Source organism: Schistocerca gregaria, chromosome 4, assembly GCF_023897955.1.
Source record: "Schistocerca gregaria isolate iqSchGreg1 chromosome 4, iqSchGreg1.2, whole genome shotgun sequence".
NCBI lineage: Eukaryota > Metazoa > Arthropoda > Insecta > Orthoptera > Acrididae > Schistocerca > Schistocerca gregaria.
Window position 1 is genome coordinate 170,702,436 of NC_064923.1, and position 72,089 is coordinate 170,774,524.

The following is a 72,089-nucleotide window of genomic DNA, read 5'->3' on the forward strand; positions in this document are numbered from 1 at the left end:
GTGGTTCGTTGCCATTGTTGTTTTCGCTTACGATTTGCATACTACTTCAAGTTCTTCCATGGGGAATGTAGCATGTTAAAGAAAGCACACAAATACCTTTGCTAAGTTCGACGGAAAGAATGACGTTATTGTTTTCAAGTATATCACACAATCACACACACACAAACACACACATACACACACACACACACACACACACACACACACAGAGAGAGAGAGAGAGAGAGAGAGAGAGAGAGAGAGAGAGAGAGATCGGCGCTACCGTACATTATTAACGTCTTGGTTCGTAGAGAATTCGTGTGAGACACTTAATTCTTTTAAAAGCTACTGGGCGTCGATGTCATTAGAAAGATAATATCTTATCGAGTGGAGTAACCTGTATTGTTTGAGGGGGGTGGGGGGCAACCTAAGATGGGAATAATATGGACGATTATCTTAGTGGAGTAGTTCTCTAAGTAATGATAGTCATCTTGTGACAAACAAAGAAGATGGCTAAGTAACAAAGCTAAAGGCTTAACCCTCCATAGGAGTATCTGAGTCTGCGTATTGCGTAACAAGCAGAACAGTCCATTAGTGTAATTACACACACACACACCGGCTCAGATGGTTTACAAACTAGCTTATACATTTTAATCGCCCTCCCCATGTACGTTAGGTACTTCAGCATTGTCGTTTGTCCGACAAACATCTACATCTAAACTGCAAGCCACCTTACGGCATGTGGTTAAGGTACTTCTCGTAGTTCCCCCTTGCTTGTTCCATCCACGAACCTTGTATCAGCTCGAATGTCTCACATTTTCTCCTCGTTGTCATTCCGCGTGACGTATGTATGAGGGAGTAATATGTTCCCGACTCTTCTCGCAACGCACTCTGAATAGTTAACTTCTTGCAGATAACACCTCTTTTGTGGCATCTCCATACGGCCCTCCCATCGAGTCAACGATCCCGTCGCCTAATGCGCCTCTCTACGTTGGTTATTATCCATCTCTTATATTAATTAAGGCTGGTAAGAGTTCCAGACTGATGAGCAATATTCAACAACCAGCCAAACAAGTCTTTGGTACGCCACTAATTTGGTGGATCAATCAAGATTCTTGCTATGAATTTCATCCTAGCATCTGCTTTTCTAATTTTGTTTCGTATGATCTTTCAATCCAGGTAGCTCCGAAAGATTACTTCTACATAGTTTACGGTTTTTAGTGTTTCCTGCTATTTGTCATCAAGAGTGCAAGAGTACAACTGTTCAGCAATTTATTTCCTCACCTGTTTTTGCTGTGTTACGTTTACTTACGTTCGAGATCAGCTGCTCGTCGCTGCAGCTTCTGCACTTTCCGACAGCTTTCTAGCGTTGCTACCTTCCTATAGACTAACGCATCATGCTGTGAACAGCCTGATGGAGCTACTGACTTTCTTCAATACAGCAATTGTCTACACTCTAGTTTACATAACTTAACGACGGAAGTAACTTTCACATTTCAGTCCCCTTCTTGTAGTTTTAGACGTAGTGAACCTTTTTTCTCAATGACATCCATGCATGACTCATTGATGCCTTGAACCAACCAACCAACCTCATTTTCACATACCACATTCAATAATACGTCTTTTTAATGTGAATACGTCTTACGCCCTGGGCTAGTATAGGGCACCAGTTAGTGAAACAGATGTCCCATTTTTTCAGTGTAATGCTTTCTGAGCTATAATTCCAATATTAACTGATATGTCAATCGCAGAATATATAAGTAAAATCTTATCACATTTTCTCGTTCGCTGAGCAGCGGGGAGGATGTGGCGCGAGATCTGTAGCAATCATCATAACTGAGTATTGCATTGTCGGCGGTGTTGTCGTCGCCTCTTCTGTAGAAAGTGAAAAGGCATAGAACAGCGAGTCACTTACATGTAAATGCATTATTTGTTGAAAAAAAAAAAGTGAATACTTGGCCAATGTGTCCGCAGTGCCTGAAGAGAAAATTTACTGCAGAGGAAAGCAAAAGATATATCCTGAGTAAAGATGCTGGAACCCACACAATCTGAAATACGACTAAACTGGATAAACAATTCTTGAAATGCGGTTTTGATGTTTCACCTCCAAAATGGAATTGGTTGCACATCCTAATCTCCTTCTAGACCCTCTCCCTTTCCTCCGCTTCCTTCTCTTTTTTCATATCCCAGTCCTCCCACATCTTTCTGTCCATTACCTCCTCCCCACTCTCCCCTATCTTTTCCTTGTCCATCTCCTCCAAACCCCTCTCAGTCTCCATTTCCTATGCATCTCACCTTGAACCTTGCTTATTGTTACTGCCAACAAATCCTCGATTGGGAACTGAAGTCACTTAAAATGACTGGGTAAATCGTTTGGTGTTACTGGTTTATGGAGTATGAGTAACATCTCCTGCTGCTGGATCTGTGAGGATAGTATCTTCAATAACAGTATTTCGCTCGGTTTTGATCTTTGAACTGCTAGGATTACAAAGATTCGAGCTACTGAGATTCCATAGTAGTATTTAATCACAAGATGGTAAGCCATGAATTTTGTTTATAATTGTAAACAAGGAGAAAAAATATATTGAGAGAGTCTGTTGAATGGTGTAAATGCCCTGATGTCATAGTCAAAACTAAATGCAAGAAAGATAACGAAGCCATTTACATCTCCAGATCAGCATTTTTTCTTCTCACAGTCGACTGTAAAAGGAACAAATGCGTTGTTATTTAAAATTACACTTGTAAAGCCTACGTCCACCCGAATGTTTAGAAAGTGTGTAAAAATTTAGAAAGTGTGTAGAAATTTGAAGTAAGTCGCTCAAGAACTTTTCCAGATTTTTGGTAATAATCTCACACTAGTATTTTCCTTTATATTGCAGTACAGATCACAAGGTTTTACAATTTTATAGAGGCTTTCAACATGATGTAGATACTTTTCCAGAGTTGTGAAGATGCATGGTAGAGTCTGAACAGAATACTGTGGCCGGTAGATGCTCAGTAGGCAGGGGAACAGGTGGGGAGGGCAGCTATGGTGGGGGTTATGAGCAGACGCTGCAGGGGAAATGCCGATCAGTGGAGGGAAAGTGTCGTTCTAAAACTGTTCAACTTCTTGTAAATATGAAGTGGAGCCCCTTCACACCCACACTTATATGGTGACCATTCAAAAATATGTCACCTCTGCATTGGTTAGTATCTAAAAAGAATTCCGCTGAAAATGCAGTAATATATTTTCAGACAAGTATCATAAACGGTGAATTTTGAGTAAGAGCGACTCATCTCTCTTCTTGCCATGTTAAAATTAGCCTCTTTTCCCAAACACAGGGGAAGTTACAGAGTGTCTTCTCACTAGTGCGTAGACAGAATTGCCAGAGAAGTCTAAAATAGTGGTTTGTTAAGTTTCTTAAGTGAGGAACTGAGGGAAAGTAAGGTCAGTAGCTTATGAAAAATCACATCCTAGGTACAAAAAAAAAGTTTAATGTCTTCACTTACGCTGTTCCAAAACCCATAGCGTTTGTCGCTTCCTCAGCTAGCGATGGCCCCTAAAAATTATATTCTTTCATCGAAAAAATCCAGAGTTGATGGAATAACACTATACATACTGAATTTTGCACAATAACCATATGGTAAATTATCTCCTCTTAGCGCGCTACAATTTGCCAAATTCTAATTTGTATATCTCATACCGCTTATGGAATGTCAGGAAGGTTGCGGATGTTTCACTCTGGCTTTATCGATGGCGCGGCGCGATCGCAGATAAGTGTGCTATATGAGATCGATTTTCTGAAGATGGTGAGAGATAAAGACCTCAACCCGAGTCAAAAGAAACGTTCGATACGTTAAGTAAATTTCATACGCTGTAACATATTATGTAATATGCGCCAAACGCAAAATCATAGCGGCATTGGAAACGTCTTCGAATTCGGTATATTGTGTTACGTACGCGTAAATATCGCAATAACTATGACCGTTAAGGACATTATGAGCACATCATCACGAATATTCCATATAAAATTACTAGTAACGCAAAAATGAAAGTTTTTTACCATTAGTTTCCGTAAAATCGTTTGAGAAAGATTGCAGGACTTGTGTCTCGATTCTGTCATCACTGACCTTCAGAAAGGCGGCAAAAACACTGTTGACCTAGCTTTCCGAACAAGTGAATGAACTCGCTCAGCGCTTTGAACGAAAATTTGTATCTGCCCATGTCCACTGTATCCTGCTCAGACTCTAGAAACTGAGTTGGCAACGTTTCCACCACACACCGATTAAAATTACTTGATAGTTGACCTCTGTCACTTGCCACTACGCTTTTGCTACGTAGGCTGCCGTTCGGCAACCGCTCGGTTACAGGTAACATCCTCCCCCCCTTCCCCACCCCCCCCCCCCCCACCCCCCCACACACACTCAAATCGCGTCGCTTCACAAGTGATACCGTCAATGTGTAACGCGGAGCAATGTTGGATGTGGCCGCCGCTAGGTACTCCGAAGTGCGAGATGCTCTATCGACCGCTGATTTTAAGTGACCAATTACTCAACTACGGCAGACGACGCGTTTTGTAACCTAGAATTTACATCCATGTCCTAAGCAAACCACAACTTCGTGATGTGCAATGTATCCAAGGACGCGGCGTCAACAGTCTGCAGCAGTACTAAAATTACAATCTCATTGTTCACGGCTATCAAAGCTAACCCATACAGTAGAACTCAACACGGGAAAAAATTCAGTTTCGGCACTAAAAGTAGATTGTAATTTCTCGCCATCATTGGTTATCTGAAACTATCCTCATACTAGCTACACGAGCTGTCGCTTACCAAAGGATGTGCACTTCTCCTAGGCACTTAGTTGCAGATTATAGGTGAGAGATGCAGATTCTAAACGATAAAATAATGATACGATCATAATAATAATGGAGCAAAGAATCAGAAGCAAAAAAATTCACTGCATTTGACAGAATTCCAACCTATTCTGACTGGATGAAACCAGCTGCAATACGTGAAGGTCCAGCTATCAAGTAATTTTGATCGGACTATACCTACATTTGATATTAGGAAAGACGCAAACAAGGTGACTTACTCCAGTGATTCCTTTGTCATTTTTATGAAACAGAATATCGTAGATAATTTCCTGTAAGACGCTATTTTTTATGATTGATTTGTATTTTCTGTTTATTCTCGGACTCCTTCATTTATATAAAACTTCAATTGTCTTGCTTCAGTCATGCTTTTAGGACCATGTTGATTTTTAAGATGTTGAAGCCCCCAAAACTCTGCCGCCGGTGGCACTATACCCTCCTTCCCTAATGAATCAAGTATTACTCTCCCGACTATATTGCAATATCGCGATTAGTAGTGGGAGCTCAAATGGGACCACGTGGAGAAACAGGCAAGGTGGATTTGTAGCAAAGCGAGCGCGCGTGCTGTTGAGGACTTCAGTATAAAATTGCTAGGTCCTACAATGCCGGAGCTGCAAAATAGTTAACCAATCCTGAAATCCGTAGCAGGTCGTGGGTAAGCTGATGTAATCGCCGACTTCTGCTGCGCAGAAACTCTGTTTTTGCTTGGCCTCGAAGGCCGCCTGAGAATTCTAAGTTCTGCCGAAAAAGTGCGACTAAGTCGGAAGTCAGTCTGACGCCGACAAAGATCAGATTCTGAATGTCCTGCACCTGCGCAACGCAAGAGCGAAGCGCACATTGTTCAACTTCCTAATATCCTCGAAAACCGTAAATCAGCATTCAGAGCTGGATTCAAAATTGCCCCACAATGTCTCAGAACATCATTCGCGCCAAATAGCGACCGTTCCCTCCAGTTTCGGGCAGGTCTTTGTGATGTCAACTAGCCTCAGTTTAAGTTGATCAATCATGGCTCTGCTATTCAGCTGAACGTGCCGTTTGACCGGCTACAAAAAGAACATGCCTAGACCACCGGACATCCGGCGCTGTCCACAAGTATTCTCAGAATCAAGAGGACAATGCAGTCACTAGGTGCCAGCAGTATTCGTTCCGGACGCGCCGGAACAGTAAACAAATAAACTGCGGCGAAACTCAGACGTCTAGCAGGCCGTTTCGCCAGGTGTACAATAGGCGAAACTCGACTGACGTCAGTCGTTGCGCCAGGCATTTCAGCCCATTGATGTATGACCCTCTCAGTATTCTTAGAAGTGCAGTCCCCTACCAGAAACTAAGTGTGCCGCGTCTTCTGGTGCTCGCCTCGCACAGGCCACCTAGGGAAGTAACCCAACATGCTTAGGAATCGAGTGAAAAGTATTTTGAGCTCTCAGTACAAATACTCTCGTTACAATAACCTTATTCGGCCTTTTACAACCGTGAAATGACATAAAAAATTGATGAAAATGAGAGGCGGCATGCAAAAGAGGGCATGGAACCTCTCAACCTGTCGCAACTGAATAGCAAATCCTTCACAGTGAGATTCAACATTAGCTTTTGTCAACAACTTTCATGCTCACAATACATAAAAAATCATCGCCGCGCAGGGTAGACGCGCAGTCTAAAGGCGCCTTGCCACAGTTCGAGCTTTTCCCCTGTAGGAGGATCGAGTCCTCCCTCGGGCATGGGTGCATGTGTGTTGCCCATTTTCGTAAGTTAGTCGAAGTTAGATTAAGTGGTGTGTAAGCCCAGGAGCTGATGACCTCAGCAGTTTGGTCTCATAGGATCTTACCATCAAGAAGCCTTTCCGATTCGTCTAGTTCACTGTGCATGTTTTTACTCTCCGTTTTCACGATTTTCAGCCACTGATTAGCTAAACTTTTAGCGCGGGTGGTAGGAAGGATGGCTACGATAAAAAGAGGCTGTTGTAACACGTTTCCCAAATGAACTGCCGGCCAAGATGGCCAAGGGTTTCTAGGCTCTACAGTCTGGAACCGCAAGACCTCAACGGTCGCAGGTTCGAATCCTGCCTCGGACATGGATGTCTGTGATGTCCTTATGTTATTTAGGTATAAGTACTTCTAAGTCCTAGGGGACTGATGACCTCAGAAGTTAAGCCGCATAGTTCTCAGAGCCATTTGAACCATTTTTTGAACCCTATTGAACTATGAACTATTTTAGAAACGTCGTAGATGTAGTGGACCATTCAGGAAATATATGTACTAAATAGACTTACTTAGAATATTATTTCGTAAAAATCTGTGCTAACTCTGATTTACAGGGAACGATATTACGTGATCAAAGGTGTAAGTTTCCTTTTCTTTTGTTCCGAAACGTGAAGAGATTTCTGAGGTGACAGTCAGATGGGGACCGAATAATATAGCTAACGTTACTGTGAACGAAACGAGCAGCAGTGGCAATAACAGTAATGAGCTTCATAAGCATTTGGCGTTTCTGTCGAGATATTTTGAGAATTCCGAGGTGATGGTTCGTTTGCGACCTACGAGCACTCCTTAAACTTACTCTTGATTCCTGTCTGTATCATGTCGTACATATTACATTTGATTATGCTCCCGCATATCCTTTTACAAATAGCAGCACGATGACTTCTATCGAAAGGTATTCTGTTATTGGTTTTGCCTTATTACGTAATCTGTCAATATTTCTCATTACCAAATGCTATCCAATATTTCGCATATTGCCCACAAAATGTATTTTTTAACGTACGATGCGTCACTTGCTTATGTTCAGTAGCCGAAATATTTCTTATTTACATTGCTGTATCACATACAAGGTGTTAAAAAGTAAATATGACATATTTTCAGTGGTGGTAGTAGGGACCAAAACCAGACAAAAATGTCCAGTTAGCATGAGTTCAAAATGCATATCGTAAAATCGATGAGGACTTGGGCAGCAGAGGAGATGTGTTTCAAAATAGAGAAGACGAACAAGTTATTATGGCTCATAAGGTCTGCATATTAGAGCTCGTGTTTATTGAACGTTTTGTCTAGTTATGTTCCATATTACCACTTCTCGAAGTATGGCAGACTGCTTTTAACTCTCGTATACGTAAGATTATGTAATCGGTCCGCCTCGATAGATGAGTGATCGTGGTAGATTGTTGTCATGCGAAGGACTCGGGTCCGATTCCCCGCACAGCCAAGGATTTTTCGAGGATGGAAGTACTGGTACGGGATGCACTCAGCCTCTTGATGCTAAATGAGGATCTACTTGTCCTAGAAGCAGCAGCTCAACCATCTGGAAGTCTGCAAAACGCCCGGAAGAGCAGTATGCTGGCTATATATCCCTCCATACAGCATCCACATGACGCCAAAACGCAGAGAATGAGATGGCGGCTGATAGAAATCCTTTGGACCTCAACGGTCTGGGGAGGAGTTCATTTTTTGTCATATGTGTGTAACACACGATAATGTCTTTCGATCCTTTTCGGACGTCTGCTGATGTTTTGCTAGAAAAGTTTTTGAAAGCTACCAGGAGTCGCAATTAATATTTTTTATTTACTGGTTTCGCTTCCTCAAATGAACAAGAGCATAATCAGAGTATACAGTTTCAAGTAGGCTGATTGCAGTAAAATCTGAGTTTAAAGTTGTCTGACAGCTCTAGAGATTAAGTACAGTAGTAAATAATGACATTAATCTTCGGTGCTGTCAATGCCATCATTTACTATTGTACTTTAAACGTATGTTTAAATTCTATAGTACAGCAAGCTTAATCTCTAGTGTTGTCAGCCAACTTCAAACTTAATTTGTAGTGCTGTCAGCCTGCGTTAAACTGTGTATTCTGATGATACTCTTGTTCATTTTAGGAGCGAAATCAGTAAATAAAAAATACTAAGTGCGACTTGTGGTTGTTCACAAATACTTAATTTGAACAGTCGCTTCTCCCGCAAGCAATGCCTGCTCTTGCTAAGTTTTGCTAGTGATTTAGTTCTGGTGTCATTTACGTCCCTCAGTGACGGAGAAATTTTGGACATGTTCATGAAAAGTGTGTCCTGCTCTGGTAATCTGTGGTAATTTTTGTGCTCATTAAGGCATAGTTCAACCTAATGTGCCTAATGTTGCGTCCGCTGAAGCTGTAGACATCATCAGAGGTTATAAGGTCTCGGACAGTACTTTGAAACACCAGAAATTCTACGTACGTGTAAGAAATTGTGCAATGGCCGGGTCTTGACGTCTACCAGCGTGATGTGTAGTGGTGTCAATGACAGTTCCAGTGTAGTAACTAGCGTTTGTGTGTGTGTTACATGTTTGGTAGTACAAATCCCTTTGTAAAAGATAACTTCTGTGTTCATTTATCAATGTTCACTTATTATTTTCATTCCATTTTTAGCCTCGGGACAGAAGGGAAGTGTGCCCTGCTGGATGTGGACGCAGTTGGCCACAGCAAGCTTTCTGCAGGCTGCTGCCTCAAAGTATAGTGGCGACGGTATAACTGGAGCATCGCATGGGACAACTCAGGTGTAACTTGTTCCGTGAGCAGGCCGTGCTGCCGAGGCACCTTCCGGCGTACCCGACGTGAGGGAATCGCGCTCTGCATAGGGTGGGTGGCACGTCACGACGCTCGAGAGGGAGCGCGAATATAAAGACAGGGCTTATAGCCTCTGTGATGTCTACAGCATCAGAGGACGAAACATTAAGCACAAAAACATATCTTGAGCCATGGCCTAATGAGCACAAAACTTATCATAGATTTCCAGAGCCGGACATACTTTTCATGAACGTGCCCAAAATTTCGCTGTCACTGAGGGACGTAAATGAAACGAGAACCAAATCACTAGCAAAGCAGGTGCTTCTTCAGCAGTGTCCGAGCAGGCACACATGGATCGTGTTCGCTAGTTATAGGGAGTTCCAAAGTTAGGTGCTCTATGGAGCCCGTTAAGGAAATACCGCCCAGGGTTGGAAAGGGTTCCGACGAATGCTCGTTATGACCGGCTGGGGGCTTCATCTGAGATGATGAGGAGGCCCCACCAGCTGCTGTCGAGGGTGCTGTTTGTAGTAATCTTAAAGCTGTGACGCATGGTGGCACCATTGTCATCATTCCCTTGGGTTTTGAGTCCATCCCTAGTGCCTACAAGCGGTTCGTTGAGTGGTCATGCTAGTCTTGCTCGTATGGTGCAAGCAGAATTTACTATCTGCTTTATCGTACCAGGGATCGATAGCATTCCTTTGGACTGAATTCAAGAGTCTAAACCAGATACTCTGTCGACTCTTTGACTTTCTTATCTGCTGATTTCTGAATATGCGTCACGGAGAGTTGTTAGATTCCCCTTTGTAGATCAGGGCTGTACTACGCAGAGGAGCCAACCAGTGGGGTAGCTGAGTACCTGTGTATGGCACACGGTTTATCTTTAGGCTAGGGAGCTATGTAGTAGTTTGAAATCCTGTGACAAAAGACAGATTAGACGCCATTGGAAAGGGAATGTTCACTGCAGTTGTGAAGAATATTATGTCTGTCTAAGTAGAAACTGAGTTATGAGTGCAAAGAGATCGGGACACGAGCAAACAGCCTAGGTGAATTTAATAATCTGATATTTTTACCGCCTTTTCTATACTACCGTAATTGTAAAATCATTGAAAGAATTTCTACACTCAGTTGCACAGAAATAATCCGATCATACAGTATTAGTTGGATGCAACTTCCATCCTCAGAAGATATATCCCTGTGGATTCATTGCACGTGGTATAGATAATTTTGACAAATGGTTCTGAACACCTTTTCCGAAAACTTTCTTGAGCGGTTATAACAACAAAGCACAAGCAATGGAAATATTTTAGACTTTTTAGCTACGAAAAGGACTGACCTTATCAACGGTACCATACAATCGTTTCCATAAAGACATATTTTTGTAGTTCTTCTTCAGAATTTTCCATTAACATAATGTAATCATCACATAATAGCATAGTAATACATTTAATCTTACGTATACGGATCCCTTTTGGCGCTCTTGCTTTCCATTTTCGGATAGCGTCGCCCATATAAATATTAAAAAGAGTAGGTAATAAAGTACACCCTTCACTTACCTTGGTTTATGAAAATCTGTTCTCCTGTGTAATCGGGTACACAATTATATTTTAGAAAACCGCCAGTCTACCGATCCAGCTGACATCAAAAAGTAATTCATCATTACGTTCTTCATCATTACGTTCTTCTCGGTTTGTCTGTCCAGTTACCTGCAACTCTTCGAACCCATTTATCGGTAGTTTATCTTCAGTTTCATAACCATCTCTCTCACGCATAAAGTTATATAATGCAAAATAGAGTGATACGCCAAAACATTTTGACCAATGCCTACCGCGACTTTGGACGTCTGCTGGTGGCATTGCGAGCACGTGACGCGGTAACGAAAGAATGGAAGCTGAGCAGACACTGACTGAGCATCACCCTAGCGAAGATATAGGCTGCAAATGGAGAAATTTATTCAGATAAGAGACTTTGACAAAGGGCACATTATTATTCCGCAGAGCCTGCGAACGAGTATCTCGAAAGCGGTGAACAGTGAAACTATCACTAGGCGCTAAATAGCTGGACGTCCACGACTCTTCACACAGCCAGGGTTCTGAGGCTTGACTGCTCTTCAAACTAGGATAGATGGTGATCTGTCGCATCTCTACCGAAAGAGTACAACGTTGGTGCACGTACAAGTGTTTCGGAGCACACCTTTCATCGTACATTGTTGAGCATTGAGCTCCGCAGCAGACCACCGCTACGAGTTCACATGTTGACCCAACAGCATCGTCATTTACGAATGCACTGGGCACGCGACCATCAAGATGCGACCATTCATCAATGGAAACTCTTCGGCTCTCCGGGTGAATCTCATTTTTGCTACAAAAGGTCGATGGTCGTTCCACTAGCTCCGTCGTCGAGGTGAACAGTGACTCAAAACGCGCAGCGCGCCATGGACGTAGGCTGGTGACAGCTTATGCTATGTGAGACATTCCCCTGCGTTTGCATGGAACCTGTAGTAATAATCGAAGACGCGCTGACATGCTCTAGGCACCTGCATCCCTTCGTGCTTGGTGCCTTCGTCACTGCGATGTCATTTTACAGCGCATAACTGCCCGTGCCTCGGAGCCAGAACCGTGCTACTGTGGTTTGAGAAGAGTCGTAGTGAACTCACCTTGACGTGACGGCGACCAAATTCGTCTGATGTAAATGCTATGGAAACCATCTGGGTCGCTATCGGAAGGCATCACCGCTTGCACATATCAGCGGTTCGTTCTTTACAAAACCTGTGCCTAGACATCTAATGCCACATTCCTCCATTAACCTACCAACGAACTGTCAGATCCTTGATTCGCAGAATTAACTACATATTTCATTCTAGAGAGTGACAAACAAGCTATTAATTAGATGGCCATAATGTTTTCTCTCATCAGTTTAGATCATTACGTATTCTATACAAAATGGGTGAACAACTGTATTCTCCTTTACATTCGACGTTAGCTTAAAACCAATGCAAGCATTTGCCCACGTTTCGTTCCACTGGGACTGTGCTGCGAGACGGGGCAGGAATGAAATGAAGGGAGCTACTCCGTCTTCCTTCTCACAAGATGAGATGCTTTGTAAGCAGAGTGTTTTAAAAAGACAGTTACGAGTAAGTATGGCACGTGGCTTGCAACTTCAGACGAAACACACGCAATGTAATGGAGACAGCGCCTAGCTTCTGACTTACTGATGTGCAATGACGGCGGCTTCCGGCATTCCTCGAAGCTGCTAGAGGAATGTAGCATGTTGCACTTGGCACGCTAAACAACTGTACTGTGTAATGACAATTTACGAGACTTTCTCCTTTTGTTTTGCAACTGTCTCTGCTCTCAGGAGATAAATAATTGATCCTGAGTTCAACATTCACTAGAACATAAAGAGAGAGAGAGAAATGGTTGCAAGTGAGATGTCAGAGACAGGCGCAGTAAGCGAAATTACGTTAAGGAATTTCTGGAAAAGAAAGAAGATGTAGAACTAAATAGAAATACGGGACGTGGTTTCCTATGAACCAACACCCATAACTTTGGTGCTAACGAACCGAAAGAACATTCTACATATCTCCTTCCTCTAGTAATCTAAACTAAATACGGTCGTTTCATCAGTTAACAGTCTATGAGTACTTGACTTCGTTGTGTGTTTTGTGAGAGCAAAAACTTTTTATGCACCAGATTAAGAAGTAAACAGGTAGTCTTCTTGGGGCGAAGACGCAAGATCCAAAAGTAAATTTGGAAATTTGTGGTAAGGTCTTATGGGACCAAACTACTAAGGTCATCGGTCCCTACGTTTACACACTACTTAATGTAATTTTAACTTATGTTAAGGACGACAAACACCCATGCCCGAGGGAGGACTCGGACTTCCGATGAGGGGAGCTGCGCGGACCGTGACAAAACGCTTGAGACCGCGAGGCTACCCCGCGCGGCAATCCTAAGTAACAACCTACCTCTAAACCATATTTCACTGAAAATCCAGTTTGGAGCATATAACGCACCAGTTGTCTAGATGTGCGCTATATTTAATTTCAAAACACAAGATATATCGGAAAGACATTATTCCATTACGATTGCAGCAGGGCACAATATCAAAAGATATTGTGGTTTAATCCTAGAACTGTCGGGTTGGGACTGTGAGAGCCACTAGTTTTTCTGTATGTCCATCCTTTTTAGCGATGGTTGCGGGACTCGGCTGTCCGATAGAGGATGTCAAACTAAACACATTTCAATCTTATTTTATTGGCTGAAAATTGACGGGTGAAAGGCGTTTAATTTGACACCCACCACTAGTTTTTGTTTCACTGAATTTATATTCTTATACTGTAGTTGCTGAATTGAGTGCTCTGCTAGCTTCCTGTAACATCCGAGAGAAAGCGTAAAAAAATGGTTCAAATGGCTCTGAGCACTATGGTACTCAACTGCTGTGGCCATGAGTCCCCTATAACTTAGAACTACTTAAACCTAACTAACCTAAGGACATCACACACGTTCATGGCCGATGCAGGATTCGAACCTGCGACCGTAGCAGTCGCACGGTTTCGGACTGCGCGCCTAGAACCACGAGACCACAGCGGCCGGCAGAGAAAGCGTACACGTCGTGAAAGAGGTTTTGCTTTTAGTCCTTGTCTGGCAGTCTTCCAACAACCGCGCCGATCTGTCAGACTCAGTCCGACCGTTTACGTTACTAAATTCTACCAGTCCGATCCCATTTTTATTTTGGTAAGCCTATCATTGTAAGCCTATCATTGAGTTACTTTCAAACTATTTGTGATGTCCTAAAACCGAAATGTCATTGTCAATAGTTTACAGTTTAATGTGGCAAGAGAAAATCTTTCATACAGTGAAATTTGTAGAATTTTATATGATGATGAGGGGGAGGTAGACGATTCTGACGTGGAGTCAGACTTCGAAATGAATAGTGATCAGACAGTAATAGTGAAATAAGATGTGGTGAGGAGAAAGATGTTCAGCCTTCTGCCAGCACAGATGCACCTACTGTTGGTGATTCAGGTACATCTTCCATAAAAGAAGAAAAGGAGCAACTAAATGTAGAAAAACTTGTTCTCTCCAAAGTCTTCGAAAAAGACGTCACAACAGAGCTACCATGCATTTGCCTGAAAGCATTCGAGCGACGATAGATATACATTCACCTTTAGAATCATGGCAGTTTTTTTAATAATCCATTAATTGATTTAGTTCTTGATTCAACCAATATCTATATTGATACAGTTCGAAACAAATATACAAGTGACACACATATGGCTATGCCTACAAGTTTTGATGAACTGAGGGCTCATTGTGGCCTATTTTTCTTAGCTGCAGTATTGCATGGCGGTAAAATGAGTATCGAATGCTTCTGGAATACAGATGGAACCGGAAGAGAAATCTTTCGAGCAAGTATGTCATTGAAAATTTTCAGATGTTTGAGTCGTTGTATCATGTTTGATAACATCCACACGAGGGAAGAAAGGAAAAGCACAGGATAATCTTGCTGCCATAAGATCCATTCTTGACATGTTTGTCTCCAGCTGCAGTGCGTAATTTCTCCGTCAGAAAACGTTACTCCGGGCGAAACGTTCGTTCCACAGAGAGGCACATGCAGGTTCAGGATGTATATCCGAAATCAACCTGCCAAGTATGGGATCAAGGTTTTCATCCTGACTTGTTCTAAAGCGTTCTATGTAAAGTATTTGAAAGTCCATGCAGGGGCACAATCACAATGACCGTACAAATCAGTAATGAGGCAGACGATATTCTTTTGCTTCTTGTAGACCCAGTGAAGAGGTCTGGAAGAAATCTGACAACAGATAATTGGTTTACTTCTTAACTAATCGTCAGAAAAGTACTACAAAAAATGGAATGTTACTGCTGTTGGTACGTTAAAAAATAATCCTGACATTGGAGTTGGGCTTCTACCCAAAAAATCTAAAAAAGAGTTCTGAAGTGTGTTTGGATTTTAGGCAGACTCACATTACTCTCATGTGTACCAAAACAAAACAGACCAGTACCGCTAATTTCGTCACTGTATCATAATGATGAAATTAACAGTGACAGCGGCGAAAAGAAAAAAAAGGGCAATAACATGCTACAACAAAATCTCAGAACCGTAGGAAAGTCTATCATATTAGCATACTTGACAACGCTTGCAACCCAGCCAAACCTCCCGTGCGAAATTCGCAGGCTTTGTCTCTATCCACTCCGGCACCAAAGAACAAAGAGTGGTTGAAGATCCACGACCAGGGAAAAGGGGAAGATGCTACAAATACAAGGACTTTTGCAAAGTTTGCATGACGCATGCTGAAATAGTTTGCAGAGACTGGTTTGAAAAATGATCACTGTAGAGGACGACATCTCACAACGTATTCATTATATACACAATTCCCATATGAGAATTCAACAGGTTTCCTTCTTATTTCTACAACTTTTTCTCATTTGCAGTCGTATTTCAATCAAATGTACTTGTATTTCAAGTTTTCTTGCGTTTAGTGGTACAGAGAAGTATGTTTTCCAATTTTTTTACAGTTGTTGTGTAATTTAGAAAGTAAAAATATTGTGAATATAGCATTTAGTAGTACCTGAACATAACAAAAGTTCGTCATTTAATGAGAATATATTTTGTTTGTCACTTGCTTATAGTGTTTCATTTATTTTGGTCCACAGACCTAGCTCGACCGTTTTTGTAACTTTTTTTTTTGCCCGACTGTTCTATGTCGGTGAAACTTCATCGTTCGAAGAAGACGTAGTGCTACGTTACACTCCACGCCATTTATTTGCAAGCTTTGCGACCGTTACAGCGTTAACAACCGTGCGGCCATTGCGCATGCGCCAAGAGGTACTGCCAGCGCTAATACAGTTGGTCACCTTCCGTTTGGCACGTGTGTGCGTTGTGTATTTTTTGTGTTTGTGTTACAAGTGCGCAGTGAGTGCAGAATGAAATTGTGACGACTGTTAGTGCTCCAAAATTCAAAGGTAGAAATAGTCCGCCTCTGAAGGTTGTACCTAACGTTTTAATGTTTACGAAAGACAAGTCCACACAGAGAAGAAATACGTAGAAGCAATTCCAACTGCGAACCCAAGTGGTCACAGTAGTTTCGTAGAGCACTGTACACAAAACTGAAAGAAAAGAAGGCTATCGGAATCTGGCGGATGAAGGGAATTTGTAACACCAGATAAGAAAAAGTAAACGCAAAACAGTTACAGACATTGACAGTTTTGATACAGCCGTTCGCAGAAGAATTGTTTACAACTGTTATCTGACAGAAAAAAAAATGAGTGCCTACAGCGGAAAGCATTAAACAGAAGTTGAAAGAAGCAACAGACTATTGACTTTCAAGGTAGCAAAACTAGTGTAAGGCGGTTTTTAGAGTAATTAGGTTTCCGGCGAAAGTAAAGAAACAAATCAGGTAGGCTCTTATTGTTAGGCAGATCTGACATACGAGAAGAAAGAATTGCATATCTGAAGCAATTAATAAAAATAGGGAGGAAAAAAATTGTTCAAATGGCTCTGAGCTCTATGGGACTTAACATCTGTGGTCATCAGTACCCTAGAACTTAGAACTACTTAAACCTAACTAACCTAAGGGCATCACACACATCCATGTCCGAGGCAGGATTCGAACCAGCGACCGTAGCGGTCGCGTGGTTCCAGACTGAAGCGCCTAGAACCGCACGGCCTTACCGGCCGGCGTAGGGAGGAAAAAAGAGACACTGTTTACATTTATGAACCGTTCATTTTACCGCCACAAGTTTGTAGTAAATCATGGAATGGTAATAAAATTCACGGTCTCCTCAAGCCAGCATCAAACGGACAACTCCTAATAATAACTCACGCAAGGTGGTTAAAAGTGCTGTATTCCTAAAGCGCTCATCATGTGGAAGTCCAATCAAGAAATGGGAGATGACTAAAACCATATGAAACAATTAAATTATGAAAAGTGGTTGACAGCAAAGGTGATTCCCAACTTCAGTCCTAACTCTCAGCTAATTCTCGACAATGGTCCATATAATATGGTTAAACTAAATAGAGTTCCAACGACTAATTATATTATAGACAAAATCAGAAAGTTGCTGACAAAGGAAACACATCTCATTTCTAATGACGTGCTTAAACTTATTCTGTATAAGCTTGTTCAAAGAACTGAGCCAAGGACCGTCGATTATTACGTCGATTAGATGCTACGAAATGCAGTACCATCGAATAATCCGTAGATAAGACTCTAGGAACTGCAGCTTCCGTTGATTTATGCCTTCCTCGTTAAGATCCGGAATAAAATCCAACAGAGAAAATCTGGTCTGTTGTGAGAGGTTGGATACCTTCTATGACCATTCTCTGCAACGTAACATGTTTGAAATATTTGTGTGAAGAGAAATTTAATTCAGTTGAGCGAACACGTTAAAAAGATTGAGGGAGAATGCATGCTGACAGAAATATCTTGCAACGATGAAATAATAATATGTATAATAATAAAGTGACATCGAACATAAAATAAACTAATGTCATGAATTTCAGTTTTAAGAGGAAAATTACAATGTTACATTAAATGTAGATGGCACCTCTATAGACTGTGTAAAAAATGCAAAGTTTCTAGGAGCGAATATTGATTCTCAGTTGAAGTGGTGTGAAGACACAAAGGTACTTTCAAACAGAATGTCATCAGCATGTTATGGCCTTAGAATCCTATCATCAATGTGTAACATGCAGTGTCTTTTAGTTGCATACTATTCATATGAACAGCCAATTATTAGCTATGGCATTCTTTTTTGGGGAACAAATGCACAAAATATGAACACAATTTTCAAACCCCGGAAAAGACCCATAACAATACGAACTAAAAGTACTAGTCGAACTCATTGTACAGATCTGTTCAGAACACTGGGGATTTTAACTGCTCCATGTGAATACAATTACCAGTCAGTTGTACTCATCAAAAATAACATTGGCAATTACTGCACAAACAGTTCTGTCTATGACCATGCAACGAGAGATAGGCTCAACTTACATTTGTCAAGAAAAAATAAACATAAAGCTCAAAACAGCATTTTCTACCAAGGAGTAAACCTGTACAATAAATTACCAAAAGAGATTAAAGAAATTGCAAAAATACATTTATTTAAAATGGCAGCTAAAGAGTACCTGTTATGCAATACATTTTATACATTGAAGGATTACTTAGCTAAAACAGAGTAGGAGTTTGATAAAAAATGTTATACAAATAAATCATAATATTAATGATTATAAAATATCCAACATTCCACATAACACCTTTACTTTATGTTTTTTTCCTTCTTTTTTTTCCTTCCTGAAAAATACTTACCCCCAAGCTATGCATGGCACAATAGCAACAGCTATTCCTCTTTCTGAGCTCATCATCTCACTCAATATGGAGGGATGCTGACTCAGTTTTTCAGGATAGCAAATGGGAAGTTGCGGTACAGAAAATGGCCCAGAGACCACCAGTGTATGTGTGTGTGCGTGTGCGTGTGTGTGTGTGTGTGTGTGTGTGTGTGTGTGTGTGTGTGTGTGTGTGTGTGTGGTGAGTGAAGTGTTATGAAACAATGTGTGTATAATGTGTGCAGTGACTGACAGTGAGATATGAGTGAACAATGTGGCATTAGATTATTTAATAAATTATTTGTAAAAAATGCATTGTATACCAGGAGTAAATGATTGTCTCTAACTAGAAGTCTGTAAATATATGTGTATACGAGTTTGCTTACTTTAAATTGATCTAAATTTGTAATTACTTTGACATGTTCTATACCCTTTAAAAAAGAGATCTACAGATGCATAAAGCTACTACTACTACTACATGTTAGGTGGTGTAGATAGTGATTGAAAAAGTGATTGTGGTGATTCTCACTGTGAAGATGTTGGAGAACTGGAAGGAGTAACTGAGCTGCCTGACAGTAACTGAAGGTTAGTGCTCGTAGCCAATGTTTCCTGTTTAGCGAGCATACACTTGTGCTACGCTCTGTGGCCCTTCGCTCAGTGTCATCACCCATACCTTCAGGCATTCGGAGGGGAGTATACTGACAACTCTCTATTCTATTAGCGTCGAAACAAACACGTGACACGCCAAATGTCAGATCGCTCGCTTGTCGCGCCAAGTGTGTTAGTCGGCGCGTGACAGGGCGACGCACCCCACACTCGGTGAGTGAGCGCCGAGTGTTGGCGCGTGACGCGACTGCGCTTGCATTGCGAGTGATGGGTATCGACTCCCGCTCACGCGGTTTCGCCTTGCGGATGCAGGACTCTAATGAGAAATAGGCTGGAAGTGGTTCGATAAACAGCCCAAAGTTACACCACGTAAGAAACTTGTGCTGACTCATCGTTATAGAGGATAATTGTAACTAAGAGGACGCCATCTGCCAAAGTCACTGCACACCTGAATATCGTACTCGCCAAACAACACAATGCGAAGGTAGCTACATTAGCAGTGAATTGAGGAGCGAGCTGTAAATCCAAGCCGGCCGCTGTGACCGAGCGGGTCTAGGCGCTTCAGTCCGCAACCATGCTGCTTCCATGGTCGCAGGTTGGAATCCTGCCTCCGGAATGGCTGTCTGTGATGTTCTCACGATTAAGTCCCAAAGTGCTTAGAGCCATTGCAACCATTTTTTAATTTTTTTTTTGTAATTGCAAAATTATTGATCAGTTATACAAATGCCTGTAAGAGGCAGTCAAACGGCTCGCATCGTCCTGAACAGATATTCCGACGACGAGAATGATTTTTCCGATCTCTCCTGGCCAACACCGTCACCAGATCTCAGTATTTCTGACCCTATGCGGTCTGCTTTGGAGGGAAGGGCTTACGTTCGCTATGGACCACCATCTAGGGTTGCCAGGTACAAAACAGTAAAGCAGGCTCGGCCGTATATTCAGCCGGATTTTCTGTTTTAAATGTCGGACTACCTATTTTAACTGTAAAGGGAGCCACTTGGGTAGTTTTCACTCATCTACAAATAACCAATTACGATCAGCATTTTTCGCGGAATTGATTTAAACGTACTTAAACTTTTTTTTAAACGATTAACCGTCCATAATTGGGTAATTACTATACCAGCACCGAGAGAGGTGCCGCAGTGGTTAGCACATCTGACTAGCATTCGGGAGGACGACGGTTCAAACCCGCGTCCGACCATCCTCATTTAGGTTCTCCGTGATTTTCGTAATGCCGTGAAGGTTCGTTTGAAAGGGCACGGCCGACTTCCTTCTTGATCCTTCCCTAACCCAGTGGGAGAGGGGACCAAACACAGAGGTCGTAGGTCATCGGTCCCAAGGCCTCGCTGTTTTGTCCTCTCTCCCTAATCAACCAGCCAACTACACAACCTATGTGCTCAGTTTTCTTCGTAAGATAATCTTATGTCAAGATAAAGTAAAATTCCTTCATTAAAATAAGGAACAATCAAATATTCTTCTGTGATGGAAAGTGGAAAGATATTCAGTAAGTTCGGCCATTTCAGTGAGTTGTGTAAATAAATAACAATAATCTATAGTTAAGTATGAATATTTCTCGTCTGAACCCACTTTATCAATAATATCATTTTTCTTGGAAATCATTGCCTGAAAGGATAATTTAAAAGTACACAACAATAAAAATGTCTTTGGAATTGTGTCCAGTTGCAGTTTATTGCTTTTCTTTGTACATAGGACACTTACCAAGGATAAAACCCTTTTGACGTTGGCGTTATGGCCTGGAATTTCGATGTAATATTCTGCCGGTTTCAATAATTATGAATAAAATTCTTCATTGTGACATAATTTCAAGTAAGTTTTTCACTTTTCAGGAGAAAAAAAGCGAAGACAAAGTCGTCTTTTCTTTATCTATGATTTTCGTGAGATTATGCTAGCAATCAAATAATGAGCTGTCACCCAACTTCCAATTTTTTTTCTACGATAGCACTGGTGCTATGATTACGTATCCTTACAGTGTACCTCCTCATTCCATCCAGTACTTAATCCTCGCCTTTATTTCAGGCAGGACAGGTCGGAATTTTGTATATTTGGTCGCACTCGAAAATTTAAAGCGCGGAAATGTCCAGCTGAGGCCAGACACCTGGCAACCCTACCTCCATCATATCATCGTTTCCTGAATTTCCCACCGTTTTGCAGGAATAATGGCATAAGATTCCCTTGAATGTATTTATCCATTCGGAACTGGCAGAACTGTTTTGAATGCCAATCGGTTTCACACACACTGTTGAGGACGGTTACGTATTCTGTTTCCGGTGTTTCCATATTATTGTTCACCGTTGTAGATGACGTATAGCAAGTCCCTTGAACATTTATTTCTAAATTTTAGATATAATTTTTGTACACACTGCTGCTCCGTCTAAGCATACTGCAGCTTAAAAGGCCAACTTGCCCGCAGTTTTGGGGCGCATCCCGAGGAATAAGGACGGGGCTAGCTTATCTGGCGGCGGAGTTAGGTGGAGCGCGCCGCCACAGCTGCCAGCTGCCGGGCACGACAGTGGAGGGGGGGAAGTGGCGCTTATCCGCATCTGGGGCGTAGTGTAGCGCGCGGCAGCGTTGCCATCTGTCGGCGGGCGCGGCCGCTGCAGCTGTCGCCGGCGCCCGCTTGTCGCCAGATGACACCATGGCCGCTAATTTGCGAAAAACTCGGTTGGCCGGCATCTCGGCCCTGCCCCACTTCCTAAACTGGTGTCGCGCCCCTGCGGGCGAGGGCGCGCTGCGCCACGTCAGCGATGCCGTCACGTCCTCGCGACCGGGGTGCAAGCCCCTTAAAGCCGTCGCCACACGGACCGTGCATCCGAACGTTGAGCGTTGAGCATGCCGAGTTTCTGACGTCATAGCGGGGAATAGCACGTTCGGGAGTCTTTCCGAACATGCAGAGCAATATCTGGCATGTCAGATATTCTGAGCGTGCGTCTGAGCGTTGGCCAATGAGATGGCACAACGCCACCTACGTCACACGCACGCCGTCTCCCTTCAGTACAGAGTTGTGAGGCGCCATATTGGCATTAATTTCAAGCCTATATGTAATATGCCATTTCAGAGCAACAGCAAACTGAGAATCACTGGAAAAACCGTTGTTAGTTGTGTTATTCGTTCCAATAAAATAGTGAGAAAGATCACATTCGTGGCAAAAGAATTATTGTAACTTGCGTATTATGAGAGTATGCTATTTGAAGGCAGCGACACACTGAAGATCCACCCAAATAGCATTGTTCTTGATATTATTTCTTATAATTAAATTTCAATTAGTAACATATCTAAGATTAAGGTTTTCTGTAGAGCGTAACAGACTCTGATTACAGGGTCAGGGCCTGTTATTGGTGTAGCGTAATAACTAGCGTCACTGCCCACAGTAATGTAGTACACTGGGTTAGTGGTTCACGTCTTGTCATTTCCATTTTTCCCATCTAACATTCGCGTGTTTATTAGGTTCCGATACTTTATTATTAGTTTAATATAAGTATATACCATAATATTTGATGTTATGTAAATATAAGTTCCACTTTTTTCAGAGGTGACTTTGTTTGATTGACTTAATCTACAGGACAGCTTGCACTACTTGTATACAGATATTTTACTCCTTTTTCTTTTGCACTTCGTAATTCACATGTTGCAAAGATTCTGCTACAGGGTAGGAACACTGATCAACTAAGACTGACCTTGGGGATTTACTAAATGTGGGAATGATGAAATAATGTCCATCTTATGCAGAGAAGTATTCCAAATAAGTACTGCACGGTTTGTAATGGTACTTTTATAAGCCTTTGTCCTTATTGGTTTGACATGGTACTTTCCTTTTCGTGGTGAAATGTGCGTTTCATTAGAGCTTGAAAGGTCTCTGTTGGATTCCTTTCATGTTAATTTCTTAAATCTGTTCCCATTTACGGCATAAATTCCTCTTCTAAATTTACTGTGGTGTTTCTGACTATCTGGGAGGAGACTGAGCAGTGAAACGTGCTACTTTTACACATAAACAAGAACGATCTGTCACACTACTACACTTTAAAACACAGTTTATATCTAATTCATATATGTAATTCATGTCACACTGTCTCATACGGAACGTACATCCGCTTTCTTTTATGTACTGTATAAGATAAGATACTGTCATCCCCCTTCCCTTCTGTGTGAGAGGATGAATGAGCAAATGTATTTCTAGTTGCATGCTTGAGGGTAGCAGACAAGCCTGTCTGCTAGACAACAGTAGGACCAGGTAGCTACGCTTTCTAAAAGCAAAGAGGTTTCTATCCTTAGTATGGTTCTGTCCGTCCCTTGTCATGTTGGTATAGGAAGCTGCCTCTCTGGTCACTTCCGTTTTGTATCGGGAAGCACGCTCGGTAGGAGCGCAGGTCAGTCTGTCCGTGGCGAGCGTCTGAAGTGGTAAGATCTCCGGCTAAGCGCGTGTCTGCTAAGTCCGCAGGACAATAGATTTCTTAACTTCAGCCTAACTGAAAATTTAATCACCTTTATTTCAGGTTTTAGCTCTAAAATATCTAATGTTATCTTAAATTGCAACACAATGTATTTCGAGTGTCAACTTCAGAATATCTTCCAGTAGTTGCTTTGAGTAAAGTGGAACCACATGTTGATCAGTAACTGTAACTAAGATCATCAATCTTAAATGCGAATGTTCGTGAGATTATAACGTCTCGTCTTGACAATATTTTTCAATATAGCAACTTTTCTTTATGTTCAACCCACGTGGGGTGTACTTTGTGAGACCAGTACCACGTGCTTATACAATTGTCTGACCCATCAGGTTAATAGTAAGACGATAGTAACCAGTTCGAGGTTTTTCTTTTGTAAATTGCTTTTCGATCTAATTTATTTTAATTATCAGAATTATTGAGGAGTTACACTCTTTGTGTAAACCAAGTTGACCACGTGAAGCATGTGGTGTAATCATCAAAGTAGCCCTCAGATATTCTTTTCGGGAAGATTTCACAGAGAGTTAGTATGAATTTTGTATACCAGTTTGTGGTAATTACATGACGGACAGGATTGCGCTACGAACGTAACTTCTTTGGGTGAAAATTGAATCGGTTGGTTGTGGTTAATTTCCTCTTGCATATGTTTCAACGATCTTCGTGTTTTATTTTATAAATGTAGTGTTGTATGCAGTCTCCCAATCTTGGCTCCATATTTGATGTGTTCCATAAGATTACAAACTCACATTTTCACAATCCTAAATAAGGCACCAGCTTAGTTGTGACTCTAGTTTAACATGCTGAAATTTCAATGATCAATGTTAAAATAAATTTCCAGATATAAACTGATTTATTTCTTTTTATTTAAATTCTCTTTTTTATATATGTTTCACCAGTTTTCGTATGACTATTAAAAGATTACAATTAATGTTAGTGTGGTTGGAAATTTGGTAAGCTAGGCTGGATACCTGGTGAAACAGTTGCTCAATAATGCAAGGTTAACTTCCTCAGATAGCTCACAGCTTTTAAACCGCTTTTATTGTCTACCAGCACCGCTTTCACAGCAAACTAATGCTACAACATTACAAGCTAATGTGGGAATTTTACGCGCACCCGTTGAGTAAATAATGTGATTTACGGACTAGAAACATCCCTCAACTGCCGTGGAGTGTTTTGCGATCGCGTATACCACGTTGGTCCCACGTACCGTATGCACAAGTCGCATCGTTCCTGAGCGTTCATTAGCACGTTGAACTTAGCTTGCTGAAATCTAATCCCAGGACGGCTTGCCATGAAGGCGAGAAAACAGAGCGTAGAATATCGCCGACGTATAGCTGCACTGTAAAGCCGTCGGCACACGTACTGTGCTGTCGAACGTTAACGTTGCGCGTGCCAAGTTCAACGTTCTGCTGAACGCTCAGGAATGATGCGACTTGTGTATACGTTACCGTGGGCCCCAGCGTGGTATACGCCATCGCAAACGCACTCCAGCGGCAGTTGAGGGATCTTTCTAGTTCGTAAATCACATTGATTACTGAACGGGCGCGTAAAATTCCGACGTTAGCTATATTAAAACGCACATTTACTCCATCGTCCACGAAAAGGAAAGTACCATGCCCAATCAATAAGGACACAGGCTTGTAAAAGTTCTATTACAAACAGTGCAGTACAAATTTGCAATACTTCTCTGCATAAGATAAACATCATTTCATCATTCCCACATTTTAGCTACCCAGTAGCAGAACCTTTCCAACATGTGAATTACGAAGCGTAGAAGAAAAAGGAGGAAAATGTGTTTATACAAATAGTGCACACTGTCCCGTAGGTTAAGCCAATCAAACAAAGTCACCTCTGAAAAAAGATGACCTTACATTAACATAACTTCAAATATTATAGTATATACGTATATTAAACTAATGATTAAGTATCAGAACCTAATGAAAACGCGAATGTAAGGGAAAAAATTGGCTAAGTCAAGACGCGAACCACAGCCCACCCTCCAAACAATCCATTACCAGACAATGACGCTACTCATTACGCTTTTATTTTCTAATCCAATAACTTACGTCTCATCTAATAATATTATGTTACCTTTGCTGGAAACCTTAATCGTAGGTATGTTACTAATTGAAATTTAACTATAACAAATTCTATCAAGAACAATGCGTTTTGGGTAGATCTTCAGTGTGTGGCTGCCTTCAAATAGCCTACTCCCATAATACACAAGTTACAATAATTCTTTTGTCAGGAATATGATGTTTCTCATTATTTTATTGGAACGAATAACACAACTAACAACGGGTTTTCCCGTGATTCTCAATTTGCTGGTGGTCAGAAATGGCCTATTACATATAGGCTTGAAATTAATGCCAATATGGCACCTCACAACTCTGTACTGAAGGGAGACGGCGTGCGTGTGACGTAGGTGGCGTTGTGCCATGTCATTGGCCAACGCTCAGACGCACGCTCAGGATATCTGACATGCCAGATATTGCTCTGCACGTTGGGAAAGACTCCTTAACGTGCTATTCCACGCTAAGACGTCAGAAACTCGCACGCTCAACGCTTTACGCTTGGATGCATAGTCTGTGCGCCGACGGCTTCACGAGAGCGACTTTAAGAACGGAACCGACGAGGTCCTGCTCCCCTGACGGAACCGCCAGTTTCAATTAACCAGGTTTAACATAAAGTGGTATCGCCTGCCTTCTCAATGCGGCCAGTTATATCGACGTAAAAGTAGTAAAAATAGGGATGTTCAAAAAGTCTTTCCGCAGTGCCGTGCGATTGCTAGCCGCGCGTGCCGTATGATTGATCGTCTGCCTGGGTTAATCCCCTACAAGTGGATTCTCCCATCATTCCACTGTTTCGTTTATCTCAGCTAGTGTCAGTAGTATCGTTGGTGTGTGTGTGTTGACGTGAACGTTTAAGTTAAGTTTCGTTGTTCGTTTGTTTCGTTTTTGTCACTGTTAAAATGCTAACCATTGAAGAACGTGTGTTTTTATTCGAACAGGTGTTCAAAGCTGGCGATAAATACACAGTTTCAGTTCGTCAAACATTTAATTCAGTTTTCCGGCACCCAACACTCCCATATCGCGATACTCTGCGAAGTTTGATTAACAAATTTCGAAGTACGGTTACAGTGACAGATGCACCGAGAAGTGGTCGTCCTAGCGTTTTGTCTTAGGATAAACTACTCGATATTTCCGATAAAATGTCCACGTCCATGAGTCCGAACAAGTCAGTAAGAAAACTCGCCCAGCAAAGCTATGCTCCATAGTGTCGTGAGGCCACACGCAGCATTAAGGAAAAAATTATAGCTGTTCCCACACAAAGTGACAGTCGTGCAAGAACTGAAGAACACTGATCATGGCAAAAGACTACATTATTGTCAATGGTACAAAAATTTCGTTCAACTGAACTAATACCACCTGACTTTTTCTTATGGAGTGCACCTAAAGTATAAAATCCGTCCAAAATCCATCGATGAATTGAAAATTGCAATATCCACTTTCACAGCTTCTGTTACAGAAGAAATGTTACAGCTTGTGTTTGGACAAACTGAATTCTGTATTCAACAACATGCGGGACACTTTCAGCATTTGCAAGTAAAAATGAATATTCAATAAATTAATAACTTGTATTTCATTTAGTTTCCTTTCGGTATATTCACTGCGGCATACGGCACGCTCGGCTAACAATCATACGGCACTGCGGAGAGACTTTTTGAACACCCCGTATATACCTGTGCGCAAGATGGTGAACGACCATATGCAGAAACAACTGGACCTGATGTATGGTAAAACATGTATATGTTAAAGTGATAATTCCAGATGTAACTGGCCTTTGCAAATGCCGCAGTGTAGCTATAAATGTTACCGAAATAATACTTTCATTTCTCTTTAACTCAGCGATCATTTGACGTGAACCCCTTGTACTGTACCGTGGAAAATAAATTTTTTGTCAGTGGCCGCAAAATAAGATTTATCATATGATTAAAAAATGTAGATTTGTCTTATGATTTAAAAAAATGTGAATGCCGTTGTACCTCGGGAAGTAGGAATTTCCCATCTTTTATCGTACCTGTGCCACAATGGAAGAAGACGAATACTTTTGGGCCGCTCTTACTATAGTTATTACTTACAATAGCCGCTGATTAAAGAAAAACAAGAGCAATAAATGCTAAGATAAAAAAAAACCGGTCGAAGATATTACAGTTGACACATTTAAGGAATTTTGAATTTATCAATTTACGATTTTTTATTTTACATGTGACCTTACAATTTGGGAAACTAATACATCATTACCAGATTCGATCGAAATGGTTGCAATTCTCAGGCTGTTCTCACGGAGTTCATCTGACGTTTTGCTTCTGTTTGTACTCTTTGTGTGTTTTACTCTTGAAAACTACAGTTCACAAACGTACGTGGTTGCTAACACAGATGACAGACGTAAAACATGACTGTGCAACAAGGGATGTATGTTCCTATGCTGATACCACTTGTAGAAGTCCAACAAAGATATACGATCAAATTTTTCTTTAAGTTGGATGCTAGTCGTCACTCTATGCATTCCATTTGAAGATAATTATCTGGCAACGTGGTCTCTCGTCCTGATAGCTCGGGCCTCGCTACAGCGATGTTCTATCTGGGACAGATATTGTCGTTTCCAGTTAGACAACTTCCTTTAGTGAATGATGGAATAATTGCGTAGCGTCGTTTAGGAGGTGAAGTAGATAGCGTTTGTTTATCCAGATCTTTTTCGCAAAACGATGGGATGTATGTAGTAAATGCGACTGTGGACTTCAGGAGAGTGCCACAAAGCAGTTTCGTCGGCTTTGTCGTGTAAATGTATGGTAAGAGTGCCAATCTTTCTGTGGACATTTAGCAGGTTTACAGCCTCTTCACACGCAGTGCTTCACTGTGCAAAGCAAGCAATATGACGTAAGTTCATATCTTAAAGCCTTCTGTATGTTGTTAAAAACGAGTTTCTTCATTACCTTATAGAAAAAATGTGATTTTTGACCATCCAGCGATAAATCCCTTTGGTTATTGCTATGTTTTATAAACAACAAATTTTTAGATATAATCAGCACTTCCGTTATAATGGAAGACAGATATCATTAAAGAAGACAGTCACAAAGCATCCCACTACTTCTTTCACGAAGAAGGAAAGTATGTTGTTCTTATACACGGATATAAGAGTTTCCTCTCAACGTCAGGAAATCGGAACTGCTACAAGAGTCTTTAAAGCTGATAAGAAATAGTCGACTGTGCAGCTCGGTAGCGTGAGAATTGCACAGCGAGAGTAACTCACATCGCTTTTGGGGGCAATGTCGAGGTGACGTCATGTCAGAGAAGAGTGAATCTCACAAAAATCAAATCAACTAAGATTGTTTGTATAAACCGCTCGGAATATGACCATGTATTTATTTTATAATTTTCATTTTATTTCAAGTAATTTGTGCCTCGGGCTAGACCTGGTAGCAAAAATGTTCAAATGTGTGTGAAATCTTTTGGTACTTGACTGCTAAGGTCATTAGTCTCTAAGCTTACACGCTACTTAACCTAAATTATCCTATGGACAAACACACACACCCATGCCCGAGGGAGGACTCGAACCTCCGCCGGGACCAGCCGCACAGACCATAACTGCAGCGCCTTAGACCTGGTAACAGCCGTTTACGGATTGGCTGCGGGCTATACTTAGAAATAGCGGCTATCCCTGTTGAAAACCGATTACTGATAATCATCACCTTCCTTAAGACTGGATGGCATGGGTTAATCGTTCGTAACTGGTTACTCGCAGCAATGAATGAAAGTTGGTTGGTTTCAATTACTATAGGCTACCTGAGATGTTGCCATGATACTTCTTATATCCGTCCTTTTGCTATTGTCAGATGTTTGTTGTAGCGAATCTGTGGAATAAAGGGGCATCCAACACACATTAAGCTGCATCCTATCGGAGACGTATTCCTTTAACGAAACTAAAAATAAAATAAAAAGGTGATACATTTCGGGAAAATACACTATCAAGCGTTTCACTTCTCTGGAACACGCTCAAATTGCTTCGTGAACAAAATGTGTACGCAAATAGTGATGAAACTCACACTGGGGTGACAAAAGTCATGAGATAGCGATATGCAGATATACAGATGGCGGTAGTATCGCGTACTCAAGGTATAAAAGAGCAATGCATACGAGGGACTGTCATTTGTACTCAAGTAAGTCATGTGAAAAGGTTTTTCAGGTGATTATAGCTTTACAACGGGAATTAATAGACTCTGAACGTGGAATGATAGTTGGAACTAGGGGCATGAGGCATTCCACTTCCAGAAACCGTTAAGGAATTCAGTATTCCGAGATTCACAGGGTCAAAAAATGGTTCAAATGGCTCTCAGCACTATGGGACTTAACATCTAAGGCTATCAGTCCCCTACACTTAGAACTACTTAAACCTAACTAACCTAAGGACGTCACACACATCCATGCCCGAGCAGGATTCGAACTGGCAACCGTAGCAGCAGCGCGGTTCCGGACTGAAGCGCCTAGAACCGCTCGGCCACAGTGGCCGGCTCCACTGTGTGCACAGAACACCAAATTTCAGGTACTGCTCTCACCACGGACGACGGACTGGGCGACGGCCTTCACTTAGCGATTGAGAACAGCGACGTTTGCATTGTATTGTCAGTGCTGACAGACATGCAACAATACCTGCAATACAGGATTTGCGACGAACGAATCCGTTAGGCCAGTACGGCGAAATTTGGCGTTGCTGGGCTCTGGCTGCAGACGACCAACGCGAGTGCTTTCGCTAACAGCACGGCGTCCCCTATAGCACATCTTCCGGGCTCGTTATCATATCGGTTGCACCCTAGGCGACTGGAAAACCGTGGCCTGGTCAGATGAGCTCCAATTTCAGTTGGTAAGGGCAGGGTTCGAGAGTGGCGCAGATCCCGCGAAGCCATTGTCACGTCGACAAGGTACTGTGCAAGCTGGTGGTGGCGTCATAATGGTATGGGCCTTGTTTAGGAGGAACATTGACTGGGACTTATTATGTTCTGTTACTTGGAGACCATCTGCAGTCATTCAAGGTCGTCACCTTCTCAAACAACGATCATATGGATGGCAATGCGCCGAGTCACTGGGCCATAATTATTGGCGGTCAGTTTGAAGAACATTCTGCATAACTGATCCGAATTGTTTGTTCGCCAAGATCACCCGACATGAGTCCCATCGAACATTTACTGGACATCATCGAGAGGTCACTTCGTGCACAAAATCCTCCTCGGGCTAACAACGTTCGCAGTATGGACGGCTAGCGAGGCAGCATGGCTCAATATATCTGCAAGGGACTTCCAACGACTTGAGTACATTCTATGTCGAGTTGCTGGAAAACGTCGGACAAAAGGAAGTCCGACACTATATTGGGAGGTATCCTATGACTTTCGTCACGTCATGTACTTATCAAATATACAGTTGTTGTGATTGTAGAAATCTCGTCCTACTCTAAGTCCTCAACAGTCACCAATGACTTGTCTGATCTGTTGGCTAGATTTATGGTGTTTGGTGAAATATTCGTCTGAAATATCACTGCCGGCAGCAGATTACCAGATTGTTGCGTCCTGTCTTAGCTCATGTCGTGAGGTAATAGGAAAGTGAGCTATCCCTCGGTTGAGGGTATTGGGCAGAGAGTCATCCACCCACCCGTCCACCTTCCGCTCTTACAAAAAGACCAAAGCGGACTGTTGTAACCTTTTGTATTTGTGGTACGTGAAGTTCAGTACTTCAGCATCAGTTACCAAAGTAGTTCGATGCAACTCTGAAAAATTCTCGAGAAAATCTACCTTAATGTTTTCCTGGTTTTTTAATACTTTAAGGTAAAGTCGTAGGTACGCGGTATATTGCTAACTTATCGTGTGGGTAGCCTGGCTTCGATTTATGGCCGATGAAACGTGCATGTTGCACCAACATTTGTGTGTAGAATAAATTTCATGAAGCCAAAAAAAGTTAATAATAATAATTTGCAATATTTTTTAAATTTTAGCGATCTCTATTACCAATATTTTATAAATTATTGGTAATTAAGAACTTACATTTTCGTTGAAAATTGGAGATTTGCGTATGATATAGAGAGTGTGTCACATTTCATGTGATACACGTCTAGAGGTTGTAGAGGGGACTGAAAGTTTTACATGGGAACCTATTTCCGGAAGCGTCATGTAACGACGCTACAGTGTGCCAAAGTTATAGGCGCCGGCTCCTGTCAATCTATGTATATAAAGAGTAATTCTGTAACGATATTAAAAATTTTGAGCTATCATGGGGAACGACAATGTTTACATTTGAGATAAGGACTCCTGTACCGGAAACGAAAGAGTCGAAAGTTATAGGCGAAAACCGTTGTGACACCTCTGATAGTGAATACATGTACCGGTCCTGTTATCGTTAAGATTGCAGGCCAGGCAACTTTCAGAGGTGGTACTACAGACTAAAACGAAAAAATGTCTAATAAACATGAGCTCTTAAATGTATATCTTAAGAGCTATGAGTACTTGTTCCGTAGATCAGATGTGTTTCACACTAGCAAAGATGAGCAAGTGCTTATAGTTTCGCTGGTATACATTTTTGAGCCCGTGTTTACTGCAGATTTTTTCTTGTCTTGGTCCACGTCCATACTGCCGTTTCCCCAGCAACACCACCTCTGAAAGTCGCATACCCCACATTCTTAGCAACAAGAGTACCGATACTTGAATTCCACTGTCAGGGGTATCAGACTGGCTTTCGCCGTAACTTCCGACTCGTTCGTTTCCGAACCGGGGACTCTTATCTGAAACTGAAACATTTATCCTTATCCATCAACGTAAGGTGTTTATGACATCATCACGGAATCACCCATTGTGTACAAACATTTACAAACGCCGGCTCCTATAACTTCGACACTCTGTAGCGTCGTTGGATGACGTTTCCGGACATGGGTTCCCATGTAAAACTTAACCTACTAAGTCTCCTCTGCAACCTCTAGATGAATTGTGAAACACTCTGTATGATAAGAAATGAGAAGACGTACAATTTTCACAGAAATGACAATTAGCCGTGTGTTAATTAGCATATAATTGATTAGTTTTATATTTATAGTATTCGAGCTGACCGGAAAAAAATGGAAACACACTGACCGAAAAGAGCCTCTAATCAGTGACCCAGATATTACCAGTCTCGTGTGCTACCAAGTTTTTCCCAGCGATGTATACTGCATGAAAATGCTCGTAGAAGATGCACCCATGCTGCCCACATAGTAGATAAGCACTCTACCACAGAGCCACGTTGCCTGTTGAAAAATCGATCACAAATTGCGGTATTAAGGAAGCTCGTAGAATTTCAAAGTCGATTGTCTTGAGATATTTTTCGAGTGGCTTCGAACTGATTTTGGGTACTTATGTCTGAGTTCTAAACTCCACGTATCATAAATATAAGAAAAATTACTAAAATTCGGTTGCCAATGGTAGTGTGGTGTCGTCGAGTATCGAAGAAGGTGCAAGAAGTGTCAACCAGCGCAGAGATATTGAACAGCAAAGGGTATCACGAGGTGTCGGTGAAATTCTAGAAAAAATCTGTGCCTCCCGTAGTTCCGAGGCGCCACTGCCGCGTCTGTGCCCTGAAATAACGTCGCCAGGGGCCAGGAAGCCAGTTGTGTCCGAGCTCGCTTCCTGCCCACTTCCAGGAAGTTCCGGTCTAATTAACGTCGTTGTGTGGCCTACTCTCTGCGACACAACTCTTTGTCAACCGTCGGGGAGTGAACACATTTCCATCTCCTGTGAACTGTGCTTACTTGCCAAAGCTATCAAAACTGTGTCAACAAGTGTCTATGAACTTGTGTTTTCTAGTGTCTGTAGTGAAGCCACAGTACAACCATTCCGAAATTGTATCAATTCACCACTCGGTAATAGTGGCTCATTCAGTGTGTTTTGAACCGCAAGTCCACTTGTGCAGTTTCATAGCTACCACCGAGCCTTGCGAGAAAAGATAAGTTTTGTTGTAATCAAAAAAGTATTACTTATTCGAAGTGTTCTAATTAACTGTATCATTACTATGTAACTCAGCGTCCAAATTGTCGGACACTATAGTTACAGAGTAGTAGTTTACGTGAAGGTGTTAAGCACAACCCTCTCATGAGGATTCACTACAATACTACTTGAGAACGTAAGAAAAACAAGACAGTATTGCACAAGAACCAGTCACAAAACATGGATCCCAGGCCAGTTTCTGTTCGCGATTTCGGAAACATCGAACAAGTTAAAACCAACACCGCACTTCCCTCACTTCATTCTTTATTGAGTGGAGAGCGGTCAAGAGGATGTGTAAAGAATTTGATGTGACCTGACATGAATTCCTGTCCTGTGCTAACCACTTCATCTCAAAGTACCACTTACGCCAAATACCCATAATTATTTTTTGGGGATATTCCTTTCTCTGTCTTCCAGTATAGATTTTCCCCTGTTCATGTCCCTTGAGTACCACGGACGTTATTCGCTGATGTCTTAACTCATATCCTATCACCACGGCCTTTCTCCGTCGATTCTGCAGAAAACTTTTTCATTTCCTACTGTATCATTCCACCTAATTTGAAACATCTTTCTAGAGCACCAGATTCGATTACCTTCCATCCTGGTTTTCCCATAGTCCATGCCTGGTATCCACACAGCCCTGTTCTCCAAATGTATGTTATCAAAAATTTCTTCAAGCCGAGGCCGATGTTTGATAGATATAGAATTCTTTTGGCCAGGAAAGCCCTCTTTACCAGCCCCAGTTATCTTTTATGTTCTTATAGCATCTTTCGTCATCTGTTATTTTGCTTGTAAGTTAGCAGAACTTCTTCAAAAGTGTTCAAATTTGTGTGAAATCCTATGGGACTCAACTGCTGTCATCAGTCTCTAATCTTACACACTACGTAACCTAAATTATTCTAACTACAAACACACACCCATGCTCGAAGGAGGACTCGAACCTCTGCCGGGACCAAGAATTTCTACCTAGATCTACTTCGTGAATACTAGTTTAGAAGTTAGGTTAGCCACTAATCTCATTTCTGCTTCTCCTAATTGTTTTCATCTTTCTTCTGCCTACTCCCAAATCATATTTGAATTGAACCAGTGACTCTATTCAACAAGTCTTGTAATTATGCGTCACGTTTACTGCGGATAGGAATGTCATCAGCGAATTTTGGTAGTGACAATCTTACAACCTGAATTTTAACCCTAATTTTGAACTTGTCTGTTATTTGCGTCATTGCTTCTTGTTATACAGACTGAACAGTTAACTCTATCTTACCTTACACCGTTTACAAAATGAGAACTTCATTCGTGTTCTTCCATTCTTATTCTTCTCCCTTGGTTCTTATACACATTTTATACCTGAATAATAGCTCAAAATAGGCGAATGTATACTACGAAGAGTAGGGAATGTAAAAGAAGGGAACTAACTTTCCGACTTACCTGTCAGCTTCGAAACATCTTGACATATTCGATTTTTGCATGATACATGCTGCCGTTTATCATGACTCATGCCATCCCGCCATCGGACATGGAGTTTTTAACGGTAGCTGCGCCGTCAGCATAATGGATTGCTAATCGAAGGTGCCCCAGTTCGATTCCCAGAGGGATCGGAGATTTTCTCCACGTGGGATCTGGGTGTTGTGTTTTGTTTACGTTCGTATCGTCATACTTGACATTACGCTATTAAGATGGATGTATGACTACGTCCTGAATGCCAATAACCTTAAAAACATAGCGTTTGTCATGCCTTGCAATGTGACACTATGTGTCGTTAATGTTTAGGATACGTGGATGCACACCACACTCTTCGAAACTTTCTGTTAGAGATGCACCCCCACTCTCGGATGCTTCCCGCTATCGGATCCTTCCTATAGTAGATGCACCCCACTCTCTACAAGAACGTACGTTTGCGTCTATAGGTTCGTACATCCCCTCACCACACATCTAACACGTTTTGGATTTGGAAGAAATGGTCCCTTTGAGAAAAATTCGACACTGCAATCAAGAAATCCAAAAAAATGTTCTAGCGATCACCCAAGAACAGATCCACCCCCAGAAACAACTTTTTTTAGCTGTTACCTGTATGCACTTCAGCCATATCATATATTGTTTACTATGGCTAGCGAATCTTGCGAATTTGGTCCACAGGATCAGGGATTTCAGCTTAAAAATGGCAAGATGCAGTTGTGCCTACATTTTGAAGCTAAGAGAGCTCACTGCACTACGGAAGTAGTATTGATTCATAACAAAGCTCGAATATGTTAAGACACTTTTATTGTAATGTCTTCGAAGCCGTCAGATATGTTGAAAAGTTAATTCCCTTCTTTCACATCCTCAACTCTGCCTGTGCTATGATAGGAATATTATTCATTCTCATTCCCAACATTTATTGTACCATAATTTCACCATCAGACCACCATAGCTTCGAAATTGATGCAGATGTTTTCAGATTGGGTATGGTTCTGTACAAGTTCCTTTATTGTGTTTCAAATCATGTTGCTTGAGATTCTGTAACATAGCTACAGTAAGACAGATGTTCGAATAGCTGTACAAATGGCCTCTGGTTCTCGCTAAACCTAAAACTCATCCTATGTTTCTCTCTGAAAGAGCAACCAAGCACCAACACCCGCCCCCCCCCCCCCCCTCCCCTCCTCACCAAACCGAAATTGTATGCTCTGCCTTTTCATACGAGGTCTGTTAAAAAAAATTCCTGACTTTGTCCACAAAATTTTTCTGTGGTTACCTTTTACTTATTGTGAATGGTCCTCTTCGAAATACTCTCCTCCACAACTGATACACCGCTCCGAACGCGCATTTTACATTTGTGGAAGCAGTCTTGGTACGCCTCTTGCTGGATCGCGCGAAGTGCTGTCCGCGAATTTTCTTCTACGTTGTGCATCGTAGCGAATCATCGTCCTTTCGACGGGTTTTCAACTTCGGAAATAAATGAAAGTCCACAGGGGCGAGGTCTGGAGACTACGGAGAATGGGGCAGTATAGTGATTTCGTTTTTTGTGCGATACTTACACACCAACAGGAATGAATGTGAGGGTACGTTATCGTTATGCAAGAGCCATGAATTGTCTCGCCACATTTCAGTACGTTCCCTCCTCACAGGATTTCATGACATGATTCAAACGAATTGCTACATTATCCTGCAATCTCTCGCACAGTTGGTTCTCGATTGGCACGCACAATTTTGTTGAATTCCTGACGTGAGCGTCGTCGGTAGACATCACAGGGCGCCCTGAAAAGTGTCATTTTTACCTTCCGTCCGGACGTTATTAAACCGTGTAAACCATTCGTAACACCAAGTACGGCTTACGCGCTCATCACTGTAGGCTTCCTGCGTCATTTGTTGTGTCTCTATAATTGTCTTCTTCAGTTTCACGCAAAATTTAATGCAAACTTGTTGTTCCTCTAACTCTGTCATTTCGAAATTCACAAACTGTGCGACACAATGTTCTACTCAATACAACAATGAAACTTCCGTCAGTTACACTTTAAACACAGGCGTGTGAAGAGATATATTTCACTCCAGCACACTTTAATATATTTGTGGGATCTAAAATTTAAAAACCTCTCTCACACCGGCCTGATTTAGCTTCACTGATCAGGATAGTAAAAAACATGCGTAAATAAAGGGAATTTTCATTCACAAAGCAGGCTTACGACATTCACACAGTTCAATACTGTTCTATACTGATTAAATTGAGCTTAACTTAAATTCCATAAGGCAGTGAAGCAATTTCGAACTCTCGGTGAGACGAAAATTGTCAGTCGATCTCCTAAAAACATTTGTAATAATTATTAATTTTCGGTGATCACATGGCAAAGACCGGAGATCTGCTGGTAAGACCGTGTTAGCCTACTTATTGGAAGGAATAAACTGCATATCTTGAGCATACAAAACGGGAAGTTAGTCCAGTGTAAATCAGACGTTCCCTACTGATCCCGTGCAACACAGCGTAGTAAGCAGACACTCTCAATAATATTCAGTTAAATAGTACGCGAACACACTTACTTTAGTTCATGTATTAAATTCCTTCACATACAGAATCTCATCAAGATGGCGACGAGCTCAACAATACATACATATACATCTTCGTTCTTTCATGGCTAATCGGCAAGCAAACCTTCATTCTTTTCATAAGAGAAAACATAGATAGCTGAGAAGCTATTCCATGAAGTAAATGGACGCTCCAAGGAATAACAGAGCTTGAAACTACTTTGCATTGATTATCCTCGTATATAAAAGTTTAGAAATCGGTAAGATAAGTAGAGATAATTCGAGATATGTACTGAGTTACATAATTTATAATGTTTCTGACAATATCGCAGAGAGACCGCTGCAAGAGACATTACAACACCAATGAGGCGAAATTAAGAATGTTCCGGAATTTTCTGAACAGACCTCGTACATATTACAGCGCTTCCGCACTGTAGTGAATTTCGTCTTTCCCTGTAGCTTTTCTGAGTATTTTGCACATTTTGCCCCTGGCTCCATTGACGAATACTTTTCCTTCGTTGACAGATTCTATGAATTAGTCTTATGTTGCGTTTCGATTATCAAACGCAACGTCAGAACTGCTTCCTTGGCGTCTTTATCGTTTAGGATAGTGAACTTTTTCGCGAACACAAATAAGTACCAGTCATAGCACGAAAAATGAGTGACACTTTCATTATTATTAGATTTCTCTATTGGTGATGTCAATGGAAACCTTAACGTAGAAGTAAATATCCTCGGAGTAGTGAAGCAACTTAAATCACTTAATAAAAGCAAGTGTTCTGGTCCACACTGTATACCAGTTAGACTCCTTTCGGAGTATGCCGATGCATTACCTAAATACTTAACAATCATGTACATCTGTTCGCTCGACGAAAGATCCGTACCCAAAGACTGGAAAGTTGCACAGGTCACACCAATATTCAATAAAGGTAGTAGGAGTAATCCATTAAATTACAGGCCCATATCGTTAACGTCGACATGCAGCAGGATTTTAGAACATATATTACGTTCAAAAATTATGAATTATCTGGAAGAAAACGGTCTAATGACAAACAGTCAACGTGGGTTTACAGAACATCGTTCCTGTGAAACACTACTAGCCCTTTATTCACAGAAGTGTTGAGCGCTATTGACAAGGGATTTCAGATCGATTCCGTATTTCCGGATTTCCGGAAGGCTTTTGACACTGTACCACACAAGCGGCTCGTAGTGAAATTGCGTGCTTATGGAATACCGTCTCAGTTATGTGACTGGATTTGTGATTTCCTGTCAGAGAGGTCACAGTTCATGGTAACTGACGAAACTGAGTAAAACAGAAGTGATTTCTGGCGTTCCCCAAGGTAGTGTTATACTCCCTTTGCTGCTCCTTATCTATATAAACGATTTGTGAGACAATCTGAGCAGCTGTCTTTGGTTGTATGCAGATGACGCTGTCGTTTATCGACTAATAAAGTCATCAGAAGATCAAAACAAACTGCAAAACTATTTATGAAAGATATCTGAATGGTGCGAAAAGTGGCAGTTGACCCCAAATAACGAAAAGTGTGATGTCATCCACATTGAGTGCTAAAAGGAACTTGTTAAACTTCGGTCACACCATAAATATGTCTAATCTAAATTGAACTAAATACCCAGGTATTACAATTTATAACAACTTAAATTGGAAGGAACACACAGAAAATGTTGTGGGGAAGGCTAACCAAGGACTACGTTTTATTGGCAGGACACTTAGAAAATGGAAACTGCCTACACTATGCTTGTCCGTCCTCTTTTAGAATACTGCTGCGCGGTGTGGGATCCTTACCAGATAGGACAGACTGAGTACATCGAAAATGTTCAAAGAAAAGCAGGACGTTTTGTATTATCGCGAAATATGGGAGAGAAGGTCACAGAAATGATACAGGATTTCGGCTGGACATAATTAAAAGTAAAGCTTTTCTCGTTGGGACGGAATTTTGTCACGAAATTCCAGTCACCTCCTTTCTGTTCCGAATGGGAAAATATTTTGTTGACACCGTCCTATATAGGGAGGAACGATCACTCCGATCGAGTAAGGGAAATCAGAGCTCGTACGGAAAGATATTGGTGTTCATTCTTTCCGTGCACTATACGAGATTGGAATAATAGAGAACTGTGAAAGTGGTTCGATGAATCCTCTGCTAGGCATTTGAATGTGACTTGCAGAGTATCCATACAGATGTAGACGTAGACACCAATGGGAAAATTTCCAAGTGTATCTTCCTGGGCGACTTAAATTGTAACGACCACGTTAAACTACACTGCAGAGTCACATTGATGTGACATCCACCTATGTTCGACGTCAACGTGTAGGAACCACTGACAAACAGCAGGTGGTAACACTAGCAGTTGAGAATATGTAAAATGAGGCAGAAAAAAGTGCAGTCTTCTTAATGCGGAAACGGAGCGATTTGTCTGACGTCCAAAAGGACACGATCATTGTCTTCCGGGAATATAGTTGAAACACTTCCGAAAAGGCAAAGCTTGTAAACCGTTAACTTGCCGCCGTGATTTAAGTGTAGACCTACCGCGCGTGGTAAAATGGCGTATCCAAAAGAGGTGCCGAGGGGCGCCACGGGCCTTAGATGACGACGAGGTCGGCAGAGATGTGTTCGGGCGAATAGATGTGCAGCTGTTCAGCAACTAACTGTCTAGGTGAACCAACGTGCTACCAACAATGTCTCCTCAACGATCTTTCATCAAATGTTGCAATGTACGGGTCTCGCGGAGATCCGAATGGAGGACAAGCCGGAAACCTTTTGGAGAGATAATCATGAAACTTTTTCAAATACAGGCCACATGTCCTATGGGTACAAATAATGTGCCTTTAATGCTGTGGTTTCCGTTGCCTGCTGAAATTTCATGTCTTTAGTCTTTGGTGATTGTTCCGCCTTTTAGCGGCAGTTTCCCATCCCCAGGTCCAAAGATACCTCTGTCCACCACTCCATTCCAATTGACAAGGCTGCTTGTAGAATGAGGGCGACTTCTTATGTCCGAAGACTTTGGAACTTCTCAAACTGTAAGCTGCCATATTAGGAGTATTTTGATACTGTCAGTTTGCGTAAAGTGTTCCGCTATCGAAACAATAGGGTCACTACCCAGCTATTCAGCAGCGTGGCACCGGCTAAAGTCATTTAACTAAGCAGGTTGAGGTTAGCTCATCTACTTACAGCACTGCCAGTTAGCGATAATTTCAAACATTTGTCCAGATTATGACGGATTACTTGCTATAGGAAAATTCTTTCGAGTAGCTTTCACAACAAAAGATTAAAGCTAGTGTTTCAAAAATTATCAAGATAAATACACTGCCTGACAAGAAAAAAGGAAGTGAAGCTCCGTGAAGGACAGGAAGAAACGAAATGAAACTTGAGGAATTGAGAGGGTGTGTGACGTTGTTTCAATTATTACGAAATAATGTCAAATATACAAAGAACTAGGTACTGAGTGCACAGTTATCAGAATGACGGTACTCCGGGTCTGGCGTGGATGCACGAGCTGATTCAGTTGGGGAAGGTTCATAAAGCAGTTGTAACCTCACCTGAGGTAAGCTGGCCCATAGTTGTTGCGGCTAATCCTTGATACCCCGAATACTAGCAACGAGACGGAGATGACGTCCGTGCTGGTCCCACACACCTTCTGGTGGGAACAGATCGTGGGAACTTACTGGACATGAGAGATCTCATCATCACGGTGACAGTTCCTAGAGGCATGTGCTACGAATGGCCGAGCATTGTCCTGCTGAAAAATGGTAATACGGTATCGCCACATAAAATGTAACACATGATGTCTGTAACTAACCGTTGTGCAGTCAGAGTTCCCTCAAACGCTACCAGCCCTAACGTTAAGTCATATCGAGTGACGAGCTGCACAATGACGCTGGGGATAACACTGCTGTGTGTCTGCAAAATATTGGAAGAGTAGGACATCTCCCCAGGTCGCTGCTCTATTTGTTGACGATTGTCATCGGAGGTAGCGCAGGACGGCTATTCATCGCTGAACACAATGCTCCCCATTCATCAGCAGTCTATGCATTCCAGTCACGGTGCAACTCTAAATGCTGCTGTTACAGTTGTGGTGTGACTGGCATGCTGCTGCTAGGGGCGGTATTTCCCTAGAGAGGCTTCCGTTGATCTCGAATCAGTGGTGCAGGGTGATACAACATGTCGCAGGGAGTCTATTACTCTTGTTCTGGGATGGCAGACGTGAATGTATTATGACGTGCTTGATGCACAGAGCACCGATCCTCTATTTCGGGGGTCAGACGTAGTCGACTGGAACCTTAAAGAAGAGTATGTTTGTCCCCACATTCACATGCAGTCCAACGTCGAACCACTGTCACATTCGCCGGACGCGGTGGTCTCGCGGTTCTAGGCGCGCAGTCCGGAACCGTGCGACTGCTACGGTCGCAGGTTCGAATCCTGCCTCGGGCATAGATGTGTGTGATGTCCTTAGGTTAGTTAGGTTTAAGTAGTTCTAAGTTCTAGGGGACTAATGGCCACAGCAGTTGAGTCCCATAGTGCTCAGAGCCATTTGAACTGTCACATTCAAATGCCCCACAAATCTGAATATCGCACGATTCGACCAGACAGCTAAATGGACACCAACAGTGTTGCCCATTTCAAACTCTGTCAGGTTCTAATAACGTTGCACTCCAAGATTACGCTGTAGCTTCTTATCCTTCACCGTGATCACTCAACGTCTAGCGCTGTTCACGCCTCTTATATATCCTACCAGGCCTGGTAAAAACTGTGTACACGAACGACATTAATTTAGTCTGGGGGGGGGGGCTACACCTATCACAGAGAATTTCAACTGCACCATTTACTTACCCGCCGATGGGGTGAACGTTTACGAAGTTATATTGACATCTGATATGCCTTATGAGTGCTTCATCTCTTTCGACAAGCAGCCTGTCTTTTTGCTTCCACTTGTGGAGCACGTCAGAGCCACCAACCTGTTTGAACTGAAAAAAATGTTTGAACATGACCGAAGTTGTGTGTATATTGTATTGCACTGGGAACGTAGAAAGGACAGTGAGGCTTTGTCCCCGCCATGGCACTCAGTGGCTCACAACCTTACAACAGGCTACAGCAGTCCACTCACACCACCGTCGCCCCACACTGAACCCTGGGTTATTGTGCGGTTCGGCCCCCAGTGGACCCCAACCCCCGGGAACATGTCATACCAGACGAGTGTAGCCCCAAATGTTTGTGTGGTAGAGTAATTATGGTATACACATACGTGGAGAAAGTGTTTGCGCAGCAATCGCAGACATAGTATTACGCGGGCGGAATAAGAGGAACCAGCCCGCATTCTCCGAGGCAGATAGAAAATCGCCTTAAAAACCATCCACAGGCTGCTGGCACACCGAACCTCGACACTAATCCGCCAGCCGGATTCGTGCTGGGTACACACACGCATTCCAGCTAGGGGAGCAGAGCGTTAGACCGCGCGGCTAACCGGGCGGGCTCCTTCTCGATGTTTATACGTGGATGTAATACGTACTTCACGGTGAATATAAAAAGCGTTTCACAATTTAAAAAAAGAACTGTGACATTGTTTATCGTGCCTAACGAAGAATGTCATCACAGACGAACTGGTGTTCTTCTGGACGTCGTAAAATGTTACAGCGAGAATGTAATTAAGATAGTTACAAAATTAGTTTTGGAACATCTGAGACATCATTTTATGGCGTCATCCATAAATATGATTTTCTTATAACAGACAGCATGCGATAGTATGCCTACACCACGATTCTGGGACCGGTTGCTGTCCTTAATACAATCGACAATATTCTCGAAGATATTATATTTTCAACTGTTACAAGCCATTTATCTCTGTACCAATAAACTCAAACAATAATATAAACTATAAAAATGTTCTTGCTTTCAGGCCACTATTTTCATTAAAGTCTTGTAACACATATTTGTTCGCATACTTTTGCAAAACTCAAGTTTCTTCCAGATAAACAAAAGGTGTATTGCCACAATTGCGCAATAAATGCATAGTACACAAAACTGAAGTTATCGAGGCAGCAATATCCTTTCGCTTCAGGATAGATTTGTGTACTTAGTTCCATTTCCTGAATCAAGGACCGATGTCATTCAGATGCCAAGACTGGACATTTCTGAGCCCTGATACTCAACTTTATGTTGTCATTGAGCTGGGGCAGGATACTATCCTGTAATGCAGTATTCTGACACAGTTCTGTGGACCATTCATGTGAACCATTTCTCTAATAAAACTGAGTAAATTTTCTCTTTCATTTTGATCTCGCTCACAACTACAACCTCTGTAGGGGTTAAGAAGTCGCGAACTCCTTACACTGGTACTTCTGAGAATCCTTTTGCCCTCAGTTTCTGTGCTTGGACGAAGCTCCTTCGTCATTAGCAAGATTGTTGAGAAACGTTACGAAGTTTCACATTACATATTTAGTTTGTTCTCTAGAGTCCATTCCTCGCATGTATGCGAGAAGAAGATGTGGACTGGCAGCTGTGTGCTTCAGTATCACTCCTAGCTGACTATAGATCAGAAAGCGTCCACGAAACAAAGCGTAGCCAGCCTCACGAATGTACCAAACTGTGATGAGTAACCAGTTAGAATCTGACATGACAGCGTTAGAGGACAAACGGCGAAGCGGGGTAAGACGTAAGGGGCGATACTGGCAATCTTGAACAGCCTGGTTTGATGAAGCCGGCTATACGATATAGTTTCATATGTTTCTCATCTACCCACGTCTCAGTATTTAAAAGGTATTTTACTTAGGTTATAATACACCTTTGCACTTCCTGTAAATTAGGATTTTAATGAACCGTGCACCTGAATTCTCCTATTGTGAGGGAAATGCATCTACTCCGAAGAATCAATGAAACCTACGAAAAGTAAGTGTCGATGTAACCGAATCGCCAATGCTCAGTGCTTTTAGCAACGACGACAAGAAAAGGAATTTCGGTTCAAGTAAAATGAAAGTAAAGAATCAAGTGCGATCACAGACATTTAGAACAAACGTTATGAATTTAATTACTAAATAAAGAAAATTAACTGTCTCCACTACGTGGGAAACATATTTTTTTTGTAATTACGGATTACTATTACTGATAAATTTATGTAAGGATACTTGGTTTGTTTTCAGGCAAAAATAGCAAAGCTTTCAATGTTTATGTTATAGTGGTCAAATATTTTTAAATTAAATCATAAAGCATGGAGACAACTTGTTAATCAGCAAAGGTAACGCAAAATGTAAAAATGGTGACGTCATTCACTGGAAGGCTTCCTGTCGTTAATTTAGCGCGAAAAGCATTTGTACTTATTCATTACCAAATGCTGCCATTTAAACTGGAAAACACTGTACTGATTAGAGCCACGTCCAATAATGAGTTTCGCGTAGTTCTCCGTTATATAACCTGTAAAACTAAGCTTCATTTGCCAAAGTACGCCAAAATTCGAGAAATGATTTTAGTGACTCTTTCATCTCACATGACTTCAATGTTCTCTATTACTAATTAATAGTTACTGAAAATCAATTTGCACGTTTACTACCATTATGTTTTCAAGACTCAACAAACACTTATGACTGATTGCAGTTGCGTTAAGCGAAAGCTTGGTTATTGATCTTTTACTGACTTTTGCTTTGTTAGGCACTGCTTTTGAAATCACTGTTCAAATTCCTAGACGTGGGAACTTTGTTTAACTACTGTATTGTACTGTTAAGTTCATTCAGCATGGCGAGAAGATACTCCTACTTAGTTTACTTGACTTAATTCTTTTATGGAAAAAATATCACAATTGATTCTCATCCATTATGATTTTCTCAAATTAATAATTATATAATGGATCAGGTGGAACTTACTTCGTTAAACTGTCTTAGGTAGAACTGACAATCAACCCCTCAACATACTTTTGTATTATTCAGCCACAAAACTAACTACAACTCTGCCCAGCCCTATGCAGCTCTAGTCACATAATTGGTTAGATCTTACTTTGTGTTGAGTCGTCGCCTTGGCATGTAAAGCATTGTCCTTTGACAATGGGTGGCACATGCTATTCTTCCTGCTGCTCCACAACAATTAAAACTGAATCCACAGTAGTCTTTATATCACCCAGTATCCTCTTGCAGTGATTACACTGCTCACTTATTGCCTTAGGCCGTGCCCTGCCATACCAGACTTAGCGTTGAGCATACTTTAGTACCAGTACCTTAAACCATCGGCACACGGACTGTGCTGTCAAACGTTAACGTTGAGCGTGCCAAGTTCAACATGCTGCACAACGTTCAGAAACGATGCGACTCGTGTATACGGTTTGTGGGCGCCAACGTGGTATACGTGATCGCAACGCACTCCAGTGGCAGTTGAGGGATGTTTCTAGTTAGTAAATCACACTGTTAACTCAACGGGGGCGCGTAAAATTCCCACGTTAGCTCTATTAAAACGCACATTTCCTCCATCGTCCACGTAAAAGGAAAGTACCATGTCCTACCAGTAAGGACACAGACTTATAAAAGTTCTATTACAAACAGTGCGGTACAAGTTTGGAATACTTCTCCACATAAGATAAACATTATTTCATCATTACCATATTTTAGTAAAACTCCAAATTCAGTCTTACTTGATCACTGATACCCATTAGCATAATCTTTGCAGCATGTGAATTACGAAGCGAAAAAGAAAAAGGAGCAAAATATCTTTATAGAAGTAGCACTAGCTGTCCTGTAGATTAAGCCAATCGAACAAAGTCACCACTCAAAAAAGGTGAACTTGTATTTACATAACATCAAATATCATAGTAAATACTTATATTAAACTAATAATAGTATCAGAACCCAATAAAAACCCGAATGTTAGGAAAAAAATTAGGAAGTGGTACGGCACGAACCACTGCCCCATCAAAATAATCTACAGGGGCAGTGACACTACTCACTAGGCCACAGCAATAACAAACTGCAGATGTCTAATCATAGTATCTTAGCTCGTGCAGAATACCTTAATCGTAGATATGTTAGTAACTGATGTTTAATTATAACAAATTGTACCAAGAACAATGCGTTTTGGGTAGATCTTCAGTGTGTCGCTCGCTTCAAATAACTTACTCTCATAATACGCAAGTTACAATAATTCTTTTGCCGCGAATACGATGTTTATTTTATTGGAACGAATCACACACTTAACAACTTTTTTTTTAGTGATTCTCAATTTGCAGGTGCTCAGAAACGGCATTAATGCATATAGGCTTGATATGAATGCCAATATGGCGCCTCACAACTCTGTACTGAAGGGAGACGACGTGCGTGTGACGTAGGTGGCGTTGTGCCATCTTATTGGTCAACGCTCAGTCGCACGCTCAGAATATCTGACATGCCAGACATTGTTCTGCACGTTCGGAAAGACTCCCGAACGTGCTATTCCACGGTATGACGTCAGAAACTCGGCACGCTAAACGATCAACGTTCGGATGCACGATCTGTGAGCCGACGGCTGTACGAGCACGTCTCACCACGCACGTCGTGTTGCTACTCTTTCTGCCGTTCTCTGTACGCGACTCGACTGCACTGCTTACATCTCAACAGTCAACACATTTCTGTACTGTTCCGCTACTGCGTTCGCACACCCAGCGATAATGCGGTTGCCATTTCACTGTACCCTTTAACAATAACGTATAACCATAACTAAGCCAGCGTGTCTCCATACAACTAGGCCACATTTAATATTAATTCTATTTTACAATAGAAAAACAACGTCACTTTGAGCTGTGGTGACTTTACGTTTGGTGGGCATGCAATACCACTGGGGCCACTAACTACTGGTACAGCCGATATCGATCCTGGTCATATGCCAGGACTAGGGTACTTGGTCGTGGAGTGATTTGTTGGATTGGTGGGCCTTGGTATGACCAGTTACTGGGAGGCCACGCGACTGGCGAGTGGGGGTTTTTTCGGCACTCCTGCTGCGCGGTCGTGGAGCTTGTGAAGCTGAGAGCTGTTAACTTGGTTGCTGCCAAAGTTTTGCGTCTGTAGTAAGTACTGATAGCGGCGAGTTGCGAGAAGGGCAGCTGACGCCGCGTGCAATCCTGTCAGCAAGCTCTGGAACAACTCCGGATGCCAGACTACTACGGCACCTGTAGAGCACCTGCACGGATTGGAGGCAACAACTACTCAGCTTGGAATCCTGGAAGTCATGGCTCCTTAAGTGTTGATATGTTATGAGCACTTATCGTTAGCCCATGTATGTGTTCATGTTGAATTAGACTCCTCATGTTTATTACGCCTCTGAGTGGTTGTACGGATGGTCACTGGCCAGTGTAACTGATTTTAATTTGTTTTTTCCAGATCATATTCATTGGAAGTGTATGAATACTCTCTGTTGTAAATTTTGTTGATGTAGTTGAAACTGCAAGGTAGTCTGTGTCGTAGGCAATGCAGTGTTAAAAGACAGTGTGCCCTGGTATTTGGATTTGCAAGTGGTTGTAGTTCACGTCGTCATTTTTCATGTAATATTAAGGAGCATCAAGTTCGTCATGTATGTTTAGCCAATTCTATAATGAGTACTATTTGCTACATCTTTTGTATCCCTGCTTGAGCAGGTTACTGTCTCTTTTCTGATGCGTGCTGGCAGGGTTTTGCCTACCCTCATGAACCATGGACCTTGCCGTTGGTGGGGAGGCCTGTGTGCCTCAGCGATACACATGGCCGTACCGTAGGTGCAACCACAAGGCAGGAGTAACTGTTGAGATGCCAGACAAACGTGTGGTTCCTGAAGAAGGGCAGCGGCCTTTTCAGTAAACAAGGGGAAACTACAGCTGTAATTTTTCCCGAAGACATTCAGCTTTACTGTATGGTTAAACGGTGATGGCATCCTCTTGGCTAAAATATTCCGGGGGTAAAATAGTCCCCCATTCGGATCTCCGGGCGGGGACTACTCAAGAGGACGTCGTTATCAGGAGAAAGAAAACTGGCGTTCTACGGATCGGAGCCTGGAATATCAGATCGCTTGATCAGACATTTAGGTTAGAAAATTTAAAAAGAGAAATGGATATGTTGAAGTTAGATATAGTGGGAATTAGTGAAGTTCGGTGGTAAGAGGAACAATACCTTTGGTCAGGTGAATACAGGGTTATAAATACACAATTAAATAGGGGTACTGCAGGAGTAGGTTTAATAATGAATAAAAAATAGGAGTGCGGGTAAGCTACTACCAACAGCATAGTGAACGTATTATTGTGGCCAAGATAGACAGGAAGCCCATACCTACTACGGTAGTACAAGTTTATATGCCAATTAGCTCTGCAGTTGATGAAGAAATTGATGAAATGTACGATGAGATAAAAGAAATTATTCAGGTAGTGAAGGGAGACGCAAATTTAATAGTCATGGGTGACTGGAATTCGAGAGTAGGATAAGGGAGAGAAGGAAACATAGTGGGTGAATATGGATTGGGGGAGAGAAATGAAAGAGGAGGCGGCCTGGTAAAATTTTGACGGAGCATAACTTAATCGTAGCTAACACTAGGTGCAAGAATCATAAAAGAAGGTTGTATACCTGGAAGAATCCTGGAGATACTAGAAGGTATCAGATTATATAATGGTAAGACAGAGATTTAGGAATCAGGTTTTAAATTGTAAGACATTTCCAGGGGCAGATGTGGACTCTGACCACAATCTATTGGTTATGAACTGGAGATTAAAACTGAAGAAACTGCAAGAGGGTGGGAATTTAAGGAGATGGAACCTGACTAAACTGACTAAACAAGAGATTGTACAGAGTTTTAGGCAGAGCATAAGGGAACAATTGACAGGAATGGGAGAAAGAAATACAGTAGAAGAAGAATGGGTAACTTTGAGGGATGAAGTAGTGAAGGCAGCAGAGGATCAAGTAGGTAAAAAGATGAGGGCTAGTAGAAATCGTTGGGTAACAGAAGAAATATTGAATTTAATTGATGAAAGGAGAAAATTTAAAAACGCACTAAATGAAGCAGGCAAAAAGCAATACAAAAGTCTCAAAAATGAGATCGACAGGAAGTGCAAAATGGCTAAGGAGGGATGGTTAGAGGAAAAATGTAAGGAAGTAGAGGCTTATCTCAGAAGGGGTAAGATAGATACTGCCCACAGGAAAATTAAAGAGACCTTTGGAGAAAAGAGAGCCACTTGTATGAATATCAAGAGCTCAGATGGAAACCCAGTTGTAAACAAAGAAGGGAAAGCAGAAAGGAGGAAGGAGTATATAGAGGGTCTATACAAAGGCGATGTACTTGAGGACAATATTATGGAAATGGAAGAGGATGTAGATGAAGATGATATGGGAGATAAGATACTGTGTGAATAGTTTGACAGAGCACTGAAAGACCTGAGTCGAAACATGGCTCTGGGAGTAGACAACATTCCATTGGAACACCTGGCGGCCTTGGGAGAGCCAGTCCTGACAAAACTGTACCATCTGGTGAGCAAGATGTATGGGACAGGCGAAATACCCTCAGACTTGAAGAAGAATATAATAATTCCAATATCAAAAAAGCACGTGTTGACAGATGTAAAAATTTCCGAATTATCAGTTTAATACCTCACAGGTGCAAAATACAAAGGCGAATTCTTCACAGACGAATGGAAAAAATGGTAGAAGCCGACCTCGGCGAAGATTAGCTTGGGTTCCGCAGAAATGTTGGAACACGTGAGGCAATACTGACCCTACTCTCCTTAAAATTCTAAAGGTGGCAGGAGTAAAATACACGGAGCGAAAGGCTATTTACAATTTGTACAGAAACCAGAAGGCAGTTATAAGAGTCGAGGGGCATGAAAGGGAAGCAGCGGTTGGGAAGTGATTGAGACAGGGTTGTAGCCTCTCCCCGATGTTATTCAATCTGTATAGTGAGCAAGAAGTAAAGGAAACAAAAGAATAATTCGGAGTAGGTATTAAAGTCCGTGGAGAAGAAATAAAAACGTTGAGGTTTGCCGATGACATTGTAATTCTGAGAGACAGCAAAGGACTTGGAAGAGTTGTTGAACGGAATGGACAGTGTCTTGAAAGGAGGAAATAAGATGAACATCAACAAAAGCAAAACGAGGATAACGGAATGTAGTCGAATTAATTCGGTTGATGCTGAGGGAATTAGATTAGGAAATGAGACACTTAAAGTAGTAAAGGAGTTTTGCTATTTGAGGAGCAAAATAACTGATGATGGTCGAGGTAGAGAGGATATAAAATGTAGACTGGCAATGGCAAGGAAAGCGTTTTTGAAGAAGAGAAATTTGTTAACATTGAAAATATATTTGTCATGAATTCGTTTCTGAAAATATTTGTATGGAGCGTAGTGTATGGAAGTGAAACATGGACGATAAATAGTTCGAACAAGAAGACAATAGAAGCTTTCGAAATGTGGTGGTACAGAAGAATGCTGAAGATTGGATGGGTAGATCACATAACTAATGTGGAGGTATTGACTAGAATTGGGGAGAAGAGAAATTCGTGGTACAACTTGACTAGAAGAAGGGATAAGTTGGTAGGACATGTTCTGAGGCATCAAGGGATCACCAACTTTGTATTTGAGGGCAGCTCTGAGGGTAAAAATCGTAGAGGGAGATCAAGAGATGAATACACTATGCAGATTCAGAATGATGTAGGTTGCAGTAAGCACTGGGAGATGATGAATCTTGCACAGGATAGAGTAGCATGGAGAGCTGCATCAAACCAGTCTCAGGACTGAAGACAACAACAACAACAAGAACAACAACATGAACTGTTGAGTTTTTATGCACAATCATTGGCTAACTCGATTCATTGTCAAAGTTGTGTGGCTGCTGTGATAACTGGTTGCCATAATTTCTCACTTTTCTTGTATTTTAAAAGACTGTATATCTATTTAAGGGTCATTATTAATATTCCGGTTGGTGTGTACCAGTTGGGAGTCACATTTCAATTGTGTGCCTTCCCTGCTTTCCTTGTATTTTTGGAGTTGTGTATTTTTTTAAGGGTCTTTATTAATGTTTCCTCTGGTGTGTACCAGCTGGGAGTCACGTTTACTTTGCGTTCCTTGGCAGCTTTTCCTGAATTTTGGAGGATTGAGTATTTTAATGCTTAAGGGGTTTTATTGAGGTTTATAAATTATTAAAGGCCTTCCAACAGCAACAGTCAATGGTGTGACTTGTTATCCTCTCTATATTTTGGTTGGGCGTTATCTATTTTCATAAAGTTTTATCGACGCTTGGGAATTGTTAGCACTTATAGTGACAGTCGTTTGTAATTCATTTTATTGGAAAAACTCAGTTTGTTGAACCAGGTTGCAATCACACCTAGTTGGTACGCCTTCTTACATTTATTTGTAGGCATACATATATTCCTGGTTTTAAGACCTGTTCTTAATGTTATATAAACTGTTAAAGTTTTTTTATTAATGAATTGATCTTGTTCAAATTCATTAAGTTATGTTGAGTTTTGTTATCCATTTTGACAAGGTTTTTAAGTTGTAATCATAATAATTGTTGTTAAGTAATAAAGTGTATTCCATGAAATGACAAATGACGAATTACGTGGGCCCAACTTCCAAGTATATTTCCTTCAAATTATCCCAATCCTTGTTGCAAGATACGAAGCCCTAACTAAGCCAGTGTGTCTACATACAACTAACTTACATTTAATATTCATTCTGTTTTACGATAGAATAAAATTATAATATTTGACGTTTCATAAGGAAAATATTAGTACCATTATTTACATTCTATGTTTGACAGAAAAAATACTTCCTTAATAGCAAAATTGAAAGGTAAAAAATTGTAATCCTCAATGTTGTACATTTCAAAGTCACAATCCTCTCTAGTGCTCGTGGACCTACGTTTTTCTCTTTATTTGGTTGAAACGATTGCCATTATGTAAATTTGAGTATCGGGCTACCAACTAAGACTGAGATATTATTAAAAACATCGGGATCCGATATATCAAAAAAAGGTTCAAATGGCTCTGAGCACTATGGGACTTAACATCTGAGGTCATTAATCCCCTAGAACTTAGAACTACTTAAACCTAAATAATCTAAGGACAACACACACATCCATGCCCGAGGCAGGATTCGAACCTGCGACCGTAGCAGGCACGCGGTTCCGGACTGAGAGCCCTAACCGCGAGACCACCGCGGCGGCGATCCGATATATCGATATATCAATATCGTCATTATCGGTTCTCGATATATCGTAAAAGAGAGTTCATGTATCGGAATAACGATTTAAAAAATGTCGAGGTACCAGTCTACAAAAATATCGGCTGCACATTTTAAATATACTGCCGGTTTTAGAGCTATATAATTAAGAATTTATTTATTATTAGATATTATAAACATCAACAAGCTAGTAGCCTGATTATTCCCCTTAGAAAAGGAATCGAAAGGAAAATGATGTCCGTTCACTCTTGGCGATAACCACATTGGTAACAACGTAAACTGCATGTAAGTGACACAATAGAAGGTGTCCGATGGGTCCGTCGCTGGGTTTCGTCACATATCGGATTTCTCCACAACATTTCATTTCGACTCCGCTGCTTTTCCATTTCTGCAAACGCCAGCGACCTAGTAGGTGTAGTGTCAAAAATTGCGTGGTGAACTTAAACGTTGCAGTTTCTGTTGGTAGCATCGAGAGCCGATTGCGTTAGCTTATTTCCCCGTCACAGTGAAAGAGAGACTGGACGTGATAAAAGCTCAAAAAGTAGTAAAACTCCTTGGCACAATGGAAGTAAAGTATATCGATTTATTCGTGGAATGGACTCGCTGGCTGTACCGATATATTTGGAAAAATATGGAGATGTCGATGTATTGACATTTTATGAACAGCTCTTCTGCCAACACTTGTGCTGCTTTGCAGACTGCGGCAGCTTTTCGCGGCAGCTGTGGCTTGCACTATGCTTGAGGACGCTTCTTCAAGCCGTGGAGGGCTTCCTGCAGCGTTAATTCAGCGCCAGCCAGCGACGCACGCGGCGGATTTCCTGGCGCTACACCCACTGCGCTGGACGCGGCGTGGGCGGCGAGCGCACAGTGGCTGCTCACTGTCTGATGCGCGGCCGCCGCTGCCGCCGCCGCAATTTCCTCTTTTATTGTCCCACGTGCTCTCGCGCCCTATATGTGTCGCCACGTAGAGAGCCCTCTCGCCCATTACGGCGAATTCGCGAACGCGGTCGCCCATTAAGCAGGCAGAACGAGCGCCCCGATGCGTGCTCCCTCGGTTAGCGCCGCAAAGCCAGACGCCCGTCCTTTGAGGGCTTGTTACAGTAATGACGTTTCGTACCTTTGTTCAGATTATTCTCGGCGTGAAATTAAGTAGGCACATGAATTGGCGCCAAAGTAACTAGCACACAGGACAGCAACGTTCAAGGGAAGCACTTAAAAACGCTTCGCTGGCGTGAATCTGGTATTTGGAAGCTGGTAACTATACCACTTGCCATCACTGTATCCGTCTTCGTTAAATAAAAGATAAGGTAATCATTAATATCAATAATTTATAGAGGCACTAATTATTTGATAACGATGACGATAACGGTGACATCTTGCGAAACTAGACGGCAGTTTCTGAATATACGACGCGGTGATTACTCGAAGTTCACTGGACAGAATGATAGTCAGGTACTTGAAAGAACACACTAGTCACTTTGAAGCGCTGAGGAACTCATATCAGACGGTCTGCGCCACTCCCTCCTGACGTACATCATGGCGGTGTGATTTTGTTGTACGCAATAAACACAAAAAGATAGATCGAAGTGGGGAAGTGGCAGAAAGCAGCTGTCGCATTTGGACCTGCCAATGAACTTATCGTGAATGTCATGGTCCGATTTGTTGTGTATCAATGCGGACCGTCCAACTAGTTTACACAGAGTGGTGTACCGCTGGCAGACAAGTAATAAGGTGTAAGAACACTGTGTCGCCTGCAGTAAACGATCTAGACGATCAATGACATTGGAAACTGGAGAAGGTCCTTCCAGTCAGTTAACGAGGGAATGGCTTGCTGGAAATAAGTGAACAAAGACCAGATTTGAATCATTACAATATTTAATTGCTCATCCAAGCAATAATTGTATAATGATATTATTTATTTTTTTATTCTTGTGTCAGAAACATGCATAAAACAAAGTTAACATTTTTTTACTGGTCAACACAGTTTATATAGTTTTTGACCAAAATTTGGCCCCTTCCAGAGCCTTTTCCGTTGCCTGGCGATGATGGTGATGTTTGATTTGTGGGGCGCTCAACAGCGCGGTTATCAGCGTCCGTACCAATTCCCAACCATTGCTAATTCGAATCTCGCGACTTCCGTGAATGATGCTGAAACGATGAGGACAACACAAACACCCAGTCATCTCGAGGCAGGTATCCCTGAGCCCGCCGGGAATCGAATCCAAGACCCCGTGCTCCGGAAGCGAACCGATGCCTGGTGAAGGTCATTTTCTGTGCAGGTGGCCGGACAGAGTCGACACTGAAGCCTTATGCTGAGCAGCCTGCTCTTCCCCGTAGTCACAATGGGTTGGGCTTTCTTCAACGTATCCCCAATTTTCCAGCTGAGGCTGTGATCTGCCCACTGCTGACCTCAGCCCATTCAAGGACTTCCAGTCTGGCCAATTCTTATATGACCAGAAGTAAAGACTCCGACAGTCTTTTCCAACCAAGAGAGTGAATTTTCTCAGCCCTCCACAATTGCAGCGTAGCTTCTTCGTCTGGTTCTCCATTGTTCTGAGGAAACTTTTCGTTGACCTTAGTCGTTGTGTGTAGGGTTGTTGCCCATGTGTGGGATGCATTTTTTTCCTGTTCCAGTTAGGTTTTTTCCCTGTTTGCCGCTGTTTCTCTTCGAACAGGATGTGCTGCAATTCCTGCTAGGTGGCAGAGCCATTCGACTGGAGTTGACTTCGAACAGCCTGTTATAATTTTGCATGTGTCGCTTAGGACAATATCCACCTGTTCGGCATGTGTTGACGTATTCCAAACAGGACAGGCATACTCTACATCCGAGTAGCGTAATGCCATTGTACAAGTTCGGATGGTTTCAGCTTGGCTGCCCCAATATGATTTAGTCAGTTTTTTCAGTAAGTTATTCTGATTTGAAATTCATGCAGCGATTTTTCGACGTTATAGATCTATTGAGTGTTACTCTTAGGTATTTTCGAGTGTCACAGTGTTCGAATTTAACCCAGATAGCCAGTATTTTTTAGTAAGATACATGTTTCGGTCAACAGCATACTGTCTGCTCAACACTGCACACTGAACAACAGTATTACAGTATTTAGTGCCACTTCATCAATTGTTTCATTAATAAAATGATAATATGATGCGATATGCGAAGCAATTGTGTTCAATTACATACGTTCCAGTAGATGGCTGTCTGTTTTGTTATAGTCATTTAAGATAACTCGCAGTTGAGGTCTCGATGCTCGTAAATTAATGAATGGCTGAATCGAATCATCACATCTTATCGTATACAGTACAAATAATGTAAAAAATTTCGTGAAAACTGATCACTTTACTTTTATTTTCGTTTATTTATTTGATACAAGAACGAATGGTCTGGTTTCTAGACCTCCGTAGCTATTAAAATAACAGAACATAAACAATTATACCGTTTAATCATAGTATCTATATACAGTATAGTTAGGAAGTACATTAGGAAACTGCGGCAGTCCTACTGACTGAAAGAGCCTGGCAGTAATTAATTTAAAAATATGAGCTGTAGCAAAAGGTTAATACATTTAAATAAAACATAGTAACGGGAAAGAAAGAATGGAAAACAGCAAAAGATTGATGTTAGGTCTCAACCACAGTCTGCGAGCATTACGGGACTGATGTACAACTCAAGGGCAGTTTCCTCCATTCTGAAGCTTTTTCAATGTGTACGTGGTCTTTCAGGTGAGTGTGACACCATCCTTTACCTCTTTCACACAACTGTTGTGAGAACTGAACACTTAATATTATGCGATCTGTAAGGCTACCATTGTCTTTTGTACTGGAGGAATTCCTTTACAGTGGGAGGCGAGGGTGGGTTTGGGGGGGGGGGGGGCATCGGTGTGACTAGTTTGAAGCACTTGAAACGTCCCCTTAGAAAAATTGTACACGATTGTGCCTATACTGACACGCAATATTTTTAGAGCAATGCAGTCCGACTTCCAAAAATCCCTACGAAAGAATGGCCCTGACTAACATTAACCTATACATTTCACAAATCACTTACATCACAAAAATATTCGTACTCAAGCTACTGCAATACAACGAGCGCCAGTACTGCTAGCTAAATAAAAGATTCAAACTACTGACAGGGATAGTTAGCAAATGAAAGATTTTAATAGAGAACAAACAATGTATTTACCTTAATAGTCATAATATATATATCAGTTCATGACATCCATTCTTACAAATTTCAAAACTTCGCCATCTCTCTCCCCACGTCCACCACTGCTGGCGGCTCACCTTCAACTGCCTAACGCTACGCGCTGTTAGCATCCCGCTGCCGCTGCCCAACACTACAATGGCAGACAAAAATGCAAACCAGCCACAGACTGCACATGGCACAGCCAGTGGTTTTCATACGGAACGCTATGTGGCGGGCGGCGGCGTTACCAATAAAAAAAACCTAAACAGCCTACTTACATAGCCCCCATGCCCCCACAAAAAATTTACAAATTGTTTTGGGCACTGGCCAATATAAATTGAATTTTTTTCATATTTACAATAACAAAGAAATGAAATGCACACACTTATCGAGGCAATGTTGGTCAAAAGTTAACATTTTCTCACAGTCCATAAAGACAGTCCTGATCATTCATCAAAGTAAAATTGCAGTGTTTTTCTCAGAGTCTGAGTAGTAAAAGAGAATGCACACGGAAGTAGTGGATTTCCATGCAGTCTTGAAGAAGTAGTGTTGTCCTTCGAATGGAAAGATAGTGCTCACTCTTGACATGCAGGCAGGTAATGGACCACAACAGAGCAAACCCACAGCAGAGTCAGTCGAAGTTTTGAAGAATATTGGTAGGTAGGTCAACACAGAGTAGACCCATTGTAGTCCTGGTAGAGATTACGGTATTGGTGGGCCATCAGAGGTGCAGACCCAATGCAGTCCTTGTAGAAATAATGGTATTGGCGAGTCATCAAAGGTGTAGACATACTTCAGTCCTTGTAGAGATAGCCAGCAGCCATCTGTTGCGACTGTACAGGTGCACAATCACCATCGAAGAGTCTTGCGGAGAAAATAGCAAGTCCATCAACCACCACTTGTGCACGCAGGTATTCGGAATTGTCCTTAGAACCAGAAATGCTGTTAACCAGTCCCTTGCTGAATTATCAAGACATGTGCAAACACCATCAGTCCGTACTTCTCACATATTGTGCATTACTATGATCAACAGAAACGAGTGCATTGTAATGTAACTTACAAATTACTTAATTTGATTAACTGGTGTGAATTATAATTTTATAACATAAGAATACAATAACAAAGGTAGAAAATACATCTTTAAAGAACATAACAATACAGATAACATTTGCAGTAATACAGGCTTTACAAAACAATCGAAATAGCAAATACATGTGTTACAAAAATTACGACATAAGTACATACATAAAAGATAAGAATAACTTTTGAAACATCAACTTCACACATGAGGATTAGAATAAAACAGAATAAATAATGTGTAAACATCTTTACGAAGTAAATAACATGTTATTAATGCAAATTATATTTGAGGATAACAGTATTCCTCATCATAGTTCATGTAGCTGAGTATTAAGAAAATTCTGCAACATAAGTCTTATCAGATAAACATATAAAGACCAGTAGAACATAAATACACAAGGGTACACAAACACATAGTGGGATAACAGAAGGAAAGGACAGGGTTTGTTTTCAGTGTAACATTTGGTACTGCAGTCCAACTGAAAACTTCATTCTGTAGATCTTTCGTCATATCTCAACATTTGTTTCCACCAAAAATATCCTATCCAAGCATGCTTTCTGTATTTTGTTCACATCCTCTTTCAAAAATAGTTTTTCTCCACTGTACACTACTTTTTTGGCCAAATCATTTCTTATAGCTTCTCAATGCTTTTCTTCCAATTCATCATAGTTAGTTTCTTATATAGTCTACACCCTCTTAAGCTAACTTAAATCTACTGAGCTCAAATGCTAAACTAAGGGACAACGCAATGCAGCAGCACAATACAAATTAACACAAACAGCAAGGACAAAAAAGTGGAAGTAAGCAAATCAAGCGGCAATAAATGTAATAACTTATATCTAAACATGAGAAACCCACAAGCAGAAAAAATAGTACACTAAAGATGGCCATGTCTAATACCTGTGTCACATCTTAGTGTCTATGTAATTAAAGTGGTGCACCACAACAACTTATTGTAAAAAAAATATTACCATGTACTTGAAAAGAAAATTATGTATGCAGTTAGTGTTACTAGTCAATTCTTATTGTTCTTTCCTTTCTAAGTGCTCCTTTTTTGAAGAATGTGGATCGCAAAATTATTATTTAATAGATCTGTTGACAGAAAATGTTCACATTAGCAAATACATTTTATATTATTTCATAAAACCAATGCTGCAACACAGCTGGAAACTAGATATCAAATGAAATAAGCAACTATGAAAAGCAAAGCATAAAATTATCATTCAATAGTCATGTGACATTTCATAAGTTAGTATAAATTCTCTCAACTCTCGTAGGAAGACGCTTGTCATTATCAGGTGTGCAGATGTAAGTATCTTTCCAAGTAATGAGCGTGTCGTATTAGCAATGCTTTCTACAAAGGTATGTCAAAAGCGAGGATAATGCCCTCTTTTTTTTTCTCCACCTAATGGCTTTCTTTTGTCAGACGACTACCTCTCAGCTGGGCGCCCAAAACGCATTATGTCAAGGTCACTTACCTTTCTTACTGAAATATTTACGACAGCAGTTTCCGCTACACTGGCAGTCTAGTATAAAAAATTTCACAAGTCATGAATTTGCGTTACAAATCTGTAGAAACAAAATCCTATAAATATAACAGTGTCCAAAAAATTTTCATTGTCATTGTAATACATTCATGCAGTTACATACATTTCACAACTCTTACTGTACGATTCTTGGTTTCAAACATCCTTTTTCACAAACCAGAGTCCCTAACCACTACTCATTATTCCTTACCTTATTACACATATACATATTCGTCGACACTACTTCAATATTTCATCATAACAGATGCATAGCATAATCAAATAACTCATATAGCATCAGCTTATTGATCATAAACATACCGCAACAGCGTAATACACATCGTCATCATAACACCATAACACCTCAGTAAAATCTCATAAACGTCACAGCTTTCTGCAATAATTTCAAAACCTAAAATAAATTCTCTGCTCATGTCAAAAGTGTCGTCTACCTCAAACGTACTTTAAAAACCATGATCCCATACCAATTATGTCATTCAAAGCTCTCATAGTATCACAATGGTTCCAAAAAAAATATGAACAGTTCACAAAGTACAGGTAAAATACAATTTAGTAAGTGTGAAGTTATCCAACAGTGTAATTACGTAAATATCTGTCACTGATGTAGTAAAATAAGTGTTTGTCTCTCCCAGTTAAATGATCAGATATATGTGTAATTTATGTGTTAGAGAAATATGGTACCGATGTGTAACGTTGTACACGCAAATACCAAATTAGCTAGTGTTCCTTGTGCTTGCCATACACATGGTACACAAAGTGAGCGTGTAACCCCCTGAGGATTAATGTAATTATATCCTCAGGTTTTGTAGATTACAGCAATGGAATGAAACGTATCACGGAAAACCTTTGTATCATTGTACTTCAAATATCTTTAAAAATAAATGTTTTAAGTACAAAATTAATCACTCAACTACGTGTACTGTAGCGCTAAACGGTGCGTCGTGTTATAAGATAATCTCTGTGGAAGTGTCGTAGTTATCGTCCTCCGAAAGCTAAGCTCTGCAGAAGTCCGTGTACTTACCTCATGATAAAAGTGAAATGCTTTGCTTATACATATCGTAGTTACTACGCTTATTGCCGTGATGAAGTAAGTACTGTACTGTAACGTATTGTCGTGCTACAGAAAAGGCTGTCTCATTGTAGCTGTACCTCAAAGCTACTACTAAAACATGTTTTCCTTTCCAGAAGAATTCAGAAAAACGGTGCAGATATAAAACAGATACGGTGCAAAAGCAACATTGTAAATTGTCACTCATTAGTAGCGTCGTGATAAAATTGTGTAGGTGTCACATAAACTAACCACTGAGTCATCTGGTATCTCACCGAAAGTACTTTAAATCCAGAATGTATTTTTAAGTAAACTAAAATGTTGCATTAAAATCTCATTAACAGTATATGTTCTAAGTATGTAAGCCTTATAGTCGTTACATAATCGTGCAACTAACAGGCAAGAATGTACAAATAACAACACTGTGCCGTCTGTTCACTATAACAATGCATTCGTAATTTCTGTTTAAAAATGTTCCCTAGGTTCTAGACTGGATAGTTAACTTCAAAACATTGTTACATGTAAACAGTTTCTCGGTGAGACAAATTGTTCTAGTAGCGTGAAGTGAAAAATTTTATGGTAAAGACAAAGTTAAAAAGTAGATTATCTTTCAATAAATGGTTTTACATGTGAAATGTGGTGCAATCTTTTACTCTTCCTAGTGCGCAAAGTTTCAGTCTCAACGCAATTATCATGTGCTTACATCGGTAAGGAACACTGGAATTTTTGTCAAGGCTAGCTTATGTTATGTTTCTCTGAGCCAGCCGGCGCACGAGGCTGCCTGCGGTGCGAGTCATTGCCTGTCTCTTTGCTGGCGCGCGTCGTTATTGGGATTAGGAGACCTAACTTCTACAAATTCACCTTGACGAGAAGGCCCTGCCCTGTTTGAAGCTCGCCAGTTCTGATGGAATTCAGGTCTGTCGTTTTGTCGGTAGTTCACATAGTTTCTTGTTTGTCAGTCATGTGGTGGAGAATTTCTCCCTGAATCGTAACTGCGCGCTGGACCGTTGCGTCTGAAGTTATTCTGTCTCCCTTGATAATCATTGTTTTTGTTCCCATATTGTCTGTTTCTATGGTTACCTCTGTCATATTCATTACTACGGAAATGCGATCTTTCTCTGTAACTATTATTACTCTTCCAGTGGTTGTCATACAGGTGGTGTATGTTTTGGTCACGATTTGAGTTGTTAGAATAGCCTTGTCGTGTCCAGTTATTGTTTCTTTCATCGCGGAATTGCGACGGATGTGACCTGTAACTGTTGCGTTCCTGTTTACGCGTTCCGCGATTATCAGTGTCAATTTCCAGTCCTTGTAACAGTCCCTGAAAAGCTTCAATGTCTTCTTTGCATCGTCCTGCCAAAATAATATTCCTTAAATGTACCGGCAATTTCATTAAGCAAATGCGGATGAGTTCTGAAGGGCTGTATGGATTTGAAAGATATTGATTCTTATGCAACATGTCTTCAAAATATTTGACAAGACTGGAAAATTCAGATTGTTCAAAGTGTTTCATCATCATGATGCTATGTTTTACTCGGTCTTGTGTAGCTTGAAACCAATATGCTGAGAGAAAGGCATGGTAAAATTCTCCTTCACTGTGGCAATCGTGAATGACCGATCGCATTCTTACAGCTCTTTCATTCTCTAAGTAGCCACACATAAATTCTAATCTGTGCTCTAATGACCAGTTAGGAGGAAAACAATGAGAGAATAGATGGAGCCACACTTGTGGATGAATGTCGTTGCCAGAATTCTTAAATGTTTTGAATTTACGTGCAGTAATGAACAGCTTATAGTCAAAATCTTCATGTCGGCGAGTCGCATGTCGGTCATTGTTACGTCGTTTCGGCGGTTCCATCTCAAAATTCGGTGTACCTTGCCAATTTCTTTCATAATTTCCGAAGTGTCCTGTGTCATTATTTTGTGGTTGTTCTGTATTTCTATGTCCCTCTTCCCGTACTGGAGCGCGAGTGTCCTCTCATATATGTAATTCTTGTATTACTTGAGCCAACTGATCTTGTACTTCCCGCATTTCTCTTTTGTACTGTGTGTTGATTTGATTATGATTCTGTTTGAATTTTCTAATTTGTTCATACTCTTCAGTGTCAGTGAAGGCTACAGGTTTTGTGTCATTCAGATCATCATCTACCTTTGTAGTTAAGTTGGTGAACTGATCTGAAAGTTCGGCTATTTTATCCGATAGTGAAATTATTTCCTCTGTGTGTTTTTCTGAACCAAGTTTCAGAGTGTCCATTTGTGTTGAAATCGTATCTACTGTGTCCTTTAAGTTTTCCTGAGTTTTTGCAAGCTGCGTAACCGAATCGGTAGATGCAACTGAGTCAATTTTAGCTTGCAAGGTCTCATGACTTTCATGAACAATAGTTTGCAGTTCTTTTATGGCTGCTTCGTGATTCTGTAATGCATTTTCATGCAGCGAAAAAAATTGATTGGAAATGCTCACAAATTTGTGTTTTTACGTCATTACAGACTTTTTGACATTTCGACTCGATTTTATGTAATTCAGTAGTTAAATCTTCACGTGGTCGTTCAAGCGTATGTTCCACTGAGTCTAACTTTTGAAGCTTTTGTTCCATTGCGTCTAATTTGTGCAGTGTTTGTCTCTGATTTTGTTCCATTGTGTCTAACTTTTGAAGCTTTTGCTGTGTTTGTCTCCAATTTTGTTTCATTGTGTCTAACGTTTGAAGCTTTAACTGTGTTTGTCTCTGATTTTTTTCCATTGTGTCTAACTTTTGAAGATTTTGTCCCATTTGTTTCTGATTTTGTTCCATTTGTTGCATTAATTGCATTAATAATGTATTAGTGTCTGAAATCTGTTTTTCTATGCTTTTTGGCAGTGCATTTTCACCGGCAACATTCACATTTTGACATGCAGAAAATGTGTCTTGAGTCATTTGAGAAAACGGTGAGGACCCATAACCTAAGTCTACAGTATTTGCAACATTGTGTTCTGTCATTTCGGATTCCTGAGGCGAGCTGTTGCCGACTGATCGATCGATAATTATTCCCTGTTCACTACTTGTTTCATTGTCTACACCATTATTTGCCACCCGCTCCATTTCCCTATGCACAATTACCAAATTACTACTTTGAATGTCTGTTAATTCACTACATAGTGTTGCTGATAAGCTACGCTCGTCGTCACTATTATTTCACAGTTTACTATGGAGCCTAGTGTTACGTTTTTCACACGCCATTATTGTCACAATATTTCACAATTTGAAGAGCAAAAATAAAAGAACACATTAATATAGCACTGAAAACAATATCTAGTTAAATGGAACCGCAGCTGCGAAATACTTGGTGCAAATCTACATGCATGCCACAACTGTTGTACTGTACAACAATGAAAGACTGCAACTACAAAGGAGATTCTCTCTACAATTACGCGCTAGCAATAAACTATAGCTACACTAATTACACAAACTACAAGAAAAAATCAGAAGATTCCAGTGAGGTATCCTCGGCTACGGGTCGATATATGAAACGTCCCCTTAGAAAAATTTATACAAGACTGTGCTTTTACTGACATGCAACATTTTTAGCGCAACGCAATCTGACTTCCAAAAATCCCTACGAAAGAATGGCCCTGAGTAACATTAACCTATACGTTTCACAAAACACTTACCTCACAAAAACCTTCGTTACTCAAGCTACTGCAATACAACGAGCGCCAGTACTGCTAGCTAAATAAAAGATTCAAACTACTGATAGGGATAGTTAGCAAGTGAAAGATTTTAATAGAGAACAAACAATGTATTTACCTTAATAGTCATAATACATATATCAGTTCATGACATTCATTCTTACAAATTTCAAAACTCCGCCATCTCTCCCCCCACGTCCACCACTGCTGGCGGCTCACCTTCAACTGCCCAACGCTACGCGCTGTTAGCATCCAGCTGCCGCTGCCCAACACTACAATAGCAGACAAAAATGCAAACCAGCCACAGATTGCACATGGCACAGCCAGTGATTTTCATACAGAGCACTGCGTGGCGGGGGCGTTACCAATAAAAAAACCTAAACAGCCTACTTACACACTGTGCATCGAATTTCTCTCCTGTGCCAACAACTTCTCCTCGGAGTAACACTTCCATCCTCAGTTATTTGTTGTATCTACGCCAGTCTCTGTTTTCCCCTATAGTTTTTACCGTGTACACACACACACACACACACACACACACACACACACACACACACACACACACACACACGAGCGCTGCGACATCTCCAACAATTGTATACCTTGGATTGATTGTCATCGATCGTCCTCCATATAGTACTGTATTGGCCCTATCGATTTTTTCCGTTTTCGAATTGTTAAACAACACCTTCGATGACTTCAATTTGATAGTGATGAAGCGATGCAAGCAGAGGTGTAGTTGTGACTCCATCAACAAAGTCGAACGTTCCACAATAACTGTATCAATAATTGTGTCTCTCGTAGGCAGAAAAGTGTTCGTCTACAGGATGACTGCACTGGTGTCCAAAATTAAAGCAACAAACGGATTTTTTTCAAGGTTGTGTTTATTTTGGCACAGAACGGTATAAACAGGTGATAGTGATGTAGAAACCATGCTTCCATTGTGCTTATAATCCTCCACCGCAGAGAGTCTGGTAGGCGTCTTCCCTTTGTCATACTGCACCGTCGCTGACTGTACACTCGGCGACCGTCGATGCGGGACTCCCCGGCAAAACTCTAGCCCCTTTGATTGGTGCCATAGCGTCATCGTTGACGTGGTTGTCCGTTAACCGGAATGCTATTTTCCTTGCAGAACACGACTGTGTGGACATCTGTTGACATTTTGTATGATTGAATGGTGAATTAGACACAAGACAGGGAAATAGCGGTTCTTTGCTTTAATTTTGGACACCAGTGTACGTGGAGAAATGAATATGTAGACATGGAGAACAGAGATTGGAAATATAAATGACGACTGATTGATTCAAAAAGCTTTAAGAGTTTCCACATGAAAGATTACTTGTCAGCTCTCCCTCGTAATTCATGTTACTAGCCGTCGGTACCTATTTTCTGGATGTCTTTATACGCGCAAATACGGCGAAACTTTCATGAAACGCATACTGTAATGTCATCAGAGTGTCCAACATAATAAAGATGGACAAGCAGTATCTTATGTGGTGGTTACTAATAGTGTAATGAAACTTTAATTCACTTTACAAAATTTCCTTTGACTTAAGACATTACTGTAAAAATTTCAGTTTTAATTCATTTAAAAATTAATGTTTCTTTTCCTCCAATCTACTTAACCAATCATAGCCAAAGTTGGGAATATCTTTATATCCACATAAACAGTTACATGTAAGCAGTTTCAAATATCTTTCATAAAAAGATTTAATAACGTTGTACATCTTTTTGGTAGGAGTTGGTAAACGAATTTCAACATCTTTATCTACAATTTCATCCTGAATAAAACATAAAAAATGTAGCTATGTGTGTTTGTTTAACACGCTGCGAGAAACGCATATCCCAAAAATCTAGGCATTATATCGCAGGTATCTTCTACATCTACATGACTACTCTGCAATTCACATTTAAGTGCTTGGCAGAGGGTTCATCGAACCACAATCATACTATCTTGAGAGAAACGTTCATAAAAGTGAGAAAATGCTGTTTCTGCCAAAATTAATTTAAAAATTAAACTTACATATTCTTCAATTACAGCTTTGCAGAATACTGCGGAACAGTGCTTAGGATCTTTTTTGTCCTCAAGACCTGCTTTGTACTTTTATTTTGTCTTGTTTCCTTTTCTAGCTCCTGAACAGATATCTTACTCCTAGACAGATAGCTGTAACACTTTCACTCTCTCAATGTTTGCATGATTCAAAACAATTACAGCAAAATATGTAATACCGATTTACAACTGTAGGAGATGAAGATGTTGGCTTGAGGCAACGCTTCCATATAAGTGTATTCAGAGGCTCATTGGAATTTGAGTTTTGCCATGAACACACTTCATCGTGTGTCGGGATTTTCCAGAGACCTAAATTTAGGGTTTAAAACACCCACTACAGATTAAGGAATACATTTAGTTGCGAGATGGATCAGAAAAACATCGAAAAATGTACATTTTTCATCATTTTCCACGCAAATTTCGAAAATGAAACTTTGGGGAAAAGTAGTCAATAATGTTTAGTAATGAATGGAAACAAAATCGATAAATTAATTTTTAGCTCACATTTGGACCTGTCCCCTCGTAACACTAGTAGAATACATTTTATTAAATTGGATACATTTACATTACTGCACATGGACTCCTTGGCTTGTTTCAGTGAAGGAGTATATCAAACTTCATCTTGCACCTCATTCATTATGAAAGTGAGAGGTGACGCAGACTTTTATTCTCAAGGGCCTGCAACCGCAACTAGATGATAAGGGGTTAGTCACAGCGTGCGGTCACACACAACAAGCCAGCACACGCCTGCACGCACGTGTTACGCACGGGCGACTCCAGAAGGCAGGTTCCCCCTTCCAGACTTGCCACTGTAGAGCCCCAATAACAGCCTAAATGACTCCCGGTGACACTCTCAGCGTTCCGAAATACGGTTATTAAAAAAGTTTCCATATTGGAATTTTAAAATACCCTTTCAGAACCGGCATTATTGGCTATTGGCGCCGAAGAACTTGCAGCTTGCTTCAGGAATGGGACATGCAAATTACGTGTCCTTCTGGGCTGCAAGTAACTCCTCACCCTGTGAAACTGTGGTGGTGGTGTGAGCTTCAGGGACGCGAATGGGAATTATGGATCAAAAATAACACTCCAGGGATTGGAAAATGGGTGTTCAATGGTACTATGAGGTACACATAGCCAAGCGCAGATATGTGCTTTCCTTGAGTCTCAGGTTTGTTGCTAACAGGCCTACAGATGACCAAAGACATTTTTGTCATTATTAACAGAAAGTACGCAAAATTTGATACTGAATAAATGGGCAACATTAATAATGACGAACAATATTAACGAAGCTCTCTGTAAAGAGCTGCGAAACAGCTGAGGATCCAAAACGAACTGTCGGAGTGCATCTGCTAATAAATTGCACGTATTAACAATAATATTAATAAGTCTTATACTAACAGCATCAGTCATTATCAAAGATTACTGTTATTAGTAACTAATAACAGGAAACACTAAATACCATTTTGTTACAAGGAATAAAATTGTGTAGTATACTGCACAAGGAGATGAGAGGAATGATTAAAAACCAAATACTTAAACAGCCCTTTACTTAAAGACGATTTCGTGTAGATTGCAGGGCCAGTTAGTATGAATTATTTATAAACATCATCGTAAATCTACTGTATCTAGTCCAAACATATTGAATTTTACGTGGAATGTTACACCCATAGCAGTCATCTTCGAAGCCTACAGATACGGACATGGCCATGTGCATAAGGTGTATTTTGCTTTCAAATGTTTTACGTCTGACGAACCTTTATATAAAGTGCTACATTTGATATACATGACAACTTGACGTGAAGTCCAGCTCAAAAGCAACACATTTGAAACCATAAATTTTTAGAAACCTGAAGATAGGAGCAAAGTCTGTTGAAACCGCTTATCTGCAAATAAATAAATACTTAAATGATCTTGGTTTTATAAAGTTTTTGTCAGGTAATTTTATCTAAATCCTTTTGTACTCAGACTACATTCCCAAATTTGATACAGGAGTCAAAATTCTGTATGTGTAGGGAAATAGATTTTCCAAATCAGGACTTGTCAGATTTGCTTACACTAGTAATTCAAGCCTGAGCCGAACAAAGCGCTTACGCTTTGATAGCTAAATCTGTTTGTAATAATATTTTTCATGTATGAAGAATTTAAATTTTTGACTTATCATCTTTTGATTTTAATGAAAAAACTCAAATATCATTTTATAAATGACGTTTGGACGAATAATCTTATTAAGTAATCTTTGGTTCCACGGTTAATTATTTACGGATTTTATTTCGTAGTTACAAATCTGTAGTGATAGTGTTTTACTGAATCCAACTCTCAGCTGAAGAAATTCAAGAACGTGTTAGAACCGTCTTTAGGATGTTCAGATAAATATGATTCTCCATTATCTTAAGTATCGAAAGGAAAGTATCTACAAGTTACAAAATCCTACCGTTTTTCTCAAACTGCTGTCTTTGGGTACATATACCGTTCTGACCACGAAATGCAGCTACACTCATTACCACAGTCTGAAAAAGCAGATTTCAAATGACAGGTCAACCAGAGTCACATTACTAGCAAATTACACACAGTCGTTTTAGCACTGGTAGTGTTACATTGCATTGTTTCTCGATATTCGGCTGTGTTAATTGTGGAATTCAATGTTCCCGCAGGATACACTATCAGCAGATTCATCTTGAAGGGAATGTTCTAAACAACTTCAAAATTCGTTACCCCTCATATCCTCTCCGTGCATACCGTAGGACCCGGTGAACAAATGGCAGTAATGGAATACGTCAGATCTGACCGACTACAAGTGTGTGAAGGTGAAATGAACTGCTGCAATCCGTGTGCGGAAAAACCGCTAGTACTGCGTACATTGCGTGACCCTGCGCACAAATGAAACTGTTAAAATAAAAAACCCGTAACTAGGCCGAAAAGAGTTTCCAGATAATATGAAAACGTAATTTTGAAAATTCGAATAACATTCAATAAAGCAAAAATTTGCGTAATTTATAAAGAGTTATTTTTGTAATTGCTATCTGTTTCGAATTTTAGTCATTCAGTTTTGAAATGACATATACGAGAAAAATATAAATAACTACTTCCTTCATCAACTAAATTAAAACCCTTCATTCATTGCATGTTATGTGTAAATTTGTAAGGAACTGATTACTCCGCTTCCTTTTCGCTTTGATGTCTATAAGACCTGGACTGAATAAATAACTTATTTCTGTTTCCTTTTAGAAGCTTACTACCACAGATTACCAAGCGAAAATGTACTGATAACAGATTTGCTTTACACTGAAAGTGCTAGAATTTGAAAATGGATGCAAAGAAATTAGAGAGCCAGATATTACTATAGCTATACTTTCTCAAATCTGATAAATATACCGAATATTATATCTTCCATCTTCAATTCAGCCGTTTTGCTTAGCTCCCAAGAAATTCACTCGGACTGCAGATATCATCAGTGGCTGAAAACTTCCGTCTTGCGAAGCTAATAAGAAATGGGAATGTATATAGAAATACGACACGATAAAGTGTTTTTATCAATGGCAGTCTCTTTCAAATTATAAAGTTTGTTAATTCTGCTTCTGACTGGAAGCTCTCTGAGAAGGCGAATTACACTCATGTACCCCCATTTCTCCAGAAATCTTGGATTTTAATTTAAGACATTTGTTGACGCAGCTCCACGGAAAATCATTTTTAGGACACCTTTGCTTAGGTGATGGAAGGTTTTCCTTCCGGAAAAATGTGTATGATTTCTTTCATGTGATACAGTACCGAGTGGCACACGACGGTGAAAAGTCATATTTGCAGGAGTGGTAGAGAAGGAATTTCTCTTGAGCTCGGATGGACTCAGAAACTATCGATATCTGTCCTTAAAAGGTCCTTCAATAATGTACGTAAGGGACTGAAGTTGTATGACATTCTTCGTCCTGTACATGTATGTGCAATTCGTATGCCTCAATATTTTATTATGCTCACGATCGTTTATATTAGAGTACTGTAAGCGTCTGCTCCGAATATAATGAAACATACACGATACACAGAACGTCCTGAAAATGTTCACGACCGAATATGTAGAATAAGAACACGTACTATATTCATACTGTTCAGTGGAATAGTTAGGGAAGACGGAAGCTAAGAAATCAGACAAGACAACGGCTATATCAGGAATGTGAAAGCTGTTTGTTTTCTTGTTTAGAATCCCTGTGTATAGTCAAGGCATGCCTTCTACAACATAATGAACGAAGTGTCCCAACAACCACATATCGGTACAGACTTTCGACCGTGGAAAGAAAGAAGAATATGGGCGCAATATGATGTCCGTAGTGTGTATGCAGTCTCAGAAGCTCGAGTAAGGAGAGCCAATTTAGTCCTGATCCAAGAAAAGTCTGCCATATGACCTCCACAAGTAAAGCGATGTCATATATTATCTGGAGATGTACAACGAGCACATAAATCCGAGTCATTAAGCCCAATACGGTAAAGTCGCTCGTACGTTGGAATCAATTTATTTACTGCCTTATACCACGAGGACGCTATGAGCATCTGCAAAATAGGAAGACTGATACTGAACCAAACTGTCATCCAGGTTGTATGCAGCGATTCTCTTTCTACGAGGTTTGGGTCAGGGACTGCTTCCCATCGACTGTTTAGGAATTTAATGGTGAGGACAGGTCTCCACAAGATGTCAGCCCCTTCGTAGCTCACCCCAAGATAGATGTCGCGAATGTGCTTTAACTTATAATTTATGTGACCGATATCAATAGGGGGTTCAAGACTAGCAGGACGGATACAGAGAAATAAATGAGACGTGAATGTGTGAGTTTCGTAAGTCATCGTCAAAACAGTACGCCGCACATATAGCATCTGCGTCTTCATTCGTATATCAGTCAGGCCCAAGCCCGCAGAGGAACAAGGCTTCGTGATCACATACTGTAAGCGAAATTTGTGCCTCTTCCATAAGAAAAGATCAGACAATTGTTGGAGTTTCTTCCCCATCATCGAGGAAAGCTGATAAACTGGGGTACGTAATAAGCTTTATATAAGACATATAAGTCAAATATTCGGACTTTCTGGAGCATAGTAAGAGATCGCCTTTCATGCTCTAGTATCGCTCCCTGAATTTCGTCCTTAACGGACTTCCAGCTGAGTGTCGCATTTTGAGTGGACAACAACCGATGATGATACCGAGAAACGTATGCCGATGGGCCGCAGTAGCCCATGGAACAACCGCGTCATCAAAACATCGGAAGGGAAAAAGCTTACATTTACATTCATTAAGTTTTGCACCCGAACTCCGACGAAAATCGTCGAATACAGCGTTCAGTCGAGGTATCTCAGCAGGATTGCGAAGTAGGATCATCACGTCACCCGCGTATGCACGAACAGCTGTAGTCTCGCCGGCAAGCGTCCAACCGGTCAGCTGGGATGCTAGAATCCGAAGTAGGGACTGCAGAGCAACACAAACTAATTCACTGACAGCGGGCTTCCTTGAGGCTCTCCCCTATGGATATTTATTGGGGGTGTCAGCTGGCTATTAACAACCACCGCAGC